This window comes from Lygodium microphyllum, chromosome 13 (genome assembly GCF_053477565.2).
Source record: "Lygodium microphyllum isolate KBCC chromosome 13, Lygodium_microphyllum_v1.1.10, whole genome shotgun sequence".
Lineage (NCBI taxonomy): Eukaryota > Viridiplantae > Streptophyta > Polypodiopsida > Schizaeales > Lygodiaceae > Lygodium > Lygodium microphyllum.
Window position 1 is genome coordinate 101,206,065 of NC_141147.1, and position 72,089 is coordinate 101,278,153.

Sequence of the window (72,089 nt, forward strand, 5' to 3'; positions counted from 1 at the left end):
AGTGACCTGCATTCACATCAAACATGGGCTGATCAACCTTCTCTTTTCCTTTTCGTGATACCTGCATACCACTATCTGCATTGCTTTGAGGAGATTCTCCTGATCTCAATCTGCCTGTCCATTGCGAAGAATGTGAACCACTGCTAGAGGACGCTCTAGGTCCACTAATATTTTGCGACTGCTGCTATGAATTCTGTGCAGCATTACCATTTTGTGCATCTACATCATCAATCACATTTACTGGTTTATACCAGCTACTCATCTCATCAAAAACAACATCTTTGCTCACTGTAAACTTACGAGTAGAAGGGTTATAGCATCTATACCCTTTTTGCTGCAGAGAGTAACCAATAAAGATGCACTTCTCAGCTTTTGGATCCAACTTGGATCTCAACTCATCTGGCACATGTACATAGGCAATGCAACCAAAAATTTTCAAATGAGAAATATCTGGTTTCCTACCAGTATACCTCTCCTCTGGAGTCATTCCATGTATTGCTGCAGTGGGAGTCCTATTCATTATGTAGACTGCTGTAGCAATTGCTTCAGCCCAATAAAAATCTGGCAAGTCTTTTTCATTAAGCATGGCACGAGATACCTCTCCAATATGCATGTTTTTCCTTTCTGCAATTCCATCTTGTTGTGGGGTATAACTGCATGAATATTGCTGCTTTATGCCATGCTCCTGCAGGAACCTTGCAAACTCATTTGAGAGGTACTCTCCCCCTCCATCTGACCTTAGGCATTTTATTTGCAAACCTGTTTCTTTTTCAACCATAGCTTTAAGGGTTTTGAAATGCCCAAAAACTTCACTTTTCTTTTTCATAAAATACACCCAAACTTTTCTGCTATAGTCATCAATAAAAGTGACAAAATAATGACAGCCTCCAAGAGATACAGCTTTAGTAGTCCACACATCAGAGTGGATTAATTCCAATGGCTTCTCACTCTCTTGAACATGTCTAGGAAATGGTCTCCTTGCCTGTTTTCCAAACTGACAGGCTTCACATACCTTATGCATTTCTGCAACCTTGAATTTGGGCAATCCTGCAACAATGTTTTGGGCCTGCATTGATTTAAGTCGCTGTACATTAACATGACCAATGCGTTTATGCCAGATATCAATATCTGCAACTACACCGGTCCCATGTGCAAACATTGCTGCACTCAATTCAGACATGTCTGCATCCAACGTAAACATTCTGCCCTTCTTCTTTCCTTTTGCTATCAAGCGACCTCTATTTTTCATATCCTCAACAAAGCATCCATGAGGATTAAATCTGACCTGCAAGCCCTGCTCAACCATTTGACCAACAGAAACCAGATTCTTGGTGATATTCGGGACATGAAATACATCGGACATGTATTTCTTTTTCCCATCCTGCATAGACAAAGGAATTTTTCCAATCTGCACAATAGGATGTGCAGTATCATCACCAGTCTCCACAAATCCTGGTTTTTCCATTTTCCTTGCATCCTCCATCCATTCTGCATGACCTGTCATGTGGTTTGATGCACCTGAGTCAACATACCACACATCGTTGCTTTCTTCTGCACTTGTTACAGAATTGTTCATGTGCTGCACCATAAACAAATGCTCATTTCTGTCATCACCCTGTCTACTAGAAGATGCATAATTTCCTTGTTGCAGCTTTCCATTCATGATGTCATTCTGCTTTTTATAGCAGTCCTTAGCCATATGACCCATTTTACCACAGTAGTAGCATTCAACATTGCTCTTTGCATTTTGGCCTCTTTGCCATCCACCACGACCTCTTTGGCTCCCCCTGCCTCTAGAGTTACCACGTCCTCCTCCATAGGATTGGTTTTCTTGAGTTTGCTGCATATTCTGATTTCTACCACGGCCTCCAAATCGGCCTCCTCTACCTCTGCCTCTACCTCTTCCAGCATTTGAGTAGAAGACAGCTTCTTTTGAAGTTCCTCCTGAAGAAGATGCACCACCATTTCTCTGCTCCTCAGAAATTAGAAGAGCAATCAGCTCCTCAAAATCAGGAAATCTTTCACGAACTGAAATGGATGTCCGAAACTGTGCATAATCCTTTCCTAGACCATTCAAGGTCACAGAAACTAAATCATCATCTTCCACTGGCGACCCAATGGAAGCAAGTGCATCTGCAATCTTCTTCACCTTCATGTGGTAGTCATTGATGCTCATATTTTCTCTTTGCACATTATGCAACTCTTGCTTGAGCTGCATTTTCCTGGCTTGCGTATTTGTGCTATACATTTTTGACAAAGTATCCCATGCCTCCTTTGGCGTACTTGCATCCTGAATATGCACAATCATAGAGTCTGAAATGCTGATAGACAGCCAATACATAACTTTCCTGGCTCTCTCATGCCATGCTTTAAATGCCTGCATTTGCTGTTGATTGGGAACATCAGGAAGAACTGGTTCTTCTTCATTTCCTGCAACAAATTCCCAATATCCTTTTCCCATGAGGAAATTCGTCATTCTAAACTTCCATGCTTGGAAGTTGTTCTTGTCAAGCTTTTCAGTGACAATCTGTGAAAGAGAATCAGACGCCATTACAGAACACTGCAAAAAATTCTGTCACTGCAAAAAACACAGCTTCACCCTCACAAGGGCAAATCTGCAAAATTGGCGAAAGTGGTATTTGACCACACAGTCACTTCCTAGTGACGATTTTGCATAAACAGGAACCAAGGATGATTCTCTAACTCCCAATGTCTCTGCGCACAAGCATACGATGCAATTTCTACAGTAACTTTTCACCGACCTGTAGAACAGTGGCTGCATAGCATAAAACTGGGTCTTTTCCTGAGTGCGTGCAGAAAACTTCCGCCTCCAAAACAGGCCCTGGAATGGCCTCAAATCAAAAAAACAAGGTCGCCGAGGGCTAAAGCCCTCGCCCGCAGCATATACTGCCCTGTTGCTTCACCGCGAAGGGCGTCTCAACCTGAGACAATGCACTCTTGCACTTTCCGACTGTGCTACCTGCAGAGATCTGCTCCCAAAACAGAAAATGAAAGCAACACTGCTCCTCTTACCAGAACACCGCGAGCTTGGTTTGCTTTCTTGAGCTCCTTACCACGAACAAGGCTCTGATACCATGTCAAGATTGTGGGAGAGAAGGAAGGAGTCTCACTTGAAGCTTTCTTGCTTGCACAATGGGGGAATACACACAAGGGTGGAGGCTGAAAACAGTTTTCCTCTTCTTAGTTGTGTAAGCCAAAAAGAACTCTAGTACAAAGAAAAATAGAAGAACCCTATGTATGGGTCTCAAACCAAACTCAACTAACTAAGGTGGCATACTAACTGAGCCACGAACTAGAGTAGATAAGGATAGCTATCATGTAGCTATTATTCATGGGCGATGTACCAACCGCGTCTGCAACTGACAAGTCGGTGACATAAATACACAACGGTCACCCTGACGTATCACGAGTGGAGCTCGATATCTCAACATCCTTGTAGTGTTTTTTCCTACAATGCACAAGTACTTAACTAGTTACTACAAAGCACCAACACTTCATCCTATAGATACCTATATCTGATCATGCAACTACTTACCCCCCTTCTTCATTGTTGATGTATCATCATGCACAAACAAGGGTTTTTTTGTGATCTCACCAAAGAGATCCTTTGTCTTCTTCGATGATTGATCCATGTCCTGTGTCTATGCTCCATACGAGACCTATGTTTTCATTTTAGGTGAATTTTTGCTGTTTAGGCTGAAAATATGGGTTTTCAAACAAATCAAGCAAAAAGTAGAGTCAAATTTGAGCCCCTAAAATCATAGTGGTTGCTAATATTGAAACTTTTAGCATGAAAAATAATCTTTTTGCCTAAAATTGGTATTTTTATAGAAGAAAAGCATGGATATTCATAGACATCCATACAAAAGTACATACCAACATGTGATAAGGTATCTCTCAAGTTGAGGACATTTCACCAAATAATGATCAATTTTCTAAGAGAGGTCTTTGAAAAAAAATCACTACTCTAGACCTTGTGTTACGGGTCTTCTTCTGGTTTCTAATGGATGTTTTGGCCCATTTCTCACCAACATCTCTAGGGCTTACCCTTGGAGTGCATTGTGCAATGGTGCCCTCATATGTAGCTACTGCAAGTGGAACTCTGAAAGCCTAAAGCTTGATGTCTTCAACAAGCACGAGATGTTAGGAAGCAAAAACCTAGGTAGTAAAAGAGTCCTCTCACCAAACTATCAAAATACGTTGGTCATCGAGCAGAGCAAAGATGGTGAAAAGATCCTATGGAAGACTTGAAATAACATATTAAAGCCATACAAAGAAAGCTCTTATGTAGCCACTACTATCTATGCATTCAAACTATCAAATGTACATACTATGATTGGGATTCCTGTCATTTGTTCTTTTTTATTCCAAACTTTTGTTACGAATGTCTCAAACTTCAATTGCATAACAAGAAATACCAAACTCTCTCTAAGTTTTCCAAAAGAGAACCAAAGGGGCAAACTAAAAATGGGTACAATTTTGATAGCACCAAACCATGCTTCCACCCATATAGGGTTATGCATGCATTCCGTGTGTAGCCATGACTCTAAATGGTGTAAATACACACAAATTCTTTTGAAAATACAAAAATCCATTAACAAATGTATAATCATAAGCAGTAGCAATGTTAGAGTCCTACATAAGATGTCGTATATCACGAAAGATAGAGTCAATAGCATAAGAAGAAACCATGGAATCAAAATATTGAATTGCTACTACTAAAGAAACATGATTTAAATAATATATATTCTTATTAAAGCCAAGAATATGATTAGAAGAAATATGATCATAGGGGCGATAGCTAAGGGTTTTAGCTACAACATTAGTACGTCCTAATTGTACCAAATATAGGATAGAAGTTTTGAGTAAAGGAAGCCCACTTAATATGCTCATAAAAAATTAATGACAGAGACAAAAGATGTGTTATGGCTTGTTGATCAAATTTGATTAAAACTTCAGAATCCATAAGGTAATGTTTTCAAATATCTAGAGCATAGACAATGACTAATGACTCTTTATCATATGTGCTATAATTCTACTTGGAGGGTTTCAGCTTGTGGAAAGTTTGAAGTTTCCTTTAATTTATCTAATAAATCATCGATATAGGGTATAGGATATTGATTATTAACAGTGACTTTGTTGAGTGCCCTATAGTCAATACACATGAGATATGTTTTGTTTTTCTTCTCGACAAGAAGTACTTGTGTAGAGGATTAGTTGTTGCCTCTTGTTGTACTAAGTTAATGGTCCACCAACCAGGGGTATATTCTAGCACTTCTTCTATGTTTCACAATCGACTAGTGACATTGTTGGTGGTATTGTTGTTGTTGTTGTGTGATAATTTGACCCAACAGTTTACTTGTAGATGGCTTAAATGACCAAAATGGTGACATGTCGACTTAGACTTTTTACATTGGACATTGAGATTTGTACTTTGAAATTTTACCTTGGTTACTCTAGTTTATTGATATGTAGTGCCTTTTGATGTGAAAATAGGCAAATGAGAGGTGAGACAACATTTGAACGGAAGGGAACACTTTTGTGCATTTTGCTTATTATTGTGAAACCAATTTTGAGAAGATTATTGGGTATGATAGCTTGGAAATATTTTTCAACATCATGTGCATCGGATATGGTGCCTTATAAAGATTGGTGTAGAAATACACTTGTAAATAAATTTGCAAAAGAATTTTGAATATGAATGAGCTTCAAGAATAATAAAATTCTTCAAAGTATCCTTTCAAATAATGCTACAGAGGAATAAGAGCTTTCTAAAGATTTTTGAACAACATTCTTAGCAAAGAACTCTTCAAAAAAGTCAAACCCAAGTGAAGGTCATGGGATATGTGCAAGAATAGGGTTGCGTAAGTGAATAAGGGCATTCTTCCAATAATGTAAGAACCTTAAGTGGTGTGGAGGGGTGATTAAATGAGTCCCCCCTTAAAAAAATGACTGATAGGCCAAAATAATTTTTAAAATTAAGCTTTAAAGCTAATAAATCTTATTGCTACATGCTGTCACCCTAATCATAATTGTTTTCGGGATGAAATTTGAAAGCTCTATGCCTATTTGACTGTTATAATTGACGTAAAAAGCCTAATGATTGAACTCAAGAACTAAGGAATGTCCAAAGGGGTTTTAGAGATGCCATGGCAGTAGCATCAAGCCTCTAGTTACACACACACACACACACACACACACACACACCCCAAAACCACCTTGAGGAGAGGGCAAAAACCGCTTGTGGCTAGAATCCAAAAAATGTGCATGTCTGGAAGAGAAGAAAAGCTTGTGAAAGAACCTTTGGAAAGGTCTATTTCACCTTGGAAAGGGGGAAATCGAAATCTCCCATGCCCAAGACAAAAAACCAATATGTAGAAGCTTTGTCCCTTAGACTCTTTAGTGATGCTTGATGGTGAAGATGAAGGAGACCTTGATGATGGATGGATGCTAATCTTGATATTAACCTTGATGGCAATGCATAGGCCAGTTAGTGCACTCTAACACCAATGTTGCTAGAATTCACCATAGCTTAGAACAAAATTGAAGAGAATTGAGAGAACCACTAATTCCAAGAAAATAGAGTTGAGAATCAAAAATTTACAAGAGACCAATTTGGTAAAATTTTTCCCCCATGCATGGGTGAGCACATCCCCCATGTATGTATTTATTTGATTTTATTATCTTGGTGCTGATAAAATATAAAAAATATTTCAAAATAAGCCCATATATTTCTCTTCCTTGAATGGTTCTTCTTTGCCAATTCTTTTCTCAAAAGTATACAACCTTTTCTAAAGATAAGTTCTAATAATAATTATTATTATCTATTCAAGATATACATCAAAACAATAATAAAGCAATGATTCCAAGCTTTTATAAATTGACCCTCAAATAATCCACTAACAATTGTGTGCATACAACACACTAAAGAACGTATATCCAAAATATAATAATTATGCGCTACTCAAGCACCCAATAAATAAGTATCCCTTGTGCACCATAAGCGCTCTTCGAAGAATAACATATTCACTTAATAATCTACTACACCGCACACAAATCACATTAGTCCTTGCCATTTAACTACCAAGCATGAGCAACCAGTATCACATGAAGGTCTACGCATGACAAGTTACAATCATGAAGCAATTAAACAATGTTGACAATCCACAAAAGTAAATTAAATAATCACCTAATTAATTTCTCGTAAATCTTATTGTATTTTTTATCATAGGAGATGTATTGGACCCATAAGAGGAGATGTTATTACACCTATGTGAGGTGCTAGTTGGGCTCCCATGTGACAATGAGATCATCTAAGATGTAAACAAAAGAAATGTTTATGCCCATAAACGAGGCTATATCCCACATTGTATCAATCTTGAAACTCAATCATTCTCGATCAATAAGATTATGATTCTATTTTGTATCTAAATTGTGTCTTGCTCTCTCTTATCTCTCCACATGCATTCTCTCTTACACACAATCATGAGCACTCTAAGGTATCATCCTCTGTAGCTATGTTTTCAAGCTCATAAGCATGTGTGGATATACCAAAAAATTCAATTTGGTATCAAAGCAAGCAACATTCTTGCCTAAACTAAGCTTATACCATTACTCTCTCACATGCTTAGGATTAATCTTGGCCATTAGTTTTCTCATCCTCCACCTAATCCTAATCTCCCTTAGCACTTAATCTTCTTCTTATCATTCTCTTGTTAGTTTTCTCATTCTCCACCTAATCCTAATCTCCCTTAGCACTTAATTTTATTTTTGTCATTTTTAACTACCACAAGTTATCTCATCTTCTCCTCTTTATAATCACCTCACACCTACCTCTCTTAGATCTTATCTAGTCTGATATAATCTTTCAAGATTTCTTGTTAAGGTTAAAACCTTAAGAACATTTAACTCTTAAACAACAAGTCCCCCATTCACACTAAGGGCTCTAGATCTTGTTCACATTGAAATCCTCTTAGTGCATGTTCACACAAAGAAGCATTAGTTGCACAAGCACTTATTTTGTGGACTCTAATGTATCAATATGCTTTCAAAAAACACTTCTAGATTCAATGCTTCATGTGTCTTCCATGAGGACATCATTCTAATTGCACACGACAAGTAAGGGAGAGCAATGAAACATGCCTATTTTTTATCACTTCATCAAGATCAACAAAAAACAAGATCTTTTTGCATCATCTAGACATTAAATATTCTTGTCCAAAAATATGTTTCTACATCAACAAACCACTCTCACCAAAATCAAAATATTTTAGATATTTTATTCTTGAATTCTCTTTTTTATTGAGAGTCACACTATGTGCTTGCTATCGAGCATAAATGTCTATGCTTGGCCTCTCACTTAGAGAATTTGAAGACTCTTTGTAATGATTAGATTATTTTTAATGGACATCTCTTCCACTTTGTATATCTTTGTATATCTCTATGTATCTCTATCTTTATCTTTATCTTATATTCATGGTTGATGCTGAGAGCCAAGATACTCTATACACTCCAAGTGTTTGTATATATCTTACATTCCTAGATGATGGAGAGAACCAAGCTACACCATATATTGCATACGTTTATCTTTCTATTTATATATATGTTAGTTTGTCCTAGACTTTACAGATAAGTCCCCAATGTTTTGAACCTATGTATTCCTAGACCTTAAGTGAACCATTCAGACTTCAAGATTCCAAATGATTCTAGCCTCTTATTCAAGCCAAAGAGGGTGTTGAAATATGCCCCTCCTAATAGGCTCATGTGAATCCCCCTCTGTTTGGTAGTAAAGGATGGATGTATTGGACTCATGAGAGGAGATATTATTACACCCATGTGAGGTGCTAGTTGGACTCCCATGTGACAATGAGATCACCTATGATGTAAGAAAGATCAACTTGTGTATGCCTATGAAAGAGAATCTATACCACATTGTATCAATCTTGAAACTCAATCATTTTCTATCAACAAGACTATGATCCTACTTTGCATCTAACTTGTGTCTTGCTCTCTCTTTTCTTTCCATATATGCATTATCTCTTACACACAATCATGAGCACTCTAAGATATCATTCTCCATAGCTATATTGTCAAGCTCATGAACATGTGTGGATATACCCAAAAATCAATAGTAGGTTGATATTACTTATGAATTAAAATATCTGAAGTCAACACATCCTACCCAAAAAGCCATAGTGTTTAAAACTACCATAGAAAAGGAAGTCGCATCCTAGTTGGCAAAAGGAGCAAGGATGGCAAACCTATATAGATACCAATGCTACCTTTTGGAATTCTTATAGAGCTTACAATAAGGAGACCAAGATATCAAGATATTCAAACTTATATGTCTCGATTCTGAGTTTTCCTTTGACAAATTGCTATTAATAAGCCAACTAGACATACGTTCAATTATATATCCGAGGTCTAAATTGCACTCTTCGAATGGCTCTAAAAAAACTAAGACTTTAGTCACCCATGATCTTAACCATTTTTATTAAGGTAGTGCTTCACATAAAATTCCTTATTGGGTGGACCTCGTAAAGAGTCAAAGAACTCTTCCAAATCAAGTGACAAGAGCTGTAAATCCCAAAGTAGTGATTTGGATTTGGATATGGAGCTAGAGGAAGATAGCAGTAGTGAAGAGGAGGACTCCAAGGAGGATAATGGGAAAAAGCCCTCAAAGTACAAAATGAATTTGTATGCAATAATGCTAGAGACTTTAATTTCCATGCATCTTCATTTCTATGTACTAAAGGATAGAAGGACAAGGGCCAAAAATCTTCAAAGGGTACTTGTCGCAAATCTCCTATGCACAAGTGTTCAAAGTGTAATAATCCAGGATACTTGGTAATGGATTTTAGACTCAATCAACTATGGTGTAGCATTTGTAAGACTTCTACTCATAATACCAAGGCCGTATACTAGTGCAATACTCATAGCCTAGTGGCTTCGAATGCTGGGTTGCAAGGTACTAGAGTGAATCCAAACCTAGGGCACACATTGAGGAATATTATGGAAGATCAACTCATAAGCCAGTGCCTCTATGAATCTGGTCATCTTATGCATCACTCCTTTTGGAGTTGACTACTATCATCATCACGACCAATTTTTAGCAATGTACGTTAAGCATCAATCTACTAAAGAAGATTGGCATGCTAAGGCTCCAATTTCTAGATTCAAAGAAGGCATTGATTAGACTCTTGACCTTGAACTACCTTTCTAGACACATATATGGATTTTGAGGTCATGGTGGACACCTTAGATAACCCATTGAAGCTAGGGCTAGATCACATAAAGCAAGAGGGGGAGTAACCAATGCAACAATCTACATAGAGGTAGGGAGGACACCCCTGCACTGACTAAGATTTTGACCTCAACCTCCAAGTCTCGAGGGGGTCACTATATATATATTCTCTATATAACATGCGTTCATGGCCTATTTATAAATATCCTAATCTATGAATTTTTATTGAATAAAACACAACCCTTTTCTATTCAATATGTAAGTAATCCCTTTATATGACACCCTTCTGTATGTAAAAAATGAATAAAATTGGTGTTTTAAAAACCCCTTATTTTGAACTCACGTTATATATACATATATTCACATGAGTGACCCCCCCGAGCTCCAAGTCAACACAGTAACGAAGGGCACCCTACTCAACACTTTGATCCACTCCTTTAACTCTAATTTTTTTTATTCTAAATTTCAAAGAAAAAATATATTTAACAAGTGACAATAGCTAGATAGAAGTATTGGTTGGATAGTTGGGGACAAAAGATGGAGACATGGTCAAAGCATGACCTACTTGAGTAGGAGATGTACCCACCTCTAAAGCAAAACCTACCTAACCAAGAGCCATACACGCTCCAAACCGAGACCATGGTTGGAGTGAGCTACTAGCAAACTCCCAAGGGATCCATCGAAAGAGTGCTATCTTTAGTTTGGAGTAGCTACTTTGATCTAAGGAGGATGAAGTACAGACATGAGAGGATATTTTGTCACTACAAGACTACTTTTGAATTATAAAAAATATAAACATCATGAACAAGAAGAAGCAGGTTAGGTTATTTATAGGATAACCATTAAAAAATATAACTAGCCACTACAACATCTTCAACCACTACAAGAAAGAGAAAGATAAGCACACAAGGTATTGGAGCGTGAAGGGGGAAGCCATCCGCATCTACAAGCCCATTTTCTCTAAGGTCTACTATTCTCCTTCTATTGAGGTTTTACTGGTTTGTTTTGACTTAAGAATGGAAAGTATTTTAAAAAGATGCATCCTAAAAGTCATAGTCTACATCTCTCCAGGCCTACCATTGTAGCTCACCTACCCTTAAGCTTGCATACTACTAAGCAAGCTTACCCCAATTAGGCTTGCCTACCACTTAAGCCTCTCCCACATAGGCTTTTTACTTGAGAAGCTTATCTACACCTAAGTTTGCCTTAATGAGAAGTCTACCCACTATGTCTTGCCTATTACTTCCCTTTTACCTTTTATTGTTTCATTATTCATCTTTTTTATAAAAATAATGAAATATTTTTATCTTAATCCTCAACTCTTCATAAAAAAAATTCTTTTATGAAGAGTCAAGGATTAAGATAAAACTATCTCATTACATATAAATTTTAACTTTATATATAAATAAATTTCTACTTTTTACTTTTATGAGGAGTCAAGGATTAAGATAAAACTATTTCATTAAGATAAAAATTTTACTTTATATATAAATAAATTTCAATTTCTACCTTTGATCTAAAGCGCTTTCACACACACACACACTCTCTCTCTCTCTCTCTCTCTCTCTCCCTCCCTCTCTCTCTCTCTCTCTCTCTCTCTCTCTCTCTCTCTCTCTCTCTCTCTCTCTCTCTCTCTCTCTCTCTCTCTCTCTCTCTCATCATTTTCATGATAACATGGAATAAGATGAGCTAAAACTATATATACACAACCTACATTACCTTATTCTCTTGCTTCTCTTCCTTAACTATTTTATCTTGCTCTCTATTTCTTTTACACAATCTCTTTCACACAAAAGCAAAAAGATGAAAAATATACATAAATACATTGTACTATATTTTGTCTTTCTTTTGTATATGTGTATGGAAAAGAAAATTGCAAAAACAAACTAAATATGCATTAAAATGGAGAGAATAAGAGCATTACCTTGACGTAATGGGCATTCTACACTGTAGGATATTACAAGAGGCAAAAATGAGCACAAGAAACAAAAGTTTTGCTTTAGGGTTTTTTTGAAATGACATTGGTATTTGTGTCAATATATGCAATGATACATGTGAAGGTATATGTATTGGTATATGTGCTGGTATATGTGATGGTACATGTGACTGTATATAGTGATGGAAATATCAATGTATATATCATGCATCTTATGGCACTATGGCCTTATGTGACCATATTGCCCACTATAATGACAAGTAAGAGAGCACTTAGGACTATGAGACTTACTACATGACTGCCCCCAAGACTTAGACTAACCCTATTAGGTTGTGTCTCTACCATGGTTATTGTTTCCTTTACCATCATGTTTGCTTCTAACTGTAAGTGCATGAGAAGTACAGACTACAACAATGTTCTTCTTATTCACTTCTTTTATAAGTAAATCTTCCTCTTTATCAAAGCATTTAAACCCATCTTCAAGGGGGATTGGCACTCATAGCAGTATGATATGTAGCCCAAGACTCAAGTAGTGTAACAAGCAAGAATAGAGACTTTATGTATTGATGCAAAAATACTTATGCTTATATAAACACATATACCATTGTAAATACTGGCAATTATACATACGTATATATTGATGTCATACCAAGAAACACCCAAGCCATCAAAAACTCACATCAAAATAGCCTTGATTTGTTGTAATGTGAAGACTAATGACAAGGAATTATTTTCTTGAGGTTTACACCTTGGGCCCTTCGTTGAAACCTAATTGTTTAGCTAATTCCCTAGGAGTAACTTGTGGTTAGCATTGCTCAAGTAGCTTATAGTAACTATTCTTCATCCACATAGCTTTGGGTAACTTTCTGCAAGTGTTATGTAGGTAATAGTGGTTTGTGTTGCCAATGGGATCATAACCCAATTGGTTTGAGTGTGGATCAAGTGTTGTGGTTACTGAGTTCAAACCTTGGGTTGCAAGTCCTCACTAATGCATTTCCACTTATGTCACATAGTGGTTTGTCTTGCCTAGTGTAAAAGTCTATTTATGGACAACATTACTAAGGCATTACTCTACTAGCTAAATAAATGCATGTTATATAAATATATTTAATGCCACAAGAATTTCATGTACTAGTTAAGTGTAGATTATCAACATTGTATGAGAGTTGTTATTTGAGTTTGGATATGGAGGTCTTATAAATGCCTTTTTGTGTTTTCCATGTGAACCACCTTTTATTGGCCAAAAAAGCAAAGGCCCTACCTTTTTTCAAGAATCCTAGTTATTTCTAGAGACCTTGATCCTACTCCATATAACCATGTTCAATTGTGGTGCCTTTGCTTTTTGTGCACTTCATCTTCTTTATCTTGTATGCTTTCCTCTAAATAATATAATTGAGTACTCACATGCACAAAATGTGTGTGTTGTTGTAACAAGTATGCATGGGAGAAGCAATTAAACCATCCTCGATGCCAATCACGCTATTCTACTTAATTTGAATTATTGTCAAATTGCAAACAATTATAGCAATATGTGGCTGCACAGTATGTCTCAACCTCACCCTCAAACATAATTATATAATGCACATCATCACATATATCAACTTATACTAATTTAACAATGTTGAAATACTAAAGAGGTTTGAGAACATATATCCATATGACTATTTGTATAGCATTAACTCTTGTGTAAAGTGGACTCACCTACCCTATATCACATCTATGTCATGTTGTATAATATAACTCATTCTAATAATGCAATACAACCAAGAAGGTCTCACATTCTTTGTTTGCATTCTGTCACTCTCTTTCCCTCTTGCTTTGTGTCTCTCAATCATAATTTGCTATAAATTGTCATCACATTGTGACATGGGCTAATGGGCGTAGGCATTTGTAGAGGTGAACAGTCAGGTCTGACTCCTATTGCGTTTGCCATATGTAGAATGTTTGTGAGCATCACTTGTATTAAGGTTGTGCCTCTGTAATAGTTATTGTGCAGCCTTCGGTAATACTGTTTATATAACTTGGAGAGATTAGCAGGTCATACTGTTTATATAACTTGGAGATTGCTGCAGCTTGGCTTGTAAGGAAGGTGATCACAACGACAAATAAACTAGAGGTGAAATCAGAAATGAATGGGAGGAGCGAATGGAATTTTCCTAGCATTGGATCGTGTAGGTTAATGTTGGCCTGCAGAAATTTTAAAACTTGCCATATCGCCCACATTGACTAGATCAAAGAGGATCAAAGCAAACATTTTCTGTTATTCAATACCAACAGGGATCTGCTAATAATTCTATAAAGCTAGAGCAACATGAGAGTGATCGATTGATAGACATTGAAGGACAACAATTGTTTATTCTTTTTGTTTTTCTTCCCCAGAGAATGGACAGCAATTGTTTATTACCAGCTCAACATTGTTACAAGGCCACTTAATCACCAACTCAAGACAGTTGCTCTACATCATCCACCTTCTTAGCCCTGTAAGCTGGGGAATCTCTTGGATCAAACTATCAATACTAGGCAATAGTCGTTAGAGGTCATGGAGGGACACAGTAATAATTTTGAGGGCAACAATGTATCTGATGATGGCGTGAATCGGCCTTCCAAGCTTATAACTGAAATGGGGCCATGGAGGAAGACATGGAAGGCCTTGTCTCCCTTCCATGAAGGGGTGCCTGACGGGATGTTGAGATCCGATTCTGCAGAGCTGGCTTGCAAGCTTGCAGGCACATGGCAAGTCAGGCTCTCCATCATCATCATTTGGCTCCTCCATTGTCTTCGGTTCCCTTTGCGCCTGCTTGGTGCCATTGTTGAATGGTTTCTCAACTTCTACTCCTTCAATGGTGGTTTCCTTGGCATCTTTTTCAAGCTCATGTTTTTCCAAGGTACATCTTGTACCACAATGAAACGTCACACAGCTTTCACTGATGATCAATCTACAAATTAAAGATAAGGCATCTCATTGCAGTAACTGCATCGGTTCTTATATTTACATTCCTAAGGTCTAAGTAGCTCTTTGCAGTTCGTATGCTGCTCTTCCATTTGAGTAACTGATATCATCAACTCCTAACTAACTATCAGAGATGCAATTTAATATTGATTCCCAAATGCTGTTATATTACCTGACTGTTGGTCTGGCCTATTATCTTGGAAGGTATCATATGGTTCCCTCCAAAAGATTCAACATCCTATTATTCGGCTGTGGGTTGGCTGGACCCAAGGCTGGGTCTTCTAGATCCATCAGCAAAGTTCGACGATTTCAATTCGAAGAGTTGTGCTGACCTGTGTATCATGGCATCCAAGCTGGCATACGAGTCACAAGCTGTGCAGAAAGATGTGTTGACCAACCAGTGGAATGTAAGCAATCTAGTTAACATCATGTAATGTACTGTCCGGTAAAATTCCTCTCTTAGGCAATATTTGAAGGGTCAATCAGATTATGTGTGCAATATAGCCATCAGGAATAATAACTTGAGTGTGTGTACATGAAGTCCTACATCCTTGTTAATCTGAGTAAGTTTGCTCTACTCTGTATGCGAGTCTGATGAGAATCACATCAAATTTTTGTGTGCATGCAGATGTGTTTCCAAGAATTTTACAGCTGCTGGAATGGTACTTCTCATCCCTGAACTGTGTGACAAGCCAATTCTTTTTTACCAACTTGAACCCAAGCAACATGGTCTATCATGCAGTTGATATATGAGAACAATAATTGACCCCAAGTAACATCTTTATGCAGTGCTTCTGCATATCGCAATGAAACCCGAGTAGCATTTGTATGGAGTTCGTGTGTCACATCTAGTGAAATTTGTAAGCAGTTGATGCATCACAGCTTTGACCACCATCAGTGACATTGTTGTGCAGCTTCATGTATCACATTGGACTAACGTTGCACCATTTTGATGCAGTTAATATATCGCGAAATCACTGTCTGTGTGTCTGTTCATCATGATTTTTGCTGATTGTTCTGAGGTTGCTGAACTTCTCCTGCAGACCGTACACAGTCCCATACAACCAAAGCCTTTACATTCTCAGACAAGCCCGAGGATGCAAAACTGGTGGTTTTGGCATTTCGAGGCACAGAGCCATTCAATGCGAATGCCTGGTGCGTGGACTTAGATTTCTCATGGTACGAGGTTGCTCCTGAGCTGGGCAGGGTCCACATCGGCTTCCTGGAAGCACTTGGGCTGGCGAACAGGGGGGAGGAGGAATCGTTGGCAAGGTTCACAGACAACTGCGCCTTCACGAAGGGGGGATCACAGGATCAGAACCTCCCTGGCATGACGCATTTGCCAACATTGACAGGCCTCGTGGGGGGTCATCATGATGACAGGGAATGTCCCAATCACAATATTGCAGCAGCAGAGCTACCGCCATTGGTGGGCGACCGCCGGTGCCTGGCGTTTGACACGATCAGCCGAGACCTGGGGGGATTGCTGCAGCGGCACAAGGATGCAATGCTTGTGATCACAGGGCACAGCATGGGAGGGGCCCTGGCGGTGCTGTTTGCGGGACTCTTGATGTTTAGGAAGAGCAAGCAGATGGGCATGGAGGTAGCTGCCGATGATGTGCTGCTGCACAGGCTCTCTGCGATCCACACTTTTGGGCAGCCGCGGGTGGGTGACGGGGCCTTCGCCCGCTTCATGAACAGGGGCATGGCAGCCTGGAATGTCCAATACTACCGCATCGTCTACTGCAGTGATATGGTGCCTCGCGTGCCCTTCGACGATGCCATCTTTGGCTTCAAGCATTGTGGGCTATGGTGCGTCTACTACGACTGCTTCTATAGAAAATGGGTGGGTATTTTTCCTGCCTGTTTCTTTTTCCATAATAATGATAATAATTTGTCAATTTTCCCTCGATGGTGTGGTTAGGGATAGAGTGATTCACCTTGAGGCATCCTGATTCCTTAGGTTCACAATGATAACATTCATCCGACGCAATTTTCATACTTGTCATTGATAGAACCGTCTATTTGCAAACCCAAATAACAAATGAACTATTTCAAAAAACCACCACCCCCATGCTTTTAAGCCTGAATGAAATCAGTCACAAACCAAGCAAATAGCATACCATTTAAAATCCATCATCAATCATTGCTTGGGAGTCCCAATATTGACATTGACGGTACGTTCATGCTTAGTAGCTCCTCCTCGTAGCATTCCAAGGTCCCCAAGCATGTAGAAGTATCATCACTATAGTTGTTGGCCTCAATGAAGACTAAAGTACAATTTCAAGAAAAGGATTTCAAACATGCGTACTTGAGTCCATGCACTGTAAATTGATGTCCCCATTCTTCACATGAGTTTGGCCTTAAGGACAACTATATATCAATGGCCCAACCTCAAGGATTTGCAAAGGAATGTTTCAGTAAAACTTCTTGTCATGGGGCACTTACTAGTAGTTGCTAGATGTGGGCTTGTGTTAAGTGTAGAAGGACAAAGGGAGGAGGTAGTGCAAGATAGGAAACCCAAACTGACTCTTACCGTGGTAATCCAAACCAAAATTTACCCAAAATGCCTAGTAAAATAGCACATGACTCCCCCACAATCTAGAAACTAGGGTGTTTATTCTTCTAGATAAGTAATCACAATGGGCATTCTTGTAAAAGGGTCGAGCTTTTTTATGACTTTAAAGTGGCATGCATGCCTAGTTTACATTGTTTTCTTTAAATCCCTTAAAACTATGCTTTTTTCTATGAAAGAGGAGCCAAAATGTTGGTCAATGGTGTATCACTCAATTTAAGAATCACAACAAATCTTAGTGTTGTGTGATTTCATTGCATAAACAACTTGTTCAAACTAAAAAGGGACTTTTTAATGTGTTTCCTAACTATATAACTTGACTTTTTTTAGGTAATGCAGTCAGCACCAAACAAGAACTTCTTTTCTCCACTATTTGTGTCCCAAATGTGGCTCTATTCAATTTGGGAGTTTTGGCAAGGCTTGATATTACTAAGGATGTTTTATGGCGATGGATTCCAAGAGACCATTTTTGAGACTATAATGCGGTTGTTCAGTTTCATGTTGCCAGGTGTTTCAGATCATTGTCTCGTAAACTATGTGAATGCTATTCGGTTAGGTCCATCAACTCTTAGTGATGTGAAAAATTGATGGTTATGTGGGTGCAAGATCATTGTCCTATAAACTATGTGAATGATGCTCCATTAGGTCCATCATTTCTTAGAGATATGAAAAATTGATGGTTTCCTTGTTGATGGGTGCATGTGTGCCTTGTACTAGTAAAATATGAGATCTTGATTCATGTAACTTTTTCACTTAGGGCCATCAACTTTGAATGGATGTTTCTTGCTTTGGGCCATCACCTACAATAAAGGCTAATAAAATAATGGTTTTTTGTAAGTGATAGAAATGTTGTTAACATGTGCATGCATGCACTTTGTTGGTGAGATAGAATCACTACATAATCTGCCTTTTGATTAGGGCTATCCTCAAGGGTTCACTATATCAAAATTTTCTATATTGTCTACATTCAATGCCTATTTTTAAAACCCATTTATTTGTGGAATTTTCATTAATAGAATGGAATGGGTTTTGTGCAAGGATAAATAACCCTTTCAAATGATATCATATGATATGCAAAAAAAATGTGTGAAACGTATCATAAAATTCACTCTTGTTGAACCCATGTGATATATTCACATACTTTTAAGTGACTACATCCCCCCCCCCCCCCCCAAAGTCATTAGAAATTATTACATCTTTGTGCAACATACTTACATATCTAATGTGCAAGGAGTGTGAGAATTATTCTACTTTTGGGTTTCTTGATTACAAACTCCATAATGTAGGGGCATGAATAATTTGTAATATACACTTTCATGTCCATATCTCTTTACTTTGACAAAATTTATGACCTATTGTGCTACCTTATTAATTCATTCATAGTTCATGGATGGTCAGTCTAGACTAAATAAATAGCTTTTCACCTCACATTGTGTAGCATTTTGACTCCATAAAGATGTGCATCTACATTCCTTCATTTATAAGGAATTTGCTTGATTTTTCTTTTTCTTGGAGATAGGGAGGAATCCATAATGTAGTAATACACAACATATTGTTTAAAACCATGATAAGAAGTGACTAGGTAGAACTCACAAATTGCCTCAATTATCTTGCTCTCTCACAAGATGTTTCCACTATAATTTCACTCCAACACCTCAAGAAGTTATTGTTTCACATCATCCCTCCCCCCCCCCCCCCCCACACACACACACACAAGTATCCAAGACCCAGAAGGAGCAAGCTATCTTTAATTTGAACCCAAGTGTCCCCAACACATGATAAGTTTATAACTAAGGGAGCATGGCTAATAGTGAGCAAACATTACTTGACTAAGAGAAGTACTACTATATATATGGGTCAACTTGCTTGATGCAACATAGTGGCCTTCAACATTAGTCACAATCATTGAAAATGCTACCACTATCATTTGAGATATTGATAGAATGGGAAAATGGAGAGGCCTTCAACCTTAATTGCAATGATGAAAGTTTCTATTAGATCACTCGAGATGTTGAGATAATGGGAAAACATCTCATGTAGTCCTCAACAACACATTAAAAGGACTAAACATCTACAACTATGTTGATCTAATTTTTCAATATAAGTTCCTCCTTGTCATCCAATCTCTCGCCATTACTTCAGAAACTACATATTCTTTATAATCTCATTTATTCCTTTCTTATCATTATCTAGTTTACATGACACTAACCTCTCTACTCACTTTTTGGCACCATACTACAACATATGAAGGGTATATTGGTGAAGTCTTTGACAAAAGTACATGCAAAAATGGTTTAAAATGGCAATCCCTGCCATCAAAATGTGCTCTAATATGACTGTTGGCATGAGCAGGTTGATATTTGCATCGAATTTTTTTGGAAAAAGCATTGCTATAAGCAATACTTATATTGGCATTTATTTTAATGTGTAGAAAATCATACCAACATATATACTAACAAGTGCAAAACAAAGCCCTTTGCATCCTTGATGTCCATGTCTATTATCCTCTAGGACATAGAGTAGTTGTTTGCCAAATGTATATTATATTATGAAAAGAATATAGTACATTTTGAAAGTGTAGTGCACCTAAACATCTAGTGCAAAGCCACATACATAAAATAACATAAAAGTTCTATAAATATACTATATAAAAGTCAATGTTGTGTGCGTGTTAGTAGCACATCTAATCCTTGCTCTCCAAGAAACCCCTAGCATGGGGCATGAAGATCCCTTGGTGAAGACATATGAGTGGTACGTGGTGTACTGAGAGAAAGCCCCTCCAAGTCAAAACTTCTATTAATAACACCTTCTAAAAGCTTATTGACTATGTAAGGAAGTCATACACAAAGAACTACTACCACTACGTTGTCGAAGGGTTTTGAAAGCAATGTCGCAACCACAGAGGACCTTGACTATTTTCAGGATAGAAGATCAATCATACAAATAAACAAGATGAGTGGATTTGTGAGCAATAATAGATCTGCGAAGCTTCCAACGAGACTGACACAATGGCTGCCACTCAAGACGATATCAAAAAGTGCTAGTTGCAGCTCAAGTAAATATAGCTATTCTCTACCAAGAAGTCACAATATCTTAACTTTAAAGATGCAGCACAGACGGAGTCAGATCCTGTGTCAACCAAGATGCCTGCATGTAAGTAGCTATATATATTGGGGTTCACTGCAGAGTATCTGTTTCCAGCACAGTAGCTTCAATCCCACGATTTTAAGTGACATACTACGGTCTTTTTCTTCATAAACTTAGTCATGCCATAGAAACCTTGTATGTTTTTTTTTAATTCAGTACACCAGAAAAAAACTATAAGTTCTCCAACAAACTGATATTCAGTGGCAAAGCAGATTGTAGGTTACATCTAACACGACACAAGTACTGACATTCAGCAGGTAGAATAATACAAGTAGAGCCTTGTTCATTGAGGGCACAAGGAACAAACAAATATGTCATCCATACACGATTTATTTTCATTAGTTTTTCTCCACTATACAACACTTCTGAACTCAAGCTCCTTCACTCATTGTTCTTTTTGAAGTACTGATATGAAGAACATTATTGCCTCTTATGAAAGCATCACCATATTTGTTCTTTAGTTGTCCATTTACATATTCCTCTGTTTTTTCCATGGCAATGTTCATATAACCATCCAAGCTAACTGCTGTGGGAATTTAACATCTTGATCTCGACTGCAAAGCCTAGGGATGCATGCACTTCTGCGTTGAAGGCAGAATTCTTCAGAGAGACTCTGCTAAAGGTTATACATGCCTTATTGACTATTGTGACGTATCATGTAACACACCCATCATGTATGTGTACCCCATACTCCTCCGCATGATCAGTATCTTGTGCATACAGTATATTAGCATCACCTTTGCTACCAGATTGCAGCCAGATTCAGGATTCCTTCAAGTGTGATTGGCATCCTTTTGATTCATAAGTGTTGTGTAGTAATGAACGCCTGTGCTTCCAAGTCCTTAACTTCTGTCACAGTCGACAGTGGTTTCTCTGTGTCTTTAGCTCCTGCCACGGTCCATCAAGGTATAAGTAAAGGTAACTGCATCTGGACAAAGGCTTTCACATTGCATCTCATCGAAGCAGTTCAGTTATTTCTCACCCAGCCCATGTTGAGACAATCCTGCAATTAGCATAGACCAAGAAACTACGTTTCGAACTGGAAGGTTGTCAAGCTCTTCTTGCGCTTTTTGAAAAGGCATCGCATTTTGCATACATACTGATTAAAGCGTTCCCTACATAGGAACTCTTTCTCAATAACCCGCGTTGCTGATTATCAGCAAATAGTCTAGTGCCTCGGGACAAATCCTTGAGCTTGGAACAAGCCTTCAGAGTAGCCACAATGTTCTGATAGCAACCCTTACTAACAATCGTCTTGACATGGGTCACCTGTTCATCAATCGCTGCACTGGATCCTTATCTTTTAGTCCTTTCTGTATCAGCTCATCTCAAATCCAAGGTGGATTGTAACGGCCATCAATTCACAGGGCTCTTGGGTGATTTTGTGCTTGAAGTCTGGAGATCGTGGGTTGGCTTTGTTGCTCCGATTATCCCACCATTGGGAGGGATCCCGAATGTATTACTTTCGGAGGCCTGAGAATAGCCGTGTGAAGACTGTCTCCAACATCTGGGTGTCTTTGCTAAACTCTCTAGATGCATCGATTTCTACACTAGCATGACTGCTCATTCAACCTCCACTGATGATCACTGGTAGTAAAGTATCATCCATAAAAACAAAAGGAAAGCGATCCTTCTATCCTCTGTCACCTCTGTTACCTCAGTTTCGTTTTTCATGATGTCTCTTCCTCTTGTTCTTTACGCATTGAATTCGGCACCCTTCTGTAGCCACATCACAATAATCTGATCCTGCGGAGAAATCACAATAATCTGATCCTGCGGAGAGTGTCTTCCTACTTGACCTTGAGGATAAGCAACATGAATTGAGGTACTGAAAACCTCATTGAGCCCACGAATAATGAATCCCCCCCAAAACCCAAATGTCTGTGTGTGTATTCCTCGTCTCCCTGTCCGTCCCGCACTCTCGCCTCCAAATTAGCTTTTTCTTTTTCTGTCCTCCTAAAAACAGCCCTACCAAAACAGCAGTTGATGCTGTTGAGCCCGCCTCTTTGCGCTGACTATTCTCAGCTTTCCAAATATTCTGAGTCCGATTGCCGATTTATTTCAGGAATAAACTTTAGGATGTTTAATCAGATTTTCAAATAGATTCTTTTACACATAATCTGCAGCATGAGAACCTCTATAACTATCAAATATATCAAAACAAGCCAACAATGTGCCCATCAACTTGAGTAAATCGGGCCTCATAGAAATCCTCCATAAAGGCTCTTCTCCATGAATTTGTAACATCTCAAATGCATTCTTGCACTTGAATCCGTTGCTCTTGGCTGGCCAGTTTACGTGTTAGCATTTCTCTCGACCAAGTCGGCGAACAAGTTCTTCTGCAACCACTTGCCCCACTTCATCTTCTCAAAGAAGTCATGAGATTCCCACATATACTCATACTTATCACCCTGATTCTCCATTAAGCATAATGCGAAACTCCTGTGAACTGTTGATCAAAACCTTCTCGTCTAAATTGATTGACCACTTGGTAAGGCATGCCAATTAGAGCATTATTGATAAGTTCCTCTTGCTCCAAACCCTTCTTCACTTTATTACCTACGCAGAACAAAAGTACAAACACAACAACTAAATATGTACAAAGTATCAAATCACACGCACAACTTTTGGGTGGTTTTTCACACCTCGAATGCGCAGCAATACGACAACGTCCATATAGACAATCGTATGAGCATCCATTCTCATGCACATGACAATCCAACTATGCATATAAGAAAATATAATAATTTAAAAAATGCACCTTACAATGGAAATTTTTCTTAACACCAATAAATAAAACTATTAAAAATTTACTATCTTCATTTAACTTTTTATATGTATGTGTGTATGTATGTATGTATGTATGTATGTATGTATGTATATTTATTTATCTAACCATTCTAATAACTAAATAAATACTTTTTTTAAAAAAAATACTCTCCCTAACCACCTACATTGCATTGAGATGCAAGAAAGAAACACAATATACATAAGAAATTGAAATAAACAACAAAAGAATGAAGGATTGGAAACTTGCCTCAAGTTTGATGACGTTGAAAATGAGTAGAGAGGGGAAACTTTCACCTATTTGTATTTTTACGTGTGTTGGAATAGCCATTGGTATCATGTCGATATGATTGTTGATACCTTCTTTTAAAACTACATCAATACAGCTGATGTCAATATACATGGGAGGCTATATCAATGAGCATATTGGTGTGCATACTAATGGGCTTACTAGCAGCTACATCGGCCCCATGAAATGATGTTGAAATCTAGCATCGCAATTCCTTTCATCTCTTGTAGTGCCACTAAGTTTTGTCTTGCATGTGGCTCATAGCTTAAAGTTAATCCTCACACAAGTTATAACAGCATCTTTCAAACCTCATTTTGTAATCCTTGCACTTATTATTTCTCTCCTAGATAAGAAGTACACATAGTTTACCCAACTAAAGACGAAAATCACATCCTTTAAGAAGATAAGAAGTGCACATAGTTTACCTAACTAAGTTCTAATTGAAGAAAAGCACATTCTTCAAGAAGATGTAGAACAAAATCATGAAGTCCACTTGGGAACCACTTATACCACCTTACACTCTGATATTATTGCCTTATAATGCAATTGTGTCATTATTTTCATAAGTGTTCTTTTTCTCTTACCATACTACCTCACAGGGCACTTGTCAAGCACACCAATCCCACCTCATTATGAAGTGTCTTCTTGACATTATCAAAGTCGACCAAGGTTTCTTTATAGACACAATGTTAGGAATAGGATATCCTTTGGATACAATGTCCATTAAAAATCCTAAAGGTTTAAAAGGAACGATCAGTCATTGAACTGCAGCTCCATCGACGTTATCAAATCGCCATTATCAGCCGCTTTATTCTCATTAATTATGAGTCTGTGATCATCGTCAGTCAGTTTTCTGCGATAATCGTCGTCGTTTTCCATGCCTTGCAGCGATCAAAACGACTGGCTGAGACACTAAATCACATCGTCAGTCAGTTTTCTGCGATAATCGTCGTCGTTTTCCATGCCTTGCAGCGATCAGAACGACTGGCTGAGACACTAATAACGCATTGTAGCCGTCATGAAGAAGGGATAGAGATGGAGTTAAGCAGCGCTCATCTCCTCGGCAACCATCACGGCAGCATGCCATGACGAATAAGTGATCTGGGCGAGTAGAGAAGAGCAGGAGTAAACACCATCGTCCACTCCATCTTTTCCTTCCCATCATGACCAATTATCGATATTCAACAAGTCACTCGCCACAGGGATGCTTCACGGGATGGGAGTTTATTGCAGTTTTCTTCCTTTGCCATTTATAGTAATGATGCTATCGATATTGTTACCTCCTTTGCTAACTTCAATGATGATAATGATGATGTGACTTGATTAATTAATGATGATGGTGCATTAGGTGGACTGGTCCAAGGTGATCTGTTTTAGGTGGATCGTGGAGGCCAAGACATATTGATGATGAAAATGGTAATACAATTAGAAGCACGAGCATGATAAGATAGGTTTCATGAGGAGACACATTGTCATAATTGAAAGAATCATCATGAGGCATTTATAAAATCAAGCATATGATTGTTCAATGGCCTTATGCTTGAAACATCAACTTATCACTCTTCAAAGCACAAATATAAAAGGAGCGTTGAACTTCCTTTGTTAAATTCAACAAAAGAGTAAGTTCACTCCTGTTGTGACTTGTTTCCATATATTAGTTTGATCTTGCATTCAAGAAAGCCTTTAGTATCCTTCACTTCATCTCTTGGAATAAAACTCCAAAAGAATTCATTAAGCAGTGCATAGTGGAAGTAACAGCATCGAATGAGGATAGATAGCCTGTCACTCCCCACAGTTGTTTCCTTCTTTGTGGTCCTTGTCTCAGAGTCACCTCTCCTTCCCTACCAATAAGATAGGATTGCCTTGCTACATGGATGTTATAAGTTGTAGGTCGGTCCTCCTCACCGTGACTTGATCTTGTCCACAGTTGCATCATTCTTCTCTTGAATAATTTGATTCTCTTCCCTGCAATCGGAATTTGCAAGACCGTATCATCAATCTTTGCCAAGGAATATGTAGCATTGTCATGGACATGCTGCACCAAATAAGGCCCAAACCATCGTCTCGAAACCTTGCGAATAGCACTATATTGGTTTTCTACACTACTATCATAGACCAACACCCAATCTCCCTCCTCAATCTCTATAGGTCTCAATTTGTGTTTGCTATCAAATCGGTCTTTATTGCGAATTCTGGCCTCTTTGAACTTTTGAATTGCTCTTTCAATGTCTTCATATCTTCTTTCCAATTGACGAATAGAAAGAGCTAAAAGATCCTCTCTAGACATCTCTTATTGCTGCCACAGTAAAGCACTCCAAGTAAGTGTGCAAGTCTCTGTAGGCATGATTGGCTTCTGCCCATACATCAACTCAGCTGGCATATATCCTATAGTCACAAGGTGAGTAGTGTGATCAGCCCATAAGGCATAAGACAACAACCTAGGCCACTCTCTGACCCGTCCACCGCATGCTTTAGCCAAGGTTTTCACAATCAATAGATGGCCTCTTTCACTCTTCGCATTGCCTTCTAGATTATATGTCGAAGTCAAAGCAAGTTTAATGCCAAGGCGAGAGAAAAACTCCCTAGCCTCATCAGCATCCAACTCACCTCTATCTGCAGTAATTTTTCCAATACACCTACAAATAACATCCTCCAACAAAAACTTACAAACCATTGAAGTAGACTTCGTCCATAATGCTCTTCCTTCCACTTGATTTGTGAGATCTTCTCGTGCCATAACAATATAGTGCATCTGCCATAAACCAACAGGCATAGTAATCAAATCAAGAACCCACTTGTAGTGAATACACAACAGGTAGGTAGGATGAAGCTCATCTCTATGCCTCACTGAAGAGAACAATTGACAATCAAGGCATGTCTCAACAAACTATGAGATATCTCTGTACATGCCTCTCCACCAATAGCGCTCTTTAATCTTCTTATAGGTTTCCCAAACAGCTCCATGTCCAGCCCAAAGACTTTCATAAAAAAATTTCATGATCTGCACTTGTGAAGTTCTATCGCAGACAACTCTCAACGGTTGTCCTCCTCGCTTTCATGGATGCTTCCAAAGTAGCCCACTTCGCAAGAAGAAACCATAAGCTTTTCTCCCGATCTTCTTAAAGTCTGCATCAGTCCATCCATCCTATCTAGACATGGTACTCAAATAATGACCAATCTGTAAATACTCTCCTATATACAAAGACTCATCAAAGCTTTCCAAAGCAGACACATGACAAATATGATCAGCATGCATGGCTAAAAGATCAGCCCCATCATCAACATCATCAATGCAAGAAAAATCCATATCATCATACCTCGCTCATGAAAGCATATCGGCTACTAGGTTGTCTTTACTTGCTATGTGCCTGAACTCAAGATTCATCGATTTTATGTACCCAATCCACCTAAGCATGGCAATATCTAGAGTAGAACAACTCGTGATCATACCTAGAAGAGGCAAACAATCAATCTCAACCACCACAGTAGCTCTGATGAAGTACTCTTTGTCATTCTTAAGAGTCGTGACAATTCCCAAGAGCTCCCTCTTAATCTATGGATACCTACGTTGCCGCTCATTTAGGAGTTTTGCCCCAAACCAAATAGCAAACCTATTCCCATCTACATCATCTTGGCCAACAACCCATCCAATGCCGATATAGGACTAGTATTGACAGTAAGAACAATAGGTCTCCCACACTCATAATCTATTTTTCGAAGAGTTGGAGCAGCTCTCAATAATTTCTTCAATTTCTGTATAGATTTAGTATGACTCATTGCCCAAGAAAAACATTGCCCTTTCCTCAAGAGCTGGTAGACATCATCTGCAATATGAGCAAAATGAGAAATCCAAATAAGATAAAACAGACAAGCTCCAAGAAACATGCGAACCTCCGAAGTAGAAGAATAAGTCTCTGCAATCTTTTCTATGGCATCAACCTTCGCAGGAGAAGGCTTCCTACCATAATATCCACACATATGTCCAAAAATCAAAACCTCTCTGGCTCAAAAATCAATTTCAACCCCAACAAGGTCAAATTCACTTCCTCTAGCCTGCAAAGAATCCTCTCAACATCTCTAGTATGTGAAGCCACAAAGAACCTGCATCCATGATCATCTAAAGAATCATCCTTCTCTTTCTCCAAGCAACCCTTGATAGGTAAATCATCAATGAAAGGCATGGTAAGCTCTGGAATAAAATCTCGTAAGACCTTGTTAATCCCATTCATCATATGGTCAACCGAATTAGTAGCTCCTTGTGGAAGCATACACATTCAGACAAGGCCTAAAGGTGTCTTCATCGTAGTCAAATCTCTGCTCTCAAGGGCAAGCTGGAACTGGTCATATCTGGAATAAAGATCACTGAGTGAATAGATAGCATGTCCAGCAAAAGCTTATGCAAACTCATCCACAATAGGTCCTGCACTAGCATTTCGAATAGTGACCCTATTTACTGGCTGTAAGTCCTGTATGAATCTGAGTGTCCCATTCTTCTTAGGAACTATGAACCATCTATTAGAATATGGACCTGAAGATAGTTCTGGAATTTCCATCATGATCCTCTCATTCAAAAGCTCTACCAATCTGGACAAGTGAGCCTTAGGAATAGGAATAGGCCATAGATTCCAAGGGACACGGAATGGTAAAAATAACCATGGGCATCACAACCCTAGGCTCAACGCATCGAATCTCATGTGGGAAAAAAGTAAAAGGTTTCCCATGTCTGCACAACATCTCTTCAAAACATCTCACCTCTTTTGGAAGCAGAAAATCTTCAGTTCCAATCTTCATCTCTTTTAGTGTCTCAACTGAAAACTTATGTCTGATACCTGTAGGATCTCGTAAAGGAGTTTGCATAGCAACTCTCCTAATCATCTCATCATTGTCCAAAGGTAGCGGTCCTGCAATAGGTCTAACCTTCTTGTCAACTATCTTATATTTTGTCTGAACTCTGGCTTCATTGCTACAATCTGCAAATTTCAACCCTTGTTGAAAACACCCTATTAAAAACAAACATTGTTGTGTATAAACAATAGCATCCAACTCTTTTTGCTGAAATATGTCAGCAAAGAATAATTTTTGCTGAGAATCCGCAACACCCAAAATTTTCTCTTGAAGCATGAAATCAGCAATTTCGCACTACATCACTAGAGAATGGACCTGTAAGACATATGAAAACTCTTAATTGTCAGTTTTCACCAATACTGAAAGTTCTTCCATAGTATCTAAGCATGAAAGCCCATCAAAGAGACCATCTACCCCATCTTCTTCCTACAAAACTCCTACAAGCTTCAATTATTTTTCTTTTCTCATCACATATTGCCTACCAGCTCTAGGCATATTAGAAATATGCTAAAAATACAAAGTTCTTTCAATAGATACACCATAAATACATGAGGAAAAACTGCCACTGCCAAGAGAGGCAAGAGCTTCCCCTATCTCGTACCACCATTGTCTCGCAAGACAATGGTACCTAACATCGGCTCTCCTGCTGGAAGAGGGGAATCCCTCAAAGAATCCTTATTCTGCTGATGGTTGATACAAACGGTCATGAATTGGACAGCTCTCTTTCCATCCTTACTTTAGATCTGTGCATAAGCAAACCCATCGCCCAAAACCTTAGTCTCCATCCAAGACTCAGCAATAAATGGTTGCCCCAAAGTTAATAGGATAAGAACAAGATTTTTGTACAAAGAAATGATAAGACTCACCCACATCTCCAATAGAAATCTTCAAGTTTGGACAAGCAACATACAAATCTCTTATAGTGTTGTTGGCCGCACGCATGCGCCAACCATGATCCACATCAACTGGCCATCTACTAGTATCATATAAACCTCGCACTATGACATTAATTTTGGAGACATGATCCAAAAGAGAAACATAAGGAGTCTCTATGACTATAGTCTCCATAGTCACACGAGCCCAGTGGCTTCGAGAAAAATGGCTACGAGGCACCAATCTAGGCACATCTTCACTCTCAGCATAATGTACGGGCTAAAGTAAAGGCTAAAGAGTCTTCTTGGATTGCATACATAAAGATCCATCTATAGACTCCTCAATAGTCTCATCAGAATCAATCTCCTCAATTTGCAATCCATAGAGAATAGCCTCGGCAATAGCTAAAGCCTCTCAATAGATCATATCCTTTGATGGCTCTTCAATAACCTATCGTTTTCTTTTAATGATGTCAATGATAACATCATGAAATTCCCTTTTGGAAATTGCCAAGACTTCTCCAAGAATAAATTCAATTTTACAATTAAGAATTTGATCCTCAAGTACCTTTTTCAAGTCCGTGGTCATCTCAATGTCAAATAGCAGCTTGAATCCAAGTTTCTTTTTCAGCTTTGGATCCTTTGTCTTTGGGCCTTTTTATCTTCTTGAACTTTTGGCTTCTAAACATCAGCCATACTTTGCCCGTGTCCTGAAGAAAAAGGGTGAGAAGCTCAATCATTCCTCCTAGTCACCCTCTTTGATCTTTCAAGCTGTTCATTATCTCTTTTCCAACAACCACATCAAATTCTTGAGATTTCACCATATAATCATAGATAGAAAGGACATCAAGTCGATCATTTCATCCAGTCCCTTTTTTTTATCGCATCTCCTATGGCTGAAAGTTCGGATGATGAAGTTTTTCCCTTCTTTTCTACATGTAGTGCACATGACCATAAAGGAGATTTGTCATTCAGCAACTACTCCAACTGAAGACCATAGGCAACAGCTTCTCTTGCCACCTCCCGCATCACATAAGAAGAGCGCAAAAGAGACTCCTCCAACAATTTCTTCATACCACCTTTATCAAAATTTGGTTTAATTGGTTGCTCTGTATCTCTGAAACATATCATCTTGTCCTTCCAGAGTACTAACTTCAGCCTTTTTGCCTCCTCAAAATCTTGACAGTCCTTCTGCTCATGGTCTAGAGGACTGTCAAACACGATCATTTCTAGAAGAATTTGTAGGAGTAGAAAAAGTTGGGGCACAAATTGGAGCTAGGCTAAGTGGTTATTGCTCCCTTATGGTCATCTTAATTTGAAGATCTTTTAAGTTCTTGGAAATTTCTTCCACTATATCTTCAATAGTCAGTTTTGCAGATGGTCTGACAACCGCAGCAGCAATAGGCATAGGCATAGGCATAGGCATAGACATAGGATGAGAAATAGAAGGAGTAGTGGATGGTGCAACAGGAGAAGTAGGAGAGGTCATGGTAGGAGAAGACATTGCTGATGGTGTTTGCATTCTGTTCTGTAAACAAGCCTTCCATCTCACTACAAGAGAAAGGCCCTATAGACGCGCACTGTACACGCAAAATAGCGGGCGCATTTATAAGCACGTGTATTAGCGTGTCTATTTATGCTAGTCTACAGAATGCATCTATATATCCGCGTTTATAAACGCGCCTATAGATGCGAAAATAAACGCACATATTTTTCATTTCTCATAAAGTCCCTAAATATGACCAAACCTCTTAACAACTAGTATTTGTTGGAATACATTACCAACTTTACTTCTTTCTGAGTATTACAAATATACATCCAATCATTCAAAGCTAATTATATATGCTACAATGAATGATCAATCTCATCTTCAATGAGATCGGCCCTTGCTAGACTATCTACCTCTAGGTCTATGTTACCAATAGGCAATGAAACAAATAAGTCTATCCCACTGTCAGACGTATTGCTATGCTCAATTTCTTCATCATCATCTGCAACCATATTGTTATCCTCTTCTGTGCTTCCTTGAACATCCTCGCAGGGATCATCTTGCACTGCATCATGTATATCATCGATCATGGCATCATCATGTGCATCATCATTGATTGTTGGATTGTCATAAACTATCTCTATGTTGGTAGCATTGCCATATATTGGTTTTGAACGATTAGATATGGGGATGACGTGCCACCATCGTTTATTTTTTACCATTGGGTGATACACAACCTGCATTTAAAAAACAAAAAGTAAGCAACTTATATATTTATTGTATTTTGAGAATGTATCAAGAAGTAATATATATAAAAATAAATAGCTTCTAATATACCTGCTCATATTGTTGAGGTAGTACGAATGTGTCATTCTTGCCTTGGTGAAATTTTGTAGAGTCAATCATTACAAAACCACTTGGATGACATCTAATTGTGCAATGCTCACCCGTTGTTACTACTTCTTTAAACCACTTCACATCTAGCACATATATAAAAAATTGCCTAAAGTCAAGCTTCAAAATATCTTGGATCAAGCCACAATAACCTTCCATGGTGCCATTGGTATCCTGGAAGTTTGCAAGGATACCACAATCCTGGGTATTTCTCTTGTCATCTATACGTTGAGTTCGAAAATGTTTGCCTTCACACCAAATAGCATTGAACAATGTGTACTAGTAGTACATTGTTGAGATCATATTAATGATTTAGTTAAAGATGAAACATGTGAAATTATTATATCATATATAACTAAAGATAATTTAGTTATAAGTATGTCTCACCTTTGATAAGCAACCTCATGCGTATTCCTACTCCTCTTGCGATATATCCATCGCCTCCTCTTTTTCCATATTCTCCATTTCTTCATGTAGCCAATCTATATCAATATGATGTGGAAGCGCACTTAAATGTTCTAGATATGGGACATTACGTCCATGTCTAGCACGAAATGCTTACCTTTCGCTTACTCTTCTTGCCCTTGCTTATTTATATAATGTCACCCATTTGCTCATTACTTCGCTGTTAAGCACACAAAATACATTTAACTTACGAAGTTCCTCTTTCATTAGCACTTTGCTCCTTCCTTTTCCTTGAGGTATTATAGAGGTCATCCTCAAATCTTCATCATCTTTCCATAGTCGTGGTAAAGAGGAGTCCACTTTAGTAAGATATTCAGAGATTTGTGCAAGGGATGATTGCACTAACCAACCTCAGCCATGCTTCCCTCGGGCCGTGTATTTTGCCTTACAAAATCTTTTAGGGTTTTCATAAAGCGCTCTAGAAAAAACATCCACCTTGCATGAACTACCCCGCAAATTGCGATCTCATCAATCAGATGTACGAGTAACTGTACTTGAGTAGTCAAAATGGAGCAAGGAAAAGTTTCCTCCACCAAAAAAACCACCTCAATGGACAATACTCGAGCCTCTTGCAACGTATTTGGATCAATTTCCGTCAAACTCACAAATCTACCAACATGCAATTGAGAACAATGATTAGTTTTGTCCATAAATTCAAGCGGATTTACTATGTGATGTACGTAATATGTAAACTAAAAAATAAGTATGAAGTATACATACCTCGCGAGCTCACCCATCTTGTAAATGATGTCACGCACATCTTTCGAAACACAATGGGATATGCTAGTAGGAAGGATGAACTGTATGTAAATATTCATACATTGTTAATTAGTCTACATAGTTACTTCACTAATTAATATATTTATGGCTATGAAAATCCTTACCTGAATTTCATACATTGTTCATTAGTCCCATACTAGTAGAAGATGACGACATAATTACACCTGGATCATAAGGACAAATGTGATTTCATTTGGTATGTATGTTATACTCCCTAAATGCATGCATTGATACTTACAACATGGAGGCAACCATTTTGATATTGAAAGACTAGGAAAGTCATGTCATGTTTATCCAAAAACAACCAAAAGCTAGCATCTAATCAGTTTAATTATTACTGCGCGTCTATCAGCGCGTGTAATATGTATTATCTGCGCATATACACGCGCTTACAGACGCGCTATGCAAATATTAAAAAAAAAATTAAAAAGTTGTGGCTTTCTTTTCAAACCAGTGCTTTCCTGCGTTTTTTACGTGTTTTCTGCAATTTGAGCTCGACATTACTAATCATGTCTATCTATCACTTCATGAAGACAATGAGGGAAGGAAATAAGAGTAAAAAGAGGACAGGAGGAAGGAAGAGCCAAAGAGTAAAGAACAAGTGCCAAACAGCAAGGAAGAGAAGAAGATTCAACTTACCAAGGGAAGGGAGAAGGAGAACAAGGAGCTTGCAACCTAGCCGCCACCCGTCGGAACAAGCAAAGAAGGTGAGTTCTTCTTCTCTCTCTCAATCTTGTTTGCTTTCTCTGTCTGTTTGTCTCTCTCTCTCTCTCTCTTTACATGCTATAGAATGTCATCTATGGAGGTTTTTTGCACGTTTTTTAACCAAGTTTGAAAAAAATGGTTCGACTGTGCACGTCTGTCAGCATGTCCAGATCAGAGTGTAGACACAGGTATAGACGCGGAAATAGACGCGCTGGACAGATGCACACATAGACAAAGATATAGACGCAGCATGTAATATGTTCTATCTGCACAGGGTAATATGATTTTTCTTGTGTAGATGTGGAATCCTGGATCTTCCAGCACTGATCCTGAGTTGGAACGCATGAATAACACCTTAGCGGAGTTTTCTAGAGGTGTTAGTAGCTTTTTTGGAGGTTTTCCAAACAAGGAGAAATTCGTGGGGGAGATGACCAATTATCTTGGTCGCCCTCCCACTGTAGAGGAGGTTTTTAGTGTCATGTCTGGGACACCTATCACATCTTTGCCTAGCACTGCCGCATAAACACCAAACCTTAGCACACGTCTACTAACAGATACTCCACTCACTACGCATACACACAGATCAGCTGATGCACAGGGATCAGCTGAAGTACATGGATCGGCCGAAGCACGTCCATCTGCAGAAGCATGTGCATCGAGTGAGGTAGAGGGTAGTGCCCGTTGAGGGAGAAGGGAGAGTCATGCGGGAGGACGAGGAGGTCGAGGGCTTTGTGGGGGTTGCCTAGGAGGTGGCTCTCCATCACCCTCACCGGGAAATGAGAGAGGTGAGCCTCCACAAATGTACTACTCTGTCACTGATGTTGGTGGTATCTTGCATGACGCTGAGGGGAGGGAAGTGATAGCCTACTTGAGGAGTGTAACTCTAATTTATTGTTTGTAATGGTATTTATATACCTTAATCCTTTATGTAGGCAAACCCTGATGCAGTTGAGGATAGCGAAGGAGGGACTAGTAGTAGCGGTGGTGACAGCGGCAGCGGCACAAGGAGTGGTGGTGGTAGCGATGATGATACCTCTTCTGAGGAGATGTAGAGAAGCCCCATGCATGCATGCCTCCCCTTGGCTTGTAGTTTTCATTTTTGATATGTATTACTTTTAGCTAGTGCTTGCGACCATGACCATGCTTGAGGTCACAAGCACTAGAACTCATCATGTAAAAACGTTTCATCTATATATATGAAATTTCGTATTCTACATACATTGTTTTGTTTTCAGTACAAAAATCTTCGAAATAATCTTTCTCTGTTTTCCCTAAGCATACAATTTGATGTAGATGGGGGAAAAAAAACCAGAGAGCACTCTCTGGTTTTTTTTTCACACCTCTGTTTTGCGCATCTATCAGCGCGTCTAAATTGTAGGTTGCGCCACATGCTCTCTGGTTTTTTTTTTCACACCTCTGTTTTGCGCATCTATCAACGCGTCTAAATTGCAGGATAAATGCTCGTCTATTCTCATCAAAAACTTGCAGAGTAAATGCTTTTTTAGACGCGCAGATACACGCGTGTATAGATGCACAATATAAATATATCCACTTTTTTATAAATATGATTATATATTTCCGTAGCGCGTCTATATGGACGTGTAATTCTGACTATAAGCGCACTTTTAGATGTGAAATTTTAGACGCAACAATAGACACGATAATAAACGCGCTCAACATTTTTTAATACAGTTCAAATATTGCGTCTACAAGCGCGCCTATGGAGCCTTTTTGTTGTAGTGTCTCTGCCTCTTTGTCAATGTAGAGACCACATCAATAGCATCCTGCCAATCCATCTTCAATCCCATGGGCTGCATACGCTCTTCAAGAAGCTCTTCCAACTCATCCACTACAACAAAAAGGCTCCATAGACACGCTTGTAGACGCAATATTTGAACTGTGTTAAAAAATGCCAGGCGCGTTTATTACCGCGTCTAAAATTTCGCGTCTACAAGCGCGCTTATAGTGAAACATATACGCGTATATAGACGCGCTCCGTAAATATATAATCGTATTTATAAAAAAGTAGATATATTCATATTCTGCGTCTATACACGCGTGTAACTGCGCATCTACAAAGGCGTATACTCTACAAGTTTTTGACGATAATAGACACTCATTTTTCCTGCAATTTAGACGTGCGGATAGACGCGCAAAACAGAGGTATGAAAAAAGAACTAGAGAGTCTCTGTTTTTTTCCCCCCATCAACATCAAATTGTATGCTTAGGAAAAACAAAGAAAGATTATTATACTGAAAGCAAAAGAATGTGGAGAGGCCAAAGTTCATATATTGATAATAACACATGATGAGCATACTCTGCTGAAACATGAGCGTACTCTGCTGAAACATTTGTACATATTTCGAAGATTTTTGTACTGAAAACAAAATAATGTATGTGGAACATGAAATTTCATATATATAGATGAAACGTTTTTACATGAAGAGTTCTAGTGCTTGTGATCTCAAGCATGGTCATGGTCGCAAGCACTAGCTGAAAGTAATACATATCAAAAATGAAAACTACAAGCCAAGGGGAGGCATGCATGCATGGGGCTCCTCTACATCTCCTCAGAAGAGGCATCATCATCGCTACCACCACCGTTGTGTCAGTGCCGCTGCTGTTGCCGCCACCACTACTGCTAGTCCCCCCTTCGATATCCTCAATTGCATTAGGGTTCACCTACACAAAGGATTAAGGTATATAAATACCATTACAAACAATAAATTAGAGTTACCTATGCTTTTCATGTAAAAAATAAAACATACCTCTTCTGGTTGTGGAATCCTCATGGCACGATTATATTGCTCCTCCGTGATGAGTCCCTCCTCATAGAAATGCTGCCAAGTGGACACCCGGTTATGACCTTGATAGTAGCCTACCTCTCTAGGAGTAGGCATCCTACCAATGATATGATACTACAAAATAATTTTAACATACAACGTATTAGAACACACTACATAATGAATTAAAATAAATTACAAAATTTAATTTAAAAAAGAAATCAAATAATACTTACAAACTCAGCCTCCCATGACTCCCTGTCACCCGATCCATAATGCGACGATCCCATGGTTGCCATCTGGATACGTCGCGTCTCTGCATGCTGGCGACTTGTCATTTTCTCTATTGCTGTCTTCTTGGCCTCTTTCCACTCCCTACGGTGGCAATTGGGTGGTTGGCCATATCCAGGGCGCCCCTGCTCTTGTCTCCGCAGTGACTCCTTGGCGCGCATCATAAGGTGAGACCTCATGTTATGAAGCGCGTCTCTCACCTTTGTCTGTCCCCAATCATCTCAGAATCGTGAATTCTCGGGATTAGGGTACCTTCTATGTAGTGCCCGTAGCACCTCTTGCCACAAACCATTTTTTTGGTGCGCTTGAAGGAAATCATACAATCTTTGTATGTGGCATGCATGACACTCCTTAAGTAGGCTATCACTTCCCTCCCCTCAGGGTTATGCAAGATACCACCAACATCTGTGACAGAGTAGTACATTTGTGGAGACTCACCTCTCATTTCCCGGTTATGAGGGTGATCGAGCCACCTCCTAAGAAACCCCCACAAAGCCCTCGTCCTCCCGCACGACTCTCCCTCCTCCCTTGACGGGCACTACCCTCTACCTCACTCGATGCACGTGCTTCTGCAGATACACGTGCTTCAGTCGATCTATGTACTTTAGCTGATCCATGTGCATCAGCTGATCCGTGTGTATACATAGTGCATGGAGTACCTATTAGTAGAGGTGTACCAAGGTTTGGTGTGCCAAGGTTTGGTGTTTGTGCGGCAGTGCTAGGCAAAGATGTGATAGGTGTCCCAGACATGACACTAAAAACCTCCTTTGCAATGGGAGGGCGACCAAGATAACTAGTCATCTCCCCCATGAATTGCTCCTTTTTCGGAAAACCTCCAAAAAAGCTACTAACACCTCTAGAAAACTCCGCTAAGGTGTTGTTCATACGTTCCAATTCAGGATCAGTGCTGGAAGATCCACGATTCCACATCTACACAAGCAAAAATCCATTACTACCCTGTGCAGATAAAACATATTACATGCTACGTCTATACCTACTTCTTTACCCGTGTCTGTCAGCGCGTCTATTCTTGCGTCTATACCTGCGTCTACACTGTCATCTAGACGCGCTGACAGGCGCACACAGTCGGACCATATTTTGCAAACTGTTATAAAAAACACGCAAAAAACCTCCATAGATGACAATCTAAAGCATGTAAAGAAAGAGAGAGAGAGAGACAAACAGACAAAGAGAAAGCAAATAAGATTGAGAGAGAGAAGAAGAACTCACCTTCTTTGCTTGTTCCAACGGGTGGCAGCTAGGTTGCAAGCTCCTTGTCCTTCTTCTCCCTTCCCTTGGTAGGTTGCTTGATTCTTATCTCTTCCTTGTTGTTTGGCTCTTGTTCTTTACTCTTTGGCTCTTCCTTCCTCCTATCCTCTTTTTACTCTCATTTCCTTCCCTCATTGTCTTCATGAAGTGATAGATAGACATGATTAGTGATGTCGAGCTCGAACTGCAGAAAACGCACAAAAAACGCAAGAAAGCACTGGTTTTTTAAAGAAAGCCACAACTTTTTTAAAAAAAAATTAATATTTGTGTGGCACGTTTGTAAGAGCGTGTAATTGCGTGTGTATATGCGCAGATAAGACATATTACACACGCTGATAGACGTGCAATTACAATTAAATTGATTAGATGCTAGCTTTTGGTTGTTTTTTGATCAACATGACTTTCCTAGTCTTTCAATATCAAAATGTTTTCCTCCATGTTGTAAGTATCAATGCATTTAGGGAATATGACATGTATACCAAATGAAATTATATATGTCCTTATGATTCAGGTGTAATTATGTCGTCATCTTCTGCTAGTATGGGACATGCTGAGTCAACAAACAGTACATCCTCTAGTGAGAATGAGACATTGCGTCTTCACAATCGAGATGCTTGGCTACGACGGAAAATCAAATGTATGTGTGATCGTTGTCGAGGATTTTTTTTCGAGCACGTCGAATCACAATGTCACACCTCAGCATGTACGGAGAGTGGGACCAAGAAAAAGACCCAGTAATTTTTACTGCTTTATTTGCACAATTATTATTAGTCTATGTTGCGTCTTCACCATTAAACAAAACCTCCTTTTTTTTTATTGAGCAGGATGCAGTACCACATCCTCAAATTGTCCCTCCAAGGCGTCGAGAGGCTCCAAAGCATCGACGCGAGGAGACAGAGTCCTCAAGAAGAGTAGAGACTGATGACGATGATAGTAGCCCTCTTCAAATGCCCCATTAAGTTTTGGAGGAAGAGATTTTGGACAACATGGTGCACGATTTATTTTCCCATGAGGTTCGGGGGGAGGGCGCCACTAGAGAGACAGATGACCCACTACACGTAGCGTCGAAAACTCCATTGTACGAAGGTTGCACCTACTCCGTTCTACGTGCATCTCTCGAGATACTGAACTTACAAACCATTTATGGATGGAGTAATGCTAGCTTGAATGCATTATTGAAGTATGTATCATTTGATATTAATTTATAAATGCTTCTAGACAATATTCGCGGTTTGTCAACTTTGTTTGCATAATATATGCAGGTTATTGTCACAAACGCTTTCAAATGGAAATAAATTACCAACTAGAAGGGAGCAAGCAAGGCGTTTCTTGACATCTCTTGGAGGTCTCGATTACGTTAAAATCCTTGCATGTGTCAATGATTGCATCTTTGTTTTGTGGGGATTATGCATCTGCACAACAGTGTCCTATTTGTGGTGAACCAAGATACAACCAAGAGATGAAATCAATGGATGTGCCTCGTAAGGTTTTGCAACATTTTCCTATTATTCCACGTATTTAACTTATGTTTAAGTGTGAATCTATTGCGAGACTCATATCATGGCATGCTAGCTACCATTCAAGTGATGGAAAGTGGAGAATTCCTTCAGAAACACCAGCTTGGCAACACGTAGACAATTTGTGGCCTACTTTCAAAGAAGAGCCCACAAATTTGAGATTTAGTCTAGGATTAGATGGAATAAATCCATTTGGCATCAAAAGCACCTCGTACAGTGTATGGCCAGTGGTATTGATGAACTATAATATCCCTCCGTCCATGGCAATAAAAAAAGGACATGTAATGTTGTTCCTTTTGATTCCTAAAAAACACAAAGTAATAAACATGGACGTTTACTTAGAGCCTTTGATAGAGGATCTAGAAATGCTATGGAGAGATATTGAGGTGCAAGATGTGAGTGCATCATTGTCCTCTAGAGATTTTACTTTAAAGGGCATGTTGTTGTGGACCATGCATGACTTTCTAGGCTATGGAGAGTGTTCAGGTAGTTGCATACTCTATTTTATTTATTCTTACCCTTAATCAAATATATGTCATCATTAACCCACTTGTTTTTACAGGTTTAACTACATCAGGATATCATGCATGCCCAATTTGCGATCCCTCTCTGGTTTTTTCTAGACTGACACACTTGAAGAAGGTTATCAATGACAATCATCATCATTTTCTTCCTATTGACCACCCCAAATATGCACCCCCCACTAATGAAAGAACTCCACAATCTCTGACCATTCAAGATTGGAAGGACACTTGGGCACATGCCAATGATCATCCTCCACTCGGCATGAGTCGGTAATAGTTTACTTCTTTTGTTTGTCTTTAAAGTACACTCCATTATGAGAATGAGAAATAATATATTGTTTGTGCCTTAGATTCTCTATATTTTTTTGTCTCCCATATTGGACTGAACTCAAGATCAATCACCTGTTAGACCCCATGCATATATTCAAGAATGTTGCCTCTACATTATGGGATCACTTAATCGGGGCTCGTGATTCTGTCACAATGTAAGGGAGGATTTACGTAGCATTGGACGTATGAGACGAGCTTGGCCACGCATCGAACCCAGAGGAAAGATTGAGTTACCACGTGCACCTTGGATGTTGTTGAAGATCGAAGAAAAGATGGTGAAGCAGCAGATATGTAGCTTTCGAACTCCCATAGGATATATGAGATGCCTCAATGGAGCCTTCATAAAGAAAAAGAAAAGAGGTGTGGAGCAACTATCTGGTTTGAAGTCTCACGATTGGCACAAAATGATTCAGGTAAGGATTTTTATAGCCATAAATATATTAATTAGTGGAGTAACTATATAGATTAATTAACAATGTATGAATATTTACATACAGTTCACCCTTCCTACTAGCATATCCCATTGTGTTTCGAAAGATGTGCGTGATATCATTTACAAGATAAGTGAGCTCACGAGATATGTATACTTTATACTTATTTTTTAGTTTACATATTACATACATCACATAGTAAACCTGCTTGAATTTATGGACAAAACTAATCATCGTTCTCAATTGCATGTTGGTAGATTTGTGAGTTTGAAGAAAATCGATCCAAATATGTTGCAAGAGGCTCGAGTATTGTCCATTGAGGTGGTTTGTTTGGTGGAGGAAACTTTTTCTCACTCCATTTTGACTACTCAAGTACACTTACTCGTACATCTGATTGTTTGATGAGATCGCAATTTGTGGGGTAGTTCATGCAAGGTGGATGTTTTTTCTAGAGCGCTTTATGAAAACCCGAAAAGATTTTGTAAGGCAAAATGCACGGCCCGAGGGAAGCATGGCTGAGGATTGGTTAGTACAATCATCCCTTGTACAAATCTCTGAATATCTTACTAAAGTGGACCCCTCTTTACCACGACTATGGAAAGATGATGAAGATTTGAGGATGACCTCTATAATACCTCAAGGAAAAGGAAGGAGCAAAGTGCTAATGAAAGAGGAACTTCGTAAGTTAAATGTATTTTGTGTGCTTAACGGCGAAGTAATGAGCAAATGGGTGACACTATATAAAGAAACAAGGGCAAGAAGAGTAAGCAAAAGGCAAGCATTTTGTGCTAGACATGGACGTAATGTCCCATATCCAGAACATTTAAGTGTGCTTCCACGTCATATTAATATAGATTGGCTACATGAAAATATGGAGAAGATGAAAAAAGAGGAGGCGATGGATATATCGCAAGAGGAGTGGAAATACGCACGAGGTTTCTTATCAAAGGTGAGACATACTTATAATTAAATTATCTTTAGTTATATGTGATATAATAATTTCACATGTTTCATCTTTAACTAAATCATTAATATGATCTCAACAATGTACTACTAGTGCACATTGTTCAATGCTATTTGGTGTGAAGGCAAACATTTTCGAAACTCAACGTATAGATGATAAGAGAAATACCCAGGATTGTGGTATCCTTGCAAACTTCCAGGATACCAATGGCACCATGGAAGGTTATTGTGGCTTGATCCAAGATATTTTGAAGCTTGACTTTAGGCAATTTTTTGTATACATACTAGATGTGAAGTGGTTTAAAGAAGTAGTAATAACGGGTGAGCATTGCACAATTAGATGTCATCCAAGTGGTTTTGTAGTAATTGACTCTACAAAATTTCACCAAGGCAAGAATGACACATTCGTACTATCTCAACAATGCGAGCAGGTATATTAGAAGCTATTTATTTTTATATATATTACCTCTTGATACATTCTCAAAATACAATAAATATCTAAGTTGCTTACTTTTTGTTTTTTAAATGCAGGTTGTGTATCACCCAATGATAAACAATAACCGATGGTGGCACGTCATTCCCATATCTAATCATTCAAAACTAATATATGCCAATGCTACTAACATAGAGATAGTTGATGACAATCCAACAATCAATGATTATGCACATGATGATGCCATGATCGATGATATACATGATGCAGTACAAGATGATCCCCGCGAGGATGTTCAAGGAAGCACAGAAGAGGATAACAATATGGTTGCAGATGATGATGAAGAAATTGAGCATAGCAATACATCTGACAGTGGGATAGACTTATTTGTTTCATTGCCTATTGGTAACATAGACCTAGAGGTAGATAGTCTAGCAAGGGCCGATCTCATTGAAGATGAGATTGATCATTCATTGTAGCATATATAATTAGCTTTGAATGATTGGATGTATATTTGCAATACTTAGAAAGAAGTAAAGTTGGTAATGTATTCAAAAAAATACTAATTGTTAAGATGTTTGGTCATATTTATGAACTTTATGAGAAATAGAAAATATATGTGTTTATTTTCGCATCTATAAGCACGTTTAAAAACGCGGATATATAGACGTGTTTTATATACTAGCACCAATAGACGTGTTGATAAACGCACCCGCTATTTCGCGTGTATAGTGCGCGTCTATAGGGCCTTTCTCTTGTAGTGATCCTGAAGTATTGGATGAGCCGCCTGCAAGAATAACTCCACCTTCTCCGAGTTCAAAGCTCTTTGCTCTAGAGCATCTAACCAGTTGTATCGCTTTTCAAATTCCCGCAACAACTCAGAAGCAACAAGACCTTTGTTGGACTGATAAACCCACTCTCTGAATGTCTCCTTCGTAGCAATACCATAATCCTCCAAGAAATATTCATCTTTGAGCGCTTTCTTAAAAACATTCTAGTTAGAGTCTTACACAAATAGATTTGTCACTCTAACTTGCAAAGCAAGTGTGACAAGTCATAGGAAATAATTGCTCCAGTTGGACGGAACTCCGAAAAAGTGCATCTGGATTTCAAAGGTTTTAAGATAGGTTGAAACATTTTAACCATCAAATAATTTGCACTCACTAACCACATCCTCAATCACCTTGGTCGCACCATACTCTTGTTTTTGATGCAACATTCGTTGTTGATCCAATTGTTGTTGATGTAACTACTGCTACTGCTCCATAGATAACTATATTTGTTGATTCTGCATCATAATGGCTGAAGAAAGAGTTTACAATAAAGTCTTCATCTCATCGGTCGAAAATGAAGTAGTCAATGAAGTGGGTGGAGTATTCAAAGAGTTTCCCATCTCGATGATCAAAAGCAACACTTTCATGTCCGGTTCACCGGATGTCACACGGGATATGTGTGGGGGTTTGTGAAAGTTGCTCGCCACAGGGACGCTTCGCGGGATGGGAGTTTATTGCAGTTTGCTTCCTTTGTCGTTTATAGTAATGATGCTATCGATATTGTTACCTCCTTTCGTGACTTCAATGATGATAATGATAATGTGACTTGATTCAATGATGATGATACCTTAGGTGGACTTGTCCAAGGTGATCTGTTTTAGGCAGATCGTGAAGGCCAATAGATATTGATTATGAAAATGGTAATACAATTAGAAGCATGAGCATGACAAGATAGATCGTGAAGGCCAATACATATTGATTATGAAAATGGTAATACAATTAGAAGCATGAGCATGACAAGATAGGTTTCATGACGAGACACCTCACTTCATCTCTTGGAATAAAACTCCAAAAGAATTCATGAAGCAGTGCATAGTGGAAGTAGCAGCATCGAATGAGGATCGACAGCCCATCGCTCCCCACAGTTATTTCCTTCTTTCTGGTCCTTGTCTCAGTGTCGCCTCTCCTTCCCTACTAGTAAGACACGATTGCCTTGCTACAGGGATGTTACAAGTTGTAGGCCGGCCGTCCTCATTGCGACTTGATCTCGTCCACACCATTCGAGGGCACCTATCACGCTCAGTGATTGCAAGAGCTTGCGCTCAGTGATTGCAAGAGCTTGACGAATTGGAATGTAAGGTGCTTGTTCATGTCGATCCGGTGCTACTTGTGCTATAGGCAGAGATGATTGCCACCTTGTAGTTTGTGATAATGGTGAGATGATGACGATGTGGTGACAATCGCGAAGTGGATGTCGCGTTGATGTGCCTCTAGACATGTTGCCACATTGCTATAGATCGACGTGCTGGAGATGGCGGCGGGTTGGCACGTTGGTGCGCTGCACGCAGTACGTTGCAGGTGTCCGTGGTGGCATGGATAGTGCTTCAAGCGGGGCGGTTCAGCAATTGCTACAAAGTCAATGATCATGATGGTGGCGTCCCAGAGCTCCAACCTAGACTACAACAGTACTGCGGTGGTGAGGCTATCCGTAAGTAGCGGCGTAGGCGGCATTCAACGGAGGCGCAATCAATGGTGGCTCTTCGTGCAACAAGCTGTAGCTATCAGGGCGCTTGGTAGTGGTGATGGGGTCGGCGGCGTACGTTCTTGCTACCAGACTCCTCCAATCATGTACAGGTCGTCATTTAGGGGAGACCTCAAGACTCGCTGCTAACTCCGATTCTCCCGAGTCTCTCCTCCCATGCCTCTTTTAAACTTGTTATCCATGCTCGTAATTGACGCAAAGCTTGTGCTTTTTGCTGAGAAAAGCTTCCAAGACGTTAGTGTTTATGTCAATCTTGTCGCCTCCAAAAAGCTTATTAAAAGTATTCAATTTTTCGCCCCCTGACTTACATCACGGATGACGCTTTGATGGCCTCATTTATAACTGTTATGATTCATGTTGGCCCAGCCATCAGCAATAGTAGCACAACCATTGGCATACAAGGAACTTTCAATTGATCCCCATATAGGAAAAAAAGAGAATTCCCCATGGAATTCCCTAGTTGAAAATACATATAAGTGGGGAAAGTAAAAACTAGGGAAAATGGGACATTTCCTAGTGAGAATAAGTAGGGAATCACATAAGACCTTTTCTATGTCGGAAATATTTCTTACATAGGAATTTCCTATGTAGGAAATATTTCATACATAGGAAAATACAGAATTTTCTATGTAGGGAATAATTCCTATATAAGAAATATTCCATATATAGGAAAAAAATTCTAGATGTGATTCCCTAGGTACTCTCACTAGGAAATCTCTCATTTTTCTTATTTTTTGCATTCCCTACTTATATATACTTTCAACTATGGAATTCCATGGGAATTCTCTTTTTCCTTATCAATTTATCTACTTTGCCCTTACTCTTAGACATGCTAATATCAAACAAGAAATTACACAATAAATTTTTAACTAGATATTTATATAGAGAATGTCATCATTTCTAAGTAAGGATCAATAATATACATCTAATGATCAAAATAGATTAAACAAATTAAGACATCAACATCTACTTCTAGCAACCAAAAGAAAAATGACAATACTTTTAAAGGAGCATAGAACTAAAAACTAATTAAGCAACATGTGTGTCTTGAATGTTTTATCCCTTAAATCTCCAATATGTTCCAAAGTAATAAATATTTGAATAATCCCTCAAATCTCCAATATGTTGAAAAGCAATAAATTCTTAACTCAAAGTAGAAGTTATGCTAAAACTTCCACATCATCTAGACTAAGCACATTGCTATTTTTGTTTAATACAACTTTGCCATTTCCTAGTAGCCAATAAACAATCTCCTTAATCATATCATCACTTGTTGGCTTCTTTGTATCCTTAATCAAGACTCGAAAGCTAGCTTCAATCTTTTTGAGATTCATGTATGTACTCTTTAAAGAAAAGTACATATCATGAATTGTAGGCACACCAAGATACTTCAAAAGTATGGTTTCCATGTTCTCTTTTGTCATATTAACCTACATTGAATAACAAAAAGAGAATAAGTAACTTATTATACTATGTATAGATAATTAAATGACACGAATTATAATATGAAAAGCCATAAATTTAACTACATGACTATTATGTGTGTGTATATATATATATATATATATATATATATATATATATAAACTATAAAGCTACCCTTTAAGCATCATTTGAAATGTTAATCTCAAAGCTACAAATTCAACTACATGACTACAATTATATATATCTAATTAAAATATAAATTAACAATAAAGTTACCCTTTGAGTATCATTTGAAATGTTAATCTCAATGCCTTGGTTTGGGAGATCTTTAAATTCCTAATTCAAATAAAATAAAAAATGCTTTTCATGTATGACATAAACAAAAATATAAACATTTACATCTAGCACCTTTGGTTCTTTTTCGTTGATACTGGTACCTCGTTTCATGCTCCTTTGTTGCAAAATATCATTCATCTTCTCACTTGGCTAGTCAACACGAAAAATAAATAGTTATTTAATAAATCATATCTTTAGTTATTCACTAAACTATGACGCTATTGTTCTCTCACAAACATATATCAAATACCTTCCTCTTTCTTTGACTTTTTCGAGATGTTTCATTAATGTCATCATCTGGATTAGCCTACATTCAAAACTAAAAATTAGTAATCACATTAAAAACATTTATATAGAAAAAAAAGTTACATACCTTATCATTGCTTGAACTATGGATACTTTGTTCCAGAGTTTCTTGACGTTTAGTTGAGTACATTATTTTGTCTAAACCATATGACAATAACTTTGAAAAGCTGGCACAATTTTCCATATCAAGTGTCTCATCTTCATTTTCAACATCCTACATTTTAAGCATGCAAAGGATAAGATACTGTTAAGAACATGAATCATATGGTTAATCTTAAATTTAATATAAAGCAAAGAACCTCATCGGATGTATAACATTGAAATTCTTCAAAGCTCTTTTCTTCCTCCACGAACATATTCATCTATGGGAAATGAAAGTTAATGTATAAGTATCTGTATAAGAGACATTCTCAAAGAGAGTTATTAGATATGAGCTCAAAAGCATTACCTGCAATGATAAATCTGTTTGCTTGTATTGTTGTCCTTCAAAGGAGCTACTTTCTTCAAGAGGCTACATCAACAAAATAAGATAATGTGTATACATCAAATGTCTCCAAAATATATGGAATCAAGTACAAAAATGATAAACATATAAGATTATAAGATACATTTTTCAAACCTTGTTCATTCGCAATATCATCCATGCTAGGAATGTATACATCAAGTTGATTAGAATCAATAGTAGCAACATATGGTTCACTCTGCCATCAATAGACACCCCTAAATGAGTATGGGAAAAAAAGAGCCAATCCTACACTTATGATATCAAACTTATAAATCATCTTACCATTGATGATGTTATGTCATTTGATACATTTTGAAGCTTATCTATATCATCCACTCCAAGAGATGTGGATAATTCTCTCTATATGTCATAAGATTAATAGTTCAATAACTAAGAATCTACACCTCAAATATTAGGAAAGCCAATTAAAAAAAGTAACAATCAACTTACCTTCTTTAAAAAATATTTTTTCTTCAAATACTTTCTTTCATCTTGCTTCGTACCCTTCCACCAGTCATATATGTCATTCTCTCTCCATATGTACTCACATCCAGTAAACTTCAATGGTAAAATCTCATGGTGATTCTCTGACATAATTTTCATGATATACTTTTTATCCGCATTTTTATAACGTAGATCATCTGGGTTTAAGGATTCAAACCACCTACGTACTTGATGATAATTTTCGAGCATGACAGTGTGTTGACTTTTAAAGTATTCAGCCAAGAGCTTTTTTCCATAAAGTCTACCCTCTTCTCTAAATTTCAACATGGGTGGCCGATAGATATCATCATATGATGGTATGCGTATCACTCCTATTGATACTCAAGTGATCAAATATCATTAGTTAGTATAACCATTTCAAAAAATGACTCATTATCAACATAAGAAAGCTGATAATACCTGATTCTTGGCTTGAAGAAGTGTTAAGGCAAGCAATCTCAATGTCTTCCTTTCTTACATTGTCTCTTGTGTCATCTTTAGTAACTTGTTTACCTATATATACATAGAGTTAACCAAAGCTCACGATAATACAAGGTTATGAAAATTTTCAATAACACAAAAGAAAGTAATTAGATATTGTGTATCAATTTGGGTCACCAAATTTGTACAAGTTTTTGATCCTTAAAGTTGGTACCTGCATCTTGACTTGAAGAAACATTATCGCAAGTAACCTCCTTATCTCCCTTTCTTACATTACCTCTTTTCCCACCTTTTGTTGTTCTTTTATCTATGTTTATATATATACACACAATTACTCAAAGTTTAAAGATATGAATAACTATGAACATTTTAAATTTGGCAAAGAGACTAATTAAAGCTAGTTAATATCAAAATGAATCACCTAATAAAGCAAGATATAATATATGTACAAATTTAAATTTTCAAAGTTTAGTAGAAATAAAGACATATACCTGTATCGTGATTTGAAGAGACATTAGGGCCAATGACCTCCTTAGCTTTCATTGTTCCATTATCTCTTGTACCTGCATTTGTGATTTTGTTACCTTTATGTACACATAATAAACCAAAGTTTAGAAATATAAGAGACTTATATTTTTTAAAAAGAAGTACTATATCAAACTAAATCACTTAATTCCTTAGCACTTGGATTAGAACACATAAAATAGTAATAAAATTAGGTATAAATTTAGTTATTAGAGTTAGTTACCTTTCACTTCTTCCACAACTGAATCCACAAGCCCAAGTAGTTTGGGATCCTCACTCATCATTTTTTTCAAAAGAGCCATCATCTCTAGATTAGAAGTCGACATGGCAAACCTACATAGGCATGGTAACAATAAGAAAGTATTTGCAATGTATGTTTGAAAATGTATATCACATTAAGCAATACAAAACAAAAGACTTCAATAAACATACCGTCATAATGTTTGAAAATGTAAATTACATTAAGCAATACAAAACAAAAGACTTCAATAAACATACCGTCATAACATTGTTGCCTCATGCTCATGCGAACGCCACATGGTAGGTACAATCTTTCTTTTGTTGTCAATTGCAATTGCTTTTGTTTTGAGTACTTGCCATTGCTTTTTCGTGGATACACATAGCCACCAATCCTTCCAATCTTGATCCTCTATTCTCACTTTCCAAATATTTTCTTGCAAGTGTACATTAGTTAGCCATCCCACTTTTACTTGCTTCATTTCATAGTGTACTGCTCTTATAACAGCACATTTGAGGTCATTTGGCTCACATAAAGCATCTAGATGAGACTTCATATAGACAACATCATTTTCCTCTGGCCAAGGAGGAATGCAACCGATGTAACCTATCTTAATCAAACGTGACCTTGGTCTCAAATCTTTTGTCTCATATGCGATGATATTGTTTCCATGTTGAAGTGGAATAAATTTGTGTAACAATGATTGTATTGGTCTAATACAATCCCATGAAAATGGAACAAAACCATTTTGCAAGACACTCATACCTGTAGTGGTATCCACAACTAGACTTTCATTGCCACTTTCAACCACAATACATTGTCTGTAGTAATAAGCTCCAAAAAATAGTTTCACTTCACCATTGCATTCAAACGAAAAAAATGATGATATGCATGCTTTCCAATGGCCAACATCTATGTCCACTCTAGAGTCTTCATCGCATCTTACCACCACTTTATCTCCCACTTTATAAACTTCTCCCTTTAGAAAAACCTTTTTATATTCTGTCACTGTTTCCACCTCTATGTTGAAGCTATGATGAACATATCTCTTTTCTTCATTAGTTGCATCTCTGCGTCTTAACTTCTTTGCTCCTATGGTTATTCCCTTTGTTAGAGCTACTCTTTTGCATGCACAATCATTAGCCTTTTCTAAAAAACTCCATATTTCTTTTGCTTTCTCTACACATGATACATGCATGAGACCTGATGCATGCCATTCTGGACATTCATCGTACCTATTAGAATCCACTAAGTATCCATCAGGTGGTAGTAAAGCTTTGTGGAGTTCTCTTGTCATCCTTTGATACGGCATAAGTCTGTCACGTTGGTCTTTTGTAATATGCGTAAATATCCATGTAAAGAATCTTCGTCTTTGGTAGTTTGCATAAGAAATCTCATTATCTTTGTTATTCGTCAAAGAACTAAGCATTTCATTGGTTGATCTTTTAATTAGTCTATATCTCAACTGGAATCTATTTTGACCATACAAGTAACGTCCTGAGCCCTCACCCTCCAAAGTGGCTATTGCTTTGTCTCTACGACAAAATGATTGACCACCATCTTTGAAAGATCCAATCTTGCGCACTGAGCTGGATGGTCTCCAGTTACCATCATTAGCATAGCACGTGCAATGAATCTTCGACGAAGAGAATTTTCATGCTCAACAATCTGTGTAACTGGATAATTGAAGTCTACTTCAAATCCATCAACAAATAGACTTTCTAGTTCATCTATCAATGGCTGCATGAATATGTGAAAGAGTTTACTAGAGCTTCCAATAACTTTTTTGCAACTGAATGGAATAAATAAAACCGGTATAACTCCAATAAGGGAGCTCTTTCCAACATTGAGAATTTTGATTTCAACAACTCCACAATTCTTCTGGGTTGTCTTTGAGGCTTGGAATCCATCCCAATGTAATAACAAGGCGAAATTGCGTGGATCACCCTATTTATCACAAAACACACCACATTTTAGTAACCTGTATCAAATTTCATTTATATTAATTAAAAAGACGAGCATGATAATAAAGTGTGCCTTACAAATCCTTTTGTACCCATGTATGTGAGTTCGACATGATTTGCAGATAAACTTGTAGGCACTCTCAATATCATCCCATGAATGATCAACCAATGGTGACCTTTGGGCAGAAGGCCAAGCTGTATAGACTTGTTTGCAATGCATGTTATTACATATCAATGGAAGCTCAAAGTATGATTCAGGATTCCAAAAATCATTTACACTTTTGCATTTTGTACCATCCCAAAACTCATTTATTGTAGAATCACAAAGTGTATTCTCCTGTATTAACCATTTGTTTTTATTTCTCCACATTTCCAACAATTCATGGCATAGAGTTCTACTTCTAGTTAGTAGACGCAATTGTTCTCTAATGGAGACATAGTCAAAAGAGAGCATATATTTTCTCGGTAGAGAACACTTGGAACACTTTTCACAACATTGTGAACAATCACGCTTTAACTTCTTCCTTCCTCCTTTTCTGGTGTTACACAAGCATTCAATTGTGTCTCTAATGTAGTTATCCTCCTTGCTTGGCTGATAAAGCAATGGTGCATGAATAGAGCTCTCACTTCCTTGGCATACCCTGTAACGTTGGGAGTTAACCATACCTAGCCGTGTGAACATGATACCAAGTTTCTCCCAACAAGTAGGAATATTTATACCATTCAAGTCTCCATCCCATGTGTTAGGCATTTGCACTAGTAGTTTGGCCAAGCTTGGCATATATATATTGTTCATATGTGCTTGGAGGGGATCAGAACTGACCATATCACCAAAAAGAATTTTAAGCATTTTATCTTGAAACTCAATTGAAGCTTGATGCTCATCCCAAAGTGCTTGCAATTGAATTATTCTTTGAACGATTTTGTCAAATAAAGATGGTTCAACATCATCCATCTCGAACGCTTCATGTTGTGGTTCCACCTCATTATCCTCCCTTTCGTCTAAATTGCCAATCTCATCTGATGGGTCATTATGGACCTCATCTCCCATGTCATTATGCTCTAGTAGAATGTCATCTTGTGGTAGTCCTTGAGAGTCACCTAAACCAAGATTAGTAGCGAGACTCTTAAATCTTTCCTCAATTTTCATGTGTCTTGCATATGTTGAGTGAGGAACCATACGTCCACCTCCACAATATGTTCTGCATGTACACCACAAACGCCTGCGTCTAGGCAAAGAGTGAGATGATGGTTGATCCATAGGAGGGCTATCTTCACTCATAGAAACATCATTGTTAGTAGAATTTTGACCTTCTTGTTGAGCCAGAACTGATGAATGTATTATCCCATTCATATCCTTGCGACTGTGTGCATAGTAAGTTTGTCTAGTAACATTCTGATAACCAAGGGTTGAATGCCTACACTTATAATTGCACTGACATCTCCTTAAATTATTCATTATGGCTTCCTGAAAGATAGACATAAATAAAAAATAATCAATCTATATATTAAAGTTACATATCAAAGGTTATAGATCAAACGGGAAAAAAAAAGCATTACTCAACGGGAAGTAGACTTTTATCTATGGTGGAAATAAATTATATTCAAGAACCATAAGCATAGTCAAGGAGATTTAATTAGAAAGCTGCAAAGAGTAGAAAGTGCAAGGAGATTTAATTATAGAATACCTTCGTATCAAAATCTTCCAAAGATGCATAAGACTTAGTTTAGCAAAAACATGTGTCTATTATTTCTAAGGGTAGAGCAGGGATACGATAGTGCTATATGGTTTACAAGCATATTCATAGGGTGAAAGAAAACTATGTTCACTTAATATTGTTATTTCAAAGTTCTATATTTATTATGGGCACATACATAAACTAGATCTTCCAGTAAAGTATAGCTAGATGTACGTTATGAAGTGGTGCAAAGGTGTCACTTGGTTCATGTGAATTGAAGGGGAATTCAAGTTGACTCTGAGTCTACAAACATAAGTAGGCTATAGAGAGAGAGATTACGAAACCCTGCCTGGAAAGGAAGATTGGGCCGGGCTGGGCCAAAAAGACCCATCACATCACTTATTATTTCCCTAGTATGGTTAAACATCTCCTCGAACAAGTGATACTTGGAGCTTACTATAATAAACGTATGCTCGAGAAAACATAGGATAAAAAGCAAACAAGAGATAATAAAATCCAGCTTGGATAGGAAGATCGTGTCCCTAGGGCTAACAAGGCCCATCACAATAGTTATCATTTCCCAAGCATGGTTGGACATCTCCTCAAAACAAGCAAAGTCAGAGATTACAAAAGCCTACTAGGATAGGAAGGTCGTGTCCCTAGGGCTATAAATAAGGCCATCACAGCAGTTATCCTTTCTCAAGCATGGTATACATGTAGTATACATCATGGTATACATGTAATATACCAGAAAGACTAGTGGACACAATAGGCATAAACATTCTTAGTAAAAAGGCTTGTTGCCCACATTGTTACAACAATGAATAGCCTATCAAAACTAACCCAAACAAGCTCAAAACACATCACAATAGCCTATCAAAACTAACCCAAACAAGCTCAAAACACAATATTATCACAAGCTCAAAACGGATCCTCATTATAGTTGCCACATTCTGAGCTACAGCATCATGTCAAGCTTCTACAAGGGAGGGATTACATACCTGGCTAGTTGCGGTTGGGGGTAACGGGACCGCAACTAGCTAGGTATGTGGTGGCTCTTAGGAACCGCTTTTCCCACATAGGAATGTCAAAACCTTTTGATGTATGATGCATAGAGAAGGAAAAACCACTCCGCCCCACAGAGCCCCTCAAGTAATCTAGAATCAGCAATCCCATTTGCTTGTCTATATGACGCCCTTTCTCTCAAGCAAAACATCCGCATCTTCAGCAACTCCATCGGGGGTCCCATCCCTGCCTCCTTCGGCCAGCTCTCCAACCTCGTCAATGCCGACCTCGCCTACAACCGCCTCTCGAGCCAGGTACCCGACCCCTTCGCCTCCAACCTCACCAGCCTCTTCTTCCTGTTCCTGGACCATAACCGCATCACGTGGATGCCATGGCGGTCCTCATCTCCACCCACTCATCGACATCCTCATCGATTAGCAGCACTCAATATGATGTGGACGATGATGTGGATGTGGCCTTTCTAGATGTGTGCCATTCAATCAAGGAGACCACGGCTAACATTCTTCACTACCTTGCCTCGGTTGAGAATGAGCTGAAGAACTACTCCTTCATAACATGACTCGGTCCCACAAAGCAAGGTTACTTTTCTTTGCTTTGGGAGTGTATCATATTGAACTATTGTTAATACTTTGCATGTTTCTAAAGGTCCACCCCCTTTTTTTATTAATAAGTTTGTATCTTTTTCTTATTTCTCCTATTATACTACTCCTTTGAGGCTAGTTCATATTCAATCTTTAGGTTTTTGTCTAGTCACCTCCCAATGTCTAGGATGGATAATATTCGGAGTTGTAGACTTCTACAGATTTGTCTTCTCTTGATTTGGTTGTTGAGTATTCGATTTTAATCTTGTTAACTTTTGCATGTTTATTGAGTCTAAGCTAGTTTCTATATCTTATGCTTATTTTTATCCTATTAGAATTCACTAAAAACCTGGTTTATCATTTCTACATATTGAAATCTTAAATTTATCAACTCTAGAACTTTTAGATAAGAACTTGAGACACAAAAATTTTATAAGCACAAGGTTAGCATAATGGGTATATTACATGTAATGCCTTAAACAATTCCCAAGATTACCACTTCATCTTGTTGAAAATTCATGACTATATTCTTATGATTTACTTATGAATCTTCTTTCTTATATTGACTATATCATATATTGTTTAGGATTCACTAGGGGGGAATTTATCTTGACTATACCATGTATTGCTTCTAAAATTCTACCCCCTATATTTTTCCATAAGTCCCTATCTAAAATTCACTAGGAGCTTAGTGTATCGTTTCTACCTAAATTATCCCCCCGATTCGCTTCTCTTGATTTGGTTGTCTAATGTCCCATTTTAATATTGTGAAGTTTTGCATCTTTATTGAGTTTAAGCTAGTCTCTATATCTTATGCTTCTTATTAACCTTATGGGAATTCACTATTAGATTAATTTATCATTCTATGTATGGAAAACTTAAATTATTCAACTCCTAAACTTAAAATTAAGAACTTGAGATCCACGAATTTTATAAGCACAAGGTTAGCATAATGGGTATATTACACATAATTCCTTATATAATCCCTAAAACAAACACCCCTTCATCTTGTTAAAAAATCATGGATATGCTCTTATGGTATATTTATGAATCTTTTTGTCTTATATTGACCATATCATATATTATTTAGCATTCATTAGGGCGATGACTTATGTTTACTATATCATATGATGGTTAGTCCATGAAAGTGGATATGACTTCTATAAATATATCATCAATATACCTTTACTTAATGCCCCTATACCTCTCATACTACTACACTTGAGAGCTCACTATATGTAAACTCTCTATGTTTCTTGTTCAAGACCTTTTTTAAAAACCCTTACTTTTTCAAGACCTATTAGAAAACCACGTACTTGTGAATTTTCCACAAATAAAAGACACTCATTTTCTCCTCAAGTATGAATATCCCCTTTTAAGTTGTGCCATTCTTTATGTAATAAAGTACAAAGGGGTGTTAAGGCCTCTTCAATTTATGCGATGTGATACATTATATTTTTGAGGGGCCCGCCATCACTACATAAAATGGTTCAAAAAGCACTATATTGCTTTTTTGTTTTAAAAGTTCAATGGCATACCACTTGGTATTTTGGAGATAAAAATACTTCTCTCTTATACTCTTAGTCATAAATTGTCATTTTCATATGTGAGATTTTTTCTCATAGACATTTGGGCATTCATTCTTCTATCTCCTCTACTTTATTAGTTATTCAATCTAGAAGGTTCCTTTACAATGTGCTTGATCTATAAATACAAAATAATCCATAACAATAAAGATAGATGTGAAACATCCATTTAATATTGCTTTGGTAAAATAGCAAGACAAAAAAATCTCCATCAAATTTTTAGGCACTTTTCCAAATGCCAACCTTGATCTAGCTGTACAATGTATTGGGCCCATATATAATAACTTAGAAAAGATTATGTCAATAAAATGACATAGAAAACAATGAAGCGCCCCTATTTTCACCCAAGTGTTTAATAGCTCTTATTTTGGTATTTTCATAGGATAACATATTTATCAACTAGGTGTCATATCCAATCAAGTTATTAAAACTCAATAGCCTCTATAGCTTGCAAATAGTGGTGATCATAATCAAAAAGAGCATGAATGCATGAATAAGTATTTCAAGTCCATATTGGATGTTGAGAACACTAAATAAATGGTTGAGATGTTGATTCTCTATTGTAGCATATGTATCTACATGCATATGCATAGACATGTGCAAACACACACACACACACACACACACACACACACAACGTTATATAAATGATGTTATCTTTTAGTCTATTCATAATAGGCTTATTATTAGAAAATCATTTCTATCACATTTCCCAAGGGGTACTTAAAAACCAATAACTTTATAAACTTTCATGAGTAAAGTAACTCATTTTCTTTAGGTACACATGGGTTTTTTCCCATTATTAATTTAAATCCCTCTCATAAGTGCAATTACAAAAATCTACATAGCAATCTTGCATGGAAATGTCCAGCCACATGAACACATGTGTTACCCTTTACTTTTTAATGCATGAGTATACTATTTTATTACATCTAGCATCTCTAATTAGATGAGTTTAGAAGCTTTTTGTTGGCATGCTTAAAGCAACTAGTCTTTTCCTCCAAAATATCAGTAATAACTTAGAATATATTACCCTTAAGATGAGTGTATTGGAAAGCTACAAGTAGACTAGGAAATCCTATCCCTAGCAAAAAGAAGCTTATTTCAATAGTTTCAAAAGTATCAAAATGTCATAGTAGGAAGAAACACACATATCGTATATGTTTCCTCATTCATGTTGCCCTTGTCACCAAAGAGAATTTTCTTTCAATTTAGCTAAACTTCATTCTATGGAGAGTCTCACTTCTTTAGTTTGTCATATATACCTATAATCTATATCTATAATATCAACAATTGAGGAATCTATTACATGGCAAGCATTCATGCCACTCTTATCATTCCACATGGCAATTTTCTATGAATTAACTTTTAAATTGAAAGATATGATGTAAAATCAAATTTTTATTTTTTCCTTTTGACCATTACTTGGAATTATAAATCCTCTCCTTGATTGGTCTCAATCTAGACATGGGAGTCCAATATCTTATAGTTATATTATGGTAATAAAGGTGCAAGGCAGCTAGGCTTGAGGGGGTTACTATTATATAGCGTTATGGAGGAGGATGGGAACTCCACTGGTGTCTTTAACCCATCCACCTTCAAGTTGATCACCTCACGTTTCTTTGCGAGTGCTTACAACTTCCTTACAAAGCCCCATGCATTTCCACATCCAACTAATGTAGCTCCTAGTGTACCCATCACAGCATGTACATGAATGACTCTAACATCGTTGTTATCTAAGTGCACGACAACTTTATTATTAGGGATGTCAACTTGGACATGGTATGCATGAAGGCTTCCACTACAACAAAAAGGCTCCATAGACGCACTTGTAGACACAATATTTGAATTGTGAAAAAAAATTTCAGGTGCGTTTATTAACGTGTCTATTTCCGCGTCTACAAAATCGCGTCTAAAAGTGCGCTTATGATCAGAGTTACACGCACACTTAGACGCGCCTATAGACATGAATATAAACGCGCTACGTAAATATATAATCATATTTATAAAAAAGTGGATATATTCATATTGTGCGTCTATACACGCGTGTATCTACGCGTCTAAAACCGTGTTTACTCTGAAAGTTTTTGACGAGAATAGATGTGCATTTATCGTGCAATTTAGACGCACTGATAGACGCGCAAAACAGAGGTATGAAAAAAAAACCAGAGAGCATGTGGCTTTGCAAGCCACATGCTCTCTGGTTTTTTTCCCCCCATCAACATCAAACTGTATGCTTAGGGAAAACAGAGAAAGATTATTTCAAAGACGCGCCCCCTGAGAAACATTTTTCGCATCTATATCTACGTCTACACTGAGATGTAGACGCGCTATCAGACGCGCTCGGTCGGCTAATTTTAGCAGACGACCGCCATTATTGATTTACAAAATGCAATATATAATGGAATCACAAATCCTAAATACACAGACAGAGCAGAGAGAGGAAGAGAGAAACAAAGAGAGAGAGAGAGAGAGAGAGAGAGAGAGAGAGAGAGAGAGACTCACCTTGGGTGTTTGGTGTGGCGGGTGGTGGCGCTTCTTCCTTCTCCTTCTTCCTCTCCTTGGTAAGTTACCCTCCCTTGATGCTTGCTTACTTGCTTGCTGCTTCTTCTTGTTCTCCCACTACAAGATATAGACCTTATAGCGACGTTTAAAGCGACGAAAATACAAACAACAAAATTTGCCCCCGTCGTCGCAAAAAGCGTCGTTATTGACGACGCCATAGAATCGTCGCTATATGCGTCGCATATGCGACGCATATAGCGATGCATATAGCGACGGTTGCAGAGAATTTGCGACGCTCATAGCAACGCCACTAGCGACGCGAGCAGTAAATTTGTGATGCAAATAGCGACGGTAACAGAGAAAAAAAAAATTTGTGGCTGCCCATGCAAATAGCGACGATAACAGAGAAAAAAAAAATTTGTGGCAGGGCAGCAAGCTGCCTTGCCACATATAGCACTGTGTGCTATATGAGAGCCATACAAAATAGTTTCTGCACTGCTGCATACAAAGCGTTTGCAAACAAAAAGAATGTATACTGAAATCATAAAACTGATACAAGATAAACCTAAAGCAAGTACAAGGAAGATATTTTGTCCCGAAAATATTTAATATTTTTTATTTTTGTGTTGCTCAAACAAAATCTCTAATGGGTAATCGCAGACGCTAATCCTTGGTATACAAGAGACCTTGAGATGCAACTGCCAAATGATACTGTTCGTAATTAAACTAACCAAGATTTTCTTTAATTACTCTAAGGGAGTTATCCTCAAGTATGAAACTCTTTCTTAAATTCACTCCAAACTAATCCCCAACAAAAAGGAAGTGTAGGAAGACCATTGGAAGGTATTGCCACTTATGCTAATTTGTCTCAAAGTTATTTTTCCACTTATGCTAATTTGTCCCGATATTATTAAATTTTGGAAAGAAAAGATTTGTCTTGGAAACAAACATATTAAAAGTTTAAGTATAATGCATTCTAAATAACGATGTTTGTGATTGCAACACTACAAGATATAGACCTTATAGCGACGTTTAAAGCGACGAAAATACAAACAACAAAATTTACCCCCGTCGTCGCAAAAAGCGTCGTTATTGACGACGCCATAGAATCGTCGCTATATGCGTCGCATATAGCGACGCATATAGTGACAGTTACAAGGAATTTGCGACGCTCATAGCGACGCCAATAGCGACGCGTGCAGTAAATTTGCCACGCAAATAGCGACGGTAAGAGAGAATTTTTTTTTTTGTGGCAGGGCAGCAAGCTGCCCTGCCACATATAGCACTGTGTGCTGTATGAGAGCCATACAAAATAGTTACTGCACTGCTGCATTCAAAGCTTTTGTAAACAAAAAGAATGTATACTGAAATTATAAAATTGATACATGAAATAAATACATGATCGCATAAAATGCGATTGGTACAATCATGAAACGATATCACTAATACATAGAAAATGTCTACATAGATCGGGCGACTAAAAACTAAAGGTGTGTGAGCTCTAAGGATCCAAGGGCGAGCTACAAATCCTCGTCCCCCGAAAGCTTGTCCCGCTGCAAAGGAGCATCAAACGGATTCTGCAGAAAAAGAAACAACATATCAATCCACCATACAATAATGCATTCAAATATCTCATGGTAACTACGGACAAGAAAGATGAGTGACTTACAGGGCCGCCGCGTCTATACAATCGGTCGATCAAAACCGTGCCTCTCTGCATATCGAGTCTCAAGGCCTTACGGATCGCGATTTGTAACGGAGTGCTGCAAAGAAAACAAAATGCTAACTGTTAGAAACATGATTGTCAGTACAAAGAATATCTCAAAAAAACAAATAAGCAAAACAAAAGAGAAACTTACAAAGTCCTCCAAATATGTCCTGTGGCGATACCTACACAGATAAAAAATGATGTTAGAATAATCAATTTAACTATACAAAGCACATTAATATAAATCATTTTTGAAAAATCTCTCTTAAAATGCATATATTGTCTACCTTTATGGAAGATCTAAACAACGAATTGAGTAATACAATTCTCCAAGAATGAAGTGTTCTATGGTCCCATGTTAATCTCCTGACACAACTCTGCATACACTAGAAGGTCGATAGATATGTCACCACAAAAGAACGAGTCTTCCTCGTTCTCAAAAAATTCTACGACTTCTGTATTTCCATCATTGTTAGCCGATGCGGGCTCCAAGCTTGCGATGGCCTCCACCCCTTGTAATATCGACCCCTCTATTTGCATATTTTCTTCATCTATGCCTGGAACATCGCTTTGATCATATACTCTCGCACCTCGAGGAGTTTAAGGTATAACATACCACCATCGAGGTTGTCGGGGGTTTGGATGGAAGATTACCTGTTCACAAACACTTACAAAGCGAGTTCAAACCATTGTGACATAAACCATGTCGTATTACAATTAGCAAGCAAATGACTATTTGCACCTGTTCACAATGGGCCGGCAACACAAAGGTGTCGCGCAAATCCGTCCATTTTTTTTCGGAATCTATTTCGAGAAATCCAGATGGACCTCGTCGAACTGTTGCTCCAGCTCCTCCAAGTACCACTTTGAACCACTGCACATCGAATAGTATCATGGAGAAGCTATGGTAATCCACCGTAATAATACTTTGCAAGTTCCCAAAATACTCCATCTCATCCACAACCGTGTTCGGATCCGTTGCTCGTCGCCAGCTCTCTTGCTCAAACCTTGCCATGACACCACAGTCCATTGTGGAGCGCATTTTGTCAATACGCTCCACCCAAAAATGCCATCCGCGCGACCACGCTGCACTATATATTTTGTACTGCACATTGAAACACTCAAATTAGATGTAGCAAGAAAATTTAGATACGACACATTCTAAACCCCTCATTACCTTTGGACTACATCCCCTCGAGAACTCCCACTCCTCCACTGAGACCTCTGTCCCTTCGCTGGATGCTGCGGTCAAGGCTCCATGCAACCATCGTGTTGACATAAACCGTGGCATCTCCTCCATGCCTTCGGGATATCGAATCGGTCAGTGACGCGTACTGTGTCGGAATTCAGCTCGTGCTTCCTCTCGATCTTGCCTTGCAATCTGGTACTTGGCAAGCCACGTCTCCATGGAGGCATGGTGCAACATACAAAAGCGATTCACCTTCTCTTCCATTGAGGCATCCATTCTTTTTTCTACCCCATTTCCAACCACCACATCTCCAGTCAGCCTATCATCGTCCTTCAGCGTCCATAGCATTTCATTGTCTGGTTCCACCGTTGGTAGCCATTGTGAGATATGCACTAATGCCTCTGACACCAACCAACCTTCCGCCATGCTACCTTCTGGACGATCTCGTTGTTGCACAAAGCCTTTCAGGGTTTTCATGAAGCGCTCCAGGAAGAACATCCATCGCATATGGATAGGTCCAGCAATCTCCACTTCGTCCACAAGATGCACAAGAAGGTGAACTTGTATCGTGAGCATGCTAGTGGGCAGGTATTTCTCAAAGAGACAGACCGTCTCAACTGCTCCCCGCCTTGCGGATTCAATAGAGGACGTCTTAATCTCTTTCTGTGAGATCCATTGCACCAAAGTCGACAACTTGTAAATGGCCCCACGAATTTCTGGAGTTAGGCATCCCGCGATCGCGATCGGCAGGACAAACTGCCACAAATGAGAAAGCATTAAGAATAATGGTCACTTTTCAAATTTCAAAATGTCCACGCTAATTAAAATCCATTCTGTTCACAAACCTGGCATATCTTATGCCAATCATGGGATTTTAGCCCAGACATTTGGTCATCTTTAGAAAATGCGGACCTGAGAGAACGCATCATACCCGTCGGAGTGCGGATAGACTTGATTACTTGCTTCACAATGCGCTCTTCTTTGGTAGACAAAACCCAGGGAGCGCGAGGAAGCTGCACTCCCCCTTCAGCACTCGACTGCGGCCAAAGCGCCTCCATCTTACCTACCTCCTTTAAATCCATTCGTGACCCTATAGTGTCTCTCTTTCCTGTGATGTGGTCCCATAGCAAGCTGCCCACATTTTTGAAAATATGCATGGGATCCAACAAGTGGTTGACCTGTAAGTGGGTCCAATATGGCAACTCGTAGAAAACTGAGAACCGTCGCATTCCATTTGGATGTGATTCCGGGTTTACCATTTTCAGCTCGTACCAGCTTGCAGCGTTCATACGTGCTAGAGGTCGTCCAAGAAAACCTTCCCTGAGTTCATGATCCTCCGGCAAGAAAGCGGCGTGTCCTTGATATACCATCTTCTTCATGGTTTGTGACCTTCGGGAGTCTAACTATGACCCACACAATGGACATGCATGATAACCTAAGGTAACCAGACCTGCAAGGCGATCCACGACCTAGTGAATACTTGATTGAATGAAATAAAATATAGATATTACTAGCGATAACAAAGGTCTGCTCACCTGAGCACTCTCCCAATCCCGGAAAGTCATGCATCGTCTACATGAGAATGGCTCGAATGTTGGCTGACCGCCGACCATCGCACCTGCTCATATCTTGCACCGTGACCCCCTCCTCCCACAAAATCTTAAGCTCATCGACTAATGGACGAAGATACACGTCCATATTTTTTACTTTGTAGCGGCCCGGGACGAGCAAGCTAAGGATGAGATGTCCTTTCTTCGTAGAAAGCCATGGAGGGATGTTGTAGTTGACAAGCACTATAGGCCACACACTGTAAGAAGTTGAGCGCAGACCTAATGGGTTCACACCATCCATGGCGAGACCGAGCCGAAGATTCCTTGGCTCTCGCGCAAAGCCTGGGAAGGTAGAGTCAATGTGGCTCCATGCGCGCGAATCTGCTGATATTCGTTGAACTCCATCCGTGGACCTATTCTGCACATGCCACGTTGTCAAGCTTGCCATGGCAGACGTGGGAAACATGTGGTTTATGTGGGGGATGAGCGGAAAGTGTCTGAGAACTTTTTGAGGGATGGTTTGCCCTTGCAAGTCCTGTCGATACCTGTGAGCACCACACTTTGGACATGTCTCCATAGTCTCGTATTCATCTCGAAACAATATGCAGTCGTTGATACATGCATGGATGTTATTGTAGTCCATGCCAAGCTTCCGTAAAACATGTCATGCATCATCACGAGACTCAGGCATGGTATTTGCAGGTGGCAATATATGATATTTCAATAACCTGAAAAAAATCATAAAACACCTTGAAAAAACACAAATGTTTGCAATAATACTGTTTAAAAAAAATCAATGAAGCCTGTGTGCAAGGTACCTGAATAACTCAGTCACACTCGTATCGCTCCAACCGTATTTTGCTTGCACACTTAAGAGTGCAAGCAATGTCTTCAACCGAGATACTCGGCACCCATCATATAATGGTATGGATGCTTCCTCTCTAAGCGGGTCAGATGTCTCAACATCCATGGGAATCAATGCATCGATCATTGCCTCCATCTCAGGCTCCAAGATTGTAGGCAGGTCGGGAAGGTTGTCTGTCTCCTCTGGCATTGACGGTATAGATGGGCCTTGCGAGTGGTCGATTGGCTCCTGCAATCCATCCATCGCACGTCCACGAACTCTTCTAATTGGCCGCAAAGGGTGCACTCCCCCTTGGGTCGAGACATCACCCCCCTGGATAGAAAATTTGCCAACAATACCCAATCTTATTGTGTATGGTTTTCAATTAGCTTGAGAGTACAATGCATGAAAAATGATAACTTCAAATTACCGTTTGCTAAAAATCCGCAATCGCCTGATCAATGATCTCAGATTGAAACCCGCCAAATCGTCGTACGTGTTCTATAGACAATCGGCATTTTCGTCTAATTGCCAACTTGCATTGAGAGCAAGGACATGGGACACGCTGTACATCTCGCGGTCTTGAACAATAAGACCTTCTTCGTTTGCCATCTTATCTACATTACAACAAACGAGGCTTAAATTGATAGCTTAATGGAGATGTACGTCAAGTTGCAAGTTGACCATAAATCTTGCATTGTATATAGTAGTTGAGAGATTTTCCGATGTTATATCTCGGCCTTGTATCATGCTCAAGGATTTGTTTGTCCCGGTAGATAATTATTTGTTATATCTGGGCTTTGAGTATAAGTAATCCATTTTAAAATTAATGCACGCCATCTATGAAATTTTATAACTATAGTAATAAAATTTATTTCAATCAATTCTACTCATAGTCATAAGACCTGAGAGAAATTATCATATACTCAATTTAAGGGTTTCTTCTTCTATAACAATACTTTTGGGTTCATTTTGATGAAGTACCTTAATGACCATTAACTAGGGTATCATTTTCTTTTAGTCCTTCCGTTGACTAGTTGGCATGATTTCTAATTTGGCATGCCTATAAAGTTAATACAAAAACAATGAATTATGCATATCACAATTAGATCCCCTACTTGGACTTCATGAAGGAATTGACCATTTTTAAGCCATCTTAAAGAGTTACCAATGTACGAGGCCCATGGCAAAGCACATTGCATACCATTATCAATAAGTCTATTATCTTAAATTTCCTTCCCCTCCCTCTCCCTCTCTTTCTCTCCCACTCTCTCCCTCTCTCTCCCTCTCCCTCTCTTTCTCTCTTTCTCTCACCCTCTCCCTCTCCCTCTCATTCTCTTTCTCTCCCTCTCTCATTTCCTTCCCCTCCCTCTCCCTCTCCCTCTCTTTCTCTTTTTCTCCCTCTCCCTCTCTATCTCTCTTTCTCTCTCATTTCCTAAACAAGCAACAAATAAAGTGATTTAAACATCCTCCAAGCAAAAGGGAGAGGGAGAGATACAATGCACTCTCCCTCTCTTTCTCTTTCTATCCCTCTCTCATTTCCTTCCCCTCCCTCTCCCTCTCGCTCTCTTTCTCTCTCATTTCCTCTCCTAAACAAGCAAAAAATAAAGTGATTTAAACATTAAACAAGCAAAAGGGAGAGGGAGAGAGAGAATGCACTCTCCCTCCTTCTCCCTCTCTTTCTCTTTCTCTCCCTCTCCCTCTCCCTCTCCCTCTCTTTCTCTCTTACTCTCTCATTTCCTTCCCCTCCCTCTCCCTATCTCCTAAACAAGCAAAAAAGAAAGTGATTCAAACAACAAACAACCAAACCCGTCGTGAGAGAGAGAATGCACACTCTCTCTCCCACCCTCTCCCTCTCCCTCTCGTTCTCTTTCTCTCCCTCTCTCATTTCCTTCCCCTCCCTCTCCCTCTCCCTCTCCCTCTCCCTCTCTTTCTCTTTTTCTCCCTCTCCCTCTCTATCTCTCTTTCTCTCTCATTTCCTAAACAAGCAAAAAATAAAGTGATTTTAACATCCTCCAAGCAAAAGGGAGAGGGAGAGATACAATGCACTCTCCCTCTCTTTCTCTTTCTATCCCTCTCTCATTTCCTTCCCCTCCCTCTCCCTCTCGCTCTCTTTCTCTCTCATTTCCTCTCCTAAACAAGCAAAAAATAAAGTGATTTAAACATTAAACAAGCAAAAGGGAGAGGGAGAGAGAGAATGCACTCTCCCTCCTTCTCCCTCTCTTTCTCTTTCTCTCCCTCTCTCATTTCCTCCCCCTCCCTCTCTCTCTCCCTCTATTTCTCTTTCTCTTTCTCTTTCTCTTTCTCTCCCTCTCCCTCTCCCTCTCCCTCTCCCTCTCCCTCTCTTTCTCTCTTACTCTCTCGTTGTTGAGATATCGAGCTCCACTCGTGATATGCTAGGGTGACCGTTGTGCATTTATGTCACCGACTTGTCAGTTGCAGATGCGGTTGGTACACCGCCCATGAATAATAGCTACATGATAGCTATCCTTATCTACTCTAGTTCGTGGCTCAATTAGTATGCCACCTTAGTTAGTTGAGTTTGGTTTGAGACCCATATATAGGGTTCTTCTATTTCCTTATACTAGAGTTCTTTTTTTTGGCTTACAAAAACTAAGAAGAAAAAAACTGTTTTCAGCCTCCACCTAAGTGTGTATTCCCCCATTGTGCAAGCAAGAAAGCTACAAGTGAGACTCCTTCCTTCTCTTCCACAATCTTGACATGGTATCAGAGCCTTGTTCGTGGTATGGAGCTCAAGAAAGCAAGCCAAGCTCACGGTGTTCTGGTAAGAGGAGCAGTGTTGCTTTCATTTTCTGTTTTGGGAGCAGATCTCTGCAGGTAGCACAGCCGAAAATTGCAAGAGTGCATTGTCTCAGGTTGAGACGCCCTTTGCGGTGAAGCAAGAGGGCAGTATATGCTGCGGGCAAGGGCTTTAGCCCTTGGCGACCCTGTTTTTTTGATTTGAGGCCATTTCGGGGCCTGTTTTGGAGGCGGAAGTTTTCTACACGCACTCAGAAAAAGGCCCTGTTTTATGCTGTGCGACCACTATTCTACAGGTCGGTGAAAAGTTACCACAGAAATTACATCGTATGCTTGTGTGCAGAGACATTGGGAGTTACAGAATCATCCTTGGTTCCTGTTTATGCAAAGTCGTCACTAGAAAGTGACTGTGTGGTCAAATACCACTTTCGTCAATTTTGCAGATTTGCCCTTGTGAGGGTGAAGCTGTGTTTTTTGCAGTGACAGAATTTTTTGCAGTGTTCTGTAATGGCGTCTGATTCTCTTTCACAGATTGTAACTAAAAAGCTTGACAAGAACAACTTCCAAGCATGGAAGTTTAGAATGACGAATTTCCTTATGGGAAAAGGATATTGGGAATTTGTTGCAGGAAATGAAGAAGAACCAGTTCTTCCTGATGTTCCCAATCAACAGCAAATGCAGGCATTTAAAGCATGGCATGAGAGAGCCAGGAAAGTTATGTATTGGCTGTCTATCAGCATTTCAGACTCTATGATTGTATATATTCAGGATGCAAGTACGCCAAAGGAGGCATGGGATACTTTGTCAAAAATGTATAGCACAAATACACAAGCTAGGAAAATGCAGCTCAAGCAAGAGTTGCACAATGTGCAAAGAGAAAGTATGAGCATCAATGACTACCACAAGAAGGTGAAGAAGATTGCAGATGCACTTGCTTCCATTGGGTCGCCAGTGGAAGATGATGATTTAGTCTCAGTGACCTTGAATGGTCTAGGAAAGGATTATGCACAGTTCCGAACATCCATTTCCGTCCATGAAAGATTTCCTGATTTTGAGGACTTGATTGCTCTTCTAATTTCTGAGGAGCAGAGAAATGGTGGTGCATCTTCTTCAGGAGGAACTTCAAAAGAAGCTGTCTTCTACTCAAATGCTGGAAGAGGTAGAGGCAGAGGTAGAGGAGGCCGATTTGGAGGCCGTGGTAGAAATCAGAATATGCAGCAAACTCAAGAAAACTAGTCCTATGGAGGAGGACGTGGTAACTCTAGAGGCAGGGGGAGCCAAAGAGGTCGTGGTGGATGGCAGAGAGACCAAAATGCAAACAGCAATGTTGAATGCTACTATTGTGGTAAAATGGGTCATATAGCTAAAGACTGCTATAAAAAAAATGAGCATTTGTTTATGGTGCAGCACATGAACAATTCTGTGACCAGTGCAGAAGAAAGCAATGATGTATGGTATGTTGACTCAGGTGCATCAAACCACATGACAGGTCATGCAGAATGAATGGAGGATACAAGGAAAATGGAAAAACCAGGATTTGTGGAGACTGGTGATGATACTGCACATCCTATTGTGCAGATTGGAAAAATTCCTTTGTCTATGCAGGATGGGAAAAAGAAATACATGTCCAATGTATTTCATGTCCCGAATATCACCAAGAATCTGGTTTCTGTTGGTCAAATGGTTGAGCAGGGCTTGCAGGTCAGATTTAATCCTCATGGATGCTTTGTTGAGGATATGAAAAATAAAGGTCGCTTGATAGCAAAAGGAAAGAAGAAGGGCAGAATGTTTACGTTGGATGCAGACATGTCTGAATTGAGTGCAGCAATGTTTGCACATGGGACCGGTGTAGTTACAGATATTGATATCTGGCATAAACGCATTGGTCATGTTAATGTACAGCGACTTAAATTAATGTATGCCCAAAATATTGTTGCAGGATTGCCTAAATTCAAGGTTGCAGAAATGCATAAGGTATGTGAAGCCTGCCAATTTGGAAAACAGGCAAGGAAACCATTTCCTAGACATGTTCAAGAGAGTAAGAAGCCATTGGAATTAATCCACTCTGATGTGTGGACTACTAAAGCTGCATCTCTTGGAGGCTGTCATTATTTTGTCACTTTTATTGATGACTATAGCAGAAAAGTTTGGGTGTATTTTATGAAAAAGAAAAGTGAAGTTTTTGGGCATTTCAAAACTCTTAAAGCTATGGTTGAAAAAGAAACAGGCCTGCAAATAAAATGCCTAAGGTCAGATGGAGGGGGAGAGTACCTCTCAAATGAGTTTGCAAGGTTCCTGCAGGAGCATGGCATAAAGTAGCAATATTCATGCAGTCATATCCCACAACAAAATGGAGTTGCAGAAAGGAAAAACAGGCATATTGGAGAGGTATCTCGTGCTATGCTCAACGAAAAAGACTTGCCAGATTTTTACTAGGCTGAAGCAGTTGCTACAGCAGTCTATATAATGAACAGGACTCCCACTGCAGCAATACATGGGATGACTCCAGAGGAGAGGTATACTGGTAGGAAATCAGATATTTCTCATTTAAAAATTTTTGGTTGCATTGCCTATGTACATGTGCCAGATGAGTTGAGATCCAAGTTGGATCCAAAAGCTAAGAAGTGCATCTTTATTGGTTACTCTCTGCAGCAAAAAGGGTATAGATGCTATAACCCTTCTACTCGTAAGTTTACAGTGAGCAGAGATGTTGTTTTTGATGAGATGAGTAGCTGGTATAAACCAGTAAATGTGATTGATGATGTAGATGCACAAAATGGTAATGCTGCACAGAATTCACAGCAGCAGTCACAAAATATTAGTGGACCTGGAGCGTCCTCTAGCAGTGGTTCACATTCTTCGCCATGGACAGGCATATTGAGATCAGGAGAATCTTCTCAAAGCAATGCAGATAGTGGTATGCAGGTATCACGAAAAGGAAAAGAGAAGGTTGATCATCCCATGTTTGATGTGAATGCAGGTCACTCTTATGTGGATGGTGAATCCAGTGGCTCAGAACAGAGCATTGATGATGATTTGGGTATTCCTTCTATTGTTACACCTGGAGTAAGGAAGACCAGGGATGTTTTGAGAGCACCTGGGAGTGAACCTATTTTGCGTAGGTCTACGAGAGCTAGGTATCCTGTGGATAGGCTAAAATATGATGGATTTACAGCCATTCACTATGCATATATGGTCAAAGTGATACAGGAACCAGAACCCACTTCTTTTGAGCAAGCCATGGGAAAAGAAAAATGAGAGAAAGCCATGGATGAAGAAATGGATGCCTTGGAAGCAAATGCTACATGGAAATTGGTACCTTTGCCTAAAGGTAAGAATGCAATTGGCTATAAGTGGGTTTATAAGGTGAAGCACAATGCAGATGGTTCTATGAAGATACAAGGTAAGATTAGTAGTCAAGGGGTATGCACAAACATATGGCATTGACTATGAAGAAACATTCAGTCCGGTTGCAAGGATGGCAACCGTAACAGTAGTCATTGCTATGGCTGCATCAAAGGGATGGTCTTTACATCAGATGGATGTAAAGAATGCCTTCTTGCATGGTGATTTGCAAGAAGAGGTCTATATGGAGCAGCCACCAGGTTATGTGCATGCTGTTCATCCTGAGTTTGTTTGCAGGTTGAAGAAAGCCTTGTATGGCTTGAAGCAAGCACCTAGAGCATGGTCTGACAAGATAGGACAGTATCTTGTCACTATTGGCTTTCAGATTTCCAAGGCAGATTTCTCACTTTATGTGAGAAAAACAGAGAAAGGTATTATGCTACTTGTCATTTATGTTGATGATTTGATTATCACAGGTGATAGTGATGAAGATATCCTTCATGTGAAAATGCTATTGAAGCAGAAGTTTGAGATGAAGGATTTGGGAGAGCTGCGTTATTTCTTGGGCATTGAGGTGATTAGATCACCAAGTGGGATACAGCTCTTGGAGAGGCAGTATGGATTGGACATGATGTCCAAATATGGGATGACAGGCTGTAAGCCTATTTCAGTTCCTTTGGAGCAGAATGTGAAGCTGAGCGCAGATGCAGGTGAGCTTCTGGAAGACCCTACTATGTACAAAAACATAGTAGGAAGCTTGATTTATATGACTATTACCAGGCCAGATTTGAGCTATGTTGTTGGATTGGTAAGTCAGTTTATGCAGGCTTCAAGGAAACCGCATTTGGATGCGGCTAGACTCATACTCAGGTATGTGAAGTCCACATTGCAGTATGGACTATTTTATGAGACTGGAGTTCAGATACAGTTGCATGGATACACTGATGCTGATTGGGCTGGTAGCATTTCTGATAGACAATCTACCAGTGGATATGTGTTCTCTTTTGGGAGTGCTGCAGTCACTTGGAGCAGCAAGAAACAGCCTACAGTTGCCTTGTCCAGCACAGAGGCTGAGTACAGGGGTGCAGCAATGGCTGCATGTGAGGTAGCTTAGTTGCATAAGCTACTTTATGATATGCATCAGTCTACAGATGGGCCAGTTGTCATTTATTGTGACAACATGAGTAGTATACACTTGGCAAATAACCCAGTCTATCATGCTAGAACAAAGCACATTGAGGTGCATTATCACTATGTGCGGGAGAGGATTTTACTAGGTCTTATTGATCTAGTTTATGTCAGCACAGAGGATCAGGTAGCTGACATATTTACGAAGGCATTGGGCGCAGAGAAGCTGCGCAAGTTCAGAGACCTGCTTGGTGTGTGGGAATTGGGATTGAGCTCGAGGGGGAGTGTTGAGATATCGAGCTCCACTCATGATATGCCAGGGTGACCGTTGTGCATTTATGTCACAGACTTGTCAGTTGATGCGGTTGGTACACCGCCCATGAATAATAGCTACATGATAGCTATCCTTATCTACTCTAGTTCGTGGCTCAGTTAGTATGCCACCTTAGTTAGTTGAGTTTGGTTTGAGATCCATATATAGGGTTCTTCTATTTCCTTGTACTAGAGTTCTTTTTTTTTGCTTACAAAAACTGTTTTCAGCCTCCACCTGTGTGTGTATTTCCCCATTGTGCAAGCAAGAAAGCTACAAGTGAGACTCCTTCCTTCTCTCCCACAATCTTGACACTCGTTTCCTCTCCTAAACAAGCAAAAAAGAAAGTAATTTAAAAATTAAACAAGCAAAAGGGAGAGAGAGAGAGAGAATGCACTCTCCCTCTCTTTCTCTTTCTCTCCCTCTCCCTCTCCCTCTCTTTCTCTCCCTCTCTCTCCCTCTCCCTCTCCTTCTCTTTCATTTCCTCTCCTAAACAAGCAAAAGAGAACGATTTAAACCTTCAACAAGCAAAAGAAAGAGAGAGGGAGACTCACCAATGAGATATGGTGAGCGTGGGCGGC

General features: G+C 38.8%; 3 protein-coding genes across 3 annotated transcripts; 1 reads left to right on the top strand and 2 right to left on the bottom strand.

The window, feature by feature from the left end:
* Window positions 1-14,739: 14,739 nt before the first annotated feature.
* On the top strand, window positions 14,740-18,462 carry LOC148026977 (triacylglycerol lipase OBL1-like). Its single transcript, XM_087690367.1, has 5 exons — window positions 14,740-15,085; window positions 15,355-15,557; window positions 15,779-15,812; window positions 16,194-16,996; window positions 18,056-18,462. Exons 1-5 carry the CDS (start codon window positions 14,740-14,742, stop codon window positions 18,311-18,313), a joined length of 1,644 nt encoding a protein of 547 aa, XP_087546493.1. The 3' UTR covers window positions 18,314-18,462.
* A 27,725-nt stretch (window positions 18,463-46,187) lies between these two features.
* LOC148026978 (uncharacterized) lies at window positions 46,188-46,961 on the bottom strand. The gene is made up of 3 exons (XM_087690550.1): window positions 46,908-46,961; window positions 46,776-46,835; window positions 46,188-46,504 (listed from the first exon to the last, which is right to left on the bottom strand). The coding sequence occupies exons 1-3, from the start codon at window positions 46,944-46,946 to the stop codon at window positions 46,235-46,237; spliced, it is 369 nt and encodes a 122-aa protein (XP_087546676.1). The 5' UTR covers window positions 46,947-46,961; the 3' UTR covers window positions 46,188-46,234.
* Window positions 46,962-47,148: 187 nt separating this feature from the next.
* Window positions 47,149-48,003, bottom strand: LOC148026979 (uncharacterized). The gene is made up of 6 exons (XM_087690368.1): window positions 47,929-48,003; window positions 47,761-47,842; window positions 47,590-47,652; window positions 47,441-47,503; window positions 47,209-47,355; window positions 47,149-47,154 (listed from the first exon to the last, which is right to left on the bottom strand). The coding sequence occupies exons 2-6, from the start codon at window positions 47,830-47,832 to the stop codon at window positions 47,149-47,151; spliced, it is 351 nt and encodes a 116-aa protein (XP_087546494.1). The 5' UTR covers window positions 47,833-47,842; window positions 47,929-48,003.
* Between the last annotated feature and the right edge of the window lie 24,086 nt (window positions 48,004-72,089).

Coding starts and splice junctions, on each gene's coding strand:
- LOC148026977 (XM_087690367.1), top strand. CDS start 14,740: ATGGAGGGACACAGTAATAATTTTGAGGGCAACAATGTATCTGATGAT. Junction 15,813..16,193: donor ATTTTACAGCTGCTGGAATG/GTACTTCTCATC, acceptor CTTCTCCTGCAG/ACCGTACACAGTCCCATACA. Junction 16,997..18,055: donor ACTGCTTCTATAGAAAATGG/GTGGGTATTTTT, acceptor GACTTTTTTTAG/GTAATGCAGTCAGCACCAAA.
- LOC148026978 (XM_087690550.1), bottom strand. CDS start 46,946: ATGAAACGAGGTACCAGTATCAACGAAAAAGAACCAAAG. Junction 46,836..46,907: donor TCAACGAAAAAGAACCAAAG/GTGCTAGATGTA, acceptor TATTTGAATTAG/GAATTTAAAGATCTCCCAAA. Junction 46,505..46,775: donor TTTCAAATGATACTCAAAGG/GTAACTTTATTG, acceptor TATTCAATGTAG/GTTAATATGACAAAAGAGAA.
- LOC148026979 (XM_087690368.1), bottom strand. CDS start 47,832: ATGTTGCTACTATTGATTCTAATCAACTTGATGTATACATTCCTAGCA. Junction 47,653..47,760: donor TGATATTGCGAATGAACAAG/GTTTGAAAAATG, acceptor TTGTTGATGTAG/CCTCTTGAAGAAAGTAGCTC. Junction 47,356..47,440: donor AATGTTATACATCCGATGAG/GTTCTTTGCTTT, acceptor CTTAAAATGTAG/GATGTTGAAAATGAAGATGA.